We start from the raw sequence: 58,134 nt of genomic DNA on the forward strand, positions 1-58,134 counted from the left end.
GACATTGATTCAATTGTTTAAAAGTAAAGATTGTTTAAAATTGTATTGATTTAATTGAATTTAATACTACTTTTTTATTTTGGTGTGTGGAATTAAAAAATTGCACAACCTTATACAGTATCCCATGTTAATTACACTTATTTTGGTCCTTCACTGTAATTTTAATTTTTATGGTCCTTGATAAAAAAAAATTTTAACAGTATTAAATCTCTCCTTAAGTTTCCCTTATAAAAATTTAAGAAAATATATAACTTTAGATCCCTATATTTGTTCGCATTTTACTATTAATTTCTATATTTTTTTTAATGTTTTAAGTTGCTTTATTTTTTAATATTTTAAGTCCCTCTATAAACAAAGTGTAAAGACTTTGAAAGGGATTTATAAACTACTAAAAAATGTTGTAAGGACTTATAAAATGTAAGAATTTAAAGTCATATTTTTTCAAAATTTAATTACTAACATGTTAGATCACGATTGAAATATATGATATGTCACTTCTATTCTCTAATCAATTTTCCAACGAGGCTCCCGCGTAGAGCTTAAGAATAATAAATAAATAAATTATTTAAAATAAATATTTGAAAACTCTGTTGAAAAAAAAAAACTAGTAAAGGACGGAAAAGTAGCCATGCTCATCTATTTTATTTCCATATCATATACTTCCTTTATTTAAAAATATAAGATATTTTTAAGAGATTAATATTTAAAAATATAAGATATTTTTAGCATTTTAAGATATAATTATTGTGCCCTTTCAAAAAGTACTTCTAATAATAAATACTTTATACTTATTTTAAAAATAAAATACTTTATTAAATAGGAGTAATATGAAAAAAATGGTGTTCGTCTGAACACAAACAATTACTTTATTGAGTGTGAGATTCAATTAAAAATATTTTATATTTTTTAATAGAAGGAGTACTCCTTTGGTTCAATATTATAAGGAATTTTTAATTAAGTTCTAATCCTAAAATTACACATTTTCTTTTATGGGGCTTTGTAGATATAACCTATGTTATAAAATCAAACCAAAAACAAATGGCCAAATATTTATTATATTTGTATTATGGCCATTTATTATATTTGTCAATGACATACCATTATATATCAATGATAAACTCCTTGTCAATTTTTAAATTTTTGATAATGAACTTATTATATATCAATGATAAATTTTTTGCATATCAATGTGAACCGGCCATACTTTTAAATTTTTAAAAAATTTGATCCATATTTTTTGGACACAAGATTCTTTTTGACTAGTGAACCAATTTATCCTTTTCGTCTTTCATGTTTACTTTTACTTTATACGACATTTCAATTAGAAAACCTTATTATTAATTACATTTCTAATTAAGAGTATTTTATAAAAAACATTTTTAATTACACCCTTTTAATTAGGAAGAATGATAGAGAGATTCCAAAAGGATCAATTAATTTAAGTTGGGTTTCAAGTGCTAAATTTTAGGAATTTACAATTTAATCTTTTAATTTCACAACTCTGTCGTGATAAATTTGCAACTTGTATTCCAAATTTTAATAAAATTTTTTTTTTCATTCTTCAACTATATTAAAATTTAAAAAACAAGTTGCAAATTCATCATGATGCAATTACAAAATTGAGAGATTGAGTTGTAAATTTTTAAAATTTGGTACTTGGGATCTAATTTAAATTAATTGATTCTTTTGAGACTTCTTTGTCATTCTACCTATTTTTTTTAAAAAAATGCTTATAATTTTAAATGGAGAGAATTTTATAGTCATCTACATGCTTTCATTCTCTTCCCATTAAGAGTAAAATCATGAAGACTTCATTGATGCTATGTTTAGATGCATGAGGATTTGGATTTGGATTTGAGCCAAATCTATTATTTGTGTAATTTAAAATATATAGAATAAATTCAAGTTCTATCTTAATTTTTTTGTAATTTAAAATCCTTTCTAAACTATTATTATTTCAAATTCTACATTAATCTCTTTGTAATTTGACTGGCCCATCAGTAGCATCAAATAGGACCAGATTGCCAGCAAAAACCAGGACCAAACCATTGCCACCATTGACCAAGATTGACTTGTACCTGCCAACCGAGACTGGATAGTTGACACTAACTAGGATCAAATGGTAAACTTCTATTGGAACTGAACTGATGGCATCACAAATGGATGGGACCGTCACCATAGAATGGAGTTGGACGGCCAGCGCCAATAAATCAGAATGCTAGCATCGATTGGGACCAAAGTGCAAGAAATGACTGAGATCAAATGGCTAACGTCTACTGAGAAAGGATGGCTGGTGCTGACAGGGACCAGACTGTAGGCGACAATTGGGATCGGAGTATAAAGGACAAATAGGACCAAACGGATTACTTCAACTGAGACTAGACTGTAAGATATGCTGGTCACCCAAGAGGGGGTGAATTGGGTGTCTTCGAATTTTTTACCTAAAGCTTTTGACCACAAAGACTTGGAATATGAATGTTATGATAATAGAAATAGCAGATGAAGATAAGAGAGATAAATAGTAATACACAGAGAATTTATCCTGGTTTAGCCTAATCCACTTAGCCTATATCCAATCCCCAAGAACCTCCTAAGATTTTTCACTATAATCACAAATTCGATCCGGGCACTTGTGAAGCCACAGTACAATCTCAGACTTAACATCTATATCACTCTCCTTTACAAAATCCCACAAGTTTGATCCGAGCACTTGTAAAGCCACTTATAATCTCTTAGACTTACAAGTCTGTTTCTCTCCCCCTTCTAGAGGTAATTTTAACATCCACTTAAGATCCCCTTATCTTAAGTCTGCTCAGATAAATAATAAAGAGAATTTGATCACAAAGTGATCCTAATACAAACTCATTCATTAAGTAGATGAATACATTGAAATAAAATAATATTGAAGATAAAAACAGAGGTAGTTGAGAGTACTGAATATCATAGCTTGTGCACAATTATTACTCTACTTCGATCTTCATAAATGAGTCTTTTATAGTTGGAGTCAATAAGTAATCCATTAGACTCATTAATATAGCCCTTGGAGTTATCGTCTTCTCTCCTTTTAGTCTTGTAAAATGTCTGTTAGACACAATTAATTTCTATTGCCCTTTGATCTTTAACGTTGTAGATGTACATGTAGATTTGTAGCTTTGTAACGATATTGCTACCCAAAAAGGATAATAGGAAATCATAACTTTTTTAGATGGGTTAGCATGTTGGAGCTAAAAGCAAACATAACAGCATTTATGCATTTAATTCTCTAACAATATTATTGTTGAGAATTATACCGAAAGAATGAACATTATATAGGAATAATGATTTTATGAATAAGATCAATAAGTGTTTAATCCAATCTAAAGTTGTGTTTAGATTGATTTTAGGAAGATTAAATAACTAACCTGACCCTTAAAAAGTGAGAAGAAATAGATTAGAGAGAGAATCAAAATTTTCCCATTACAAACGCAAGAAACAAAGCAAGTTTCTTCATGCTTATTCTTGAATAAATAAGCTTATTTGGAAATAGTGCAGAACAAAACAGTGAGAAGCAAAGGATTCATTCTTTCGAAATATAACTCTTATATCAGAAGAAACTTACGCATGTGATGGTCTGAAAATTTTATTTGGGAATAAGGGAAACTATTCCCAAATTAGCTATTCTTGAATAAGTTATTTCTTGATAAGAAACTTTGGAATGACATAGCGAGAATAGCTTTGGAAGAAGATAGCCACTATTCTAAAATAAGGATAGATATTTCCAAATAAGCTAATTCTGAATAGATATGAGAGTTGATACTTGGGAATAAGAGAGTTCACTTAGGAATGCGTTATTATGAAATAAAGGAGCTATTCCAGAATAAGGACCATTAAACTGAAAAATGATAAAGGCTCTCAGATTTTGAATTTTTGATTCTAAGTTCACTTGAGACACTTTTCAAGTAATACAATAGGTCCTTAAGGAATTAAGATGAAGTCAAATACTTAATCTTTAGAGAGAAACACAATTTGAATAGATGCAAGCAAAGTTAAAAGCTTTAAGAGTTTAATCCTAAACAAAGTTGTATTTAAAAAGATTTTAGAGAGGCTATAGAGTAAACAAACACTTAGAAGGTGAAAGGAAAGGGATTAGAAGGAGTTTCAAAGATCCCCTATTGTTCATATGAGAAACAGAGCATTTGCTTATTCCCAAATAAGACTAGCTATTCTCGAATAAGGCTTACTATTTCGGAATAACGGACATAGATTTGGAATAGAATATGGGTCAACATCTAATGGCCATAACTCCATTTTAACTCCAAATACCTATGGTTGAAAAGCTTTAGATGTCTAGTTTCTAAAAGAATAAGACCCACTTGAAAATTCAAAGCATATAAGGAGATATGATCAAAAAGATGAGCAAAGGTGAGTAGCATTTTTCAGATATATTGGAAGCTTCAACAGCCAATTTTGAAAGCTCATCAAAACTTCATATAAAATTCATTCTGAATGAAATAGACATATTTGGGAATATTTACAAGTGTAATTTTAAAATGAAAGAATTTTCACATTAAATGACTTTGTATATTAAGAGATATATAAAAAATATTAAATAAAGGTCAAAACCGTATATCTCTAAAACTCTTAGCTCGAAGCATAAACTTTAAGTGTTAAACACCAAAACTTCACTTTTGAGTAAATATAACTTTTAAGAAACTTTATGGAGTTAGTTTTCAAATAATATTTAAGAGAAAATGTTTTCAAATCTTGTGAGATATAATTAATTAAAAACAAGATTAAGGTTAGATCTCATCATTTATTTTAAAACAAAAGTATTTGTTAAGATTTAAAATAAATGCATATAAAAATAATGAGTTTAACATAAAGATTAGAAAGCCTAAAGATATTATACCCATCAAGATTAAGGCTATAATTAATCCAAGCTTAAATGTCTTTATTCACTTAAGCTTTTCTTGGATCATCTTTCTCTTCATCATTATGCTCTTCATTCTTGAGTGAAGCATGCTAATGATAACAATGGCTTCCTCTTCATGCTCACTCACATTGGATAACCTTCAATAATATATCACAAACAAAGTGGTTAGTCCAAATATTAATATACATGGAAATAAATATAAACGTTATTATTTCAGGCATTCATATATTTAATTAATATATATTTGTCATCATCAAAACTTAAGCTAAACATAATGTCATAATATATTATGTCCAATATAGACTGCTGATGCCAACTAAGACCAAAGTGAAGGCAATGACCAGGATTAGAAGGCCAACTTCTATACACCAAACTATCACCGCCGTTGCCGACTAAGATCAAAGTAAAGGCGATGACCAGGACTAGACCATCAGTGTTGACCAAGATTGGAGTGTAGGCAATGACTGGAAATGGATGGCTTACTTCAATCGAGACTGGACTGCCAGTGCCAATCAAGACTAAAGTATAGGCAATGATCGAGATTAGATGGCTGACTTCTATCAGGATCGGTGTAAGGTCTCCCTTACTTAACCCACATTAACTCTATAAAGATGGTAATCAAGGGATTACCAAAGTTGAAAAATTACATAAAAAAAACAATTTCCAAATCAATACATTGGGATCCCAAATTCAATTTATATGCTCAAATCAGAGTTTTAAAATAATATAGAGAAATCATATGGGACCCAAAACAATAAGTTTCAAAACTTAAAACTGTATTTTGTGCAAAAAAGACCCATACGCCATAACTCACATGCCTCTGTGCCACGCACCGCTGTATGAGGTGCCATGCGTCGTGGCACATTGCACGAATTTGATAACAACAGCTGCTGTCATTTGATAGTAGTAGGAGCAAACTTTTGACGCATCTCAAATCTCCGTCCGACATCTGATTGAGGTGGTTTTAGTGTCTACACAAAGCTTTTTTCCAAACTCTAGCTAATGGCATAGGTTTTATATTCAAATTTATTTTCTACAAAAAGTTGGACACCAAAACCAAATTTTACCACTTTTCACATAAAACACACAACTTTGGTGTCCAACTCAAACATAGTTTCATATTTAAATTTATTTTCTACAAAAAGTTAGACATCAAAACCTCTTTTTACCACTTTTCACATAAAACACACAACTTTGGTGTCTCAACTCAATTACAAGTGCCAAAAACCTACACTAACCCTTTAACCACACTCAATGGACTCTAGTAGACCCGTGCAATGCACCATACACAACCAAAAATACATATTTGTCAAAATTGCGACTCAAACCCAAATTCACAAAAAACAAGGGGGAGTAAATTCATGCACAAAGCCATCATTTTTATTTCAAATCATTCAAATACACATGTTTTTACTTGCATAAGTATTTTAACCCTATCTACAGGTTTACAACCAAAACTCACTATTCCAAGACATAAAATACACAAGTTGTACTCTATAGCAATACAAATAATACAAAGTAATGACATATAATCTTAGTTGGCAACTATACAACATTAATACACTAAAAGTAGAGTAAAGAGGCATAAAAGTGGGATTTTCACCACAATCCTATGCCTCAGAATGTTTTCCCCAAACTAGATCTAATGAGCTAGGCCCTAAAAATATTAAGAATTGAGGGGTGAGTACAACTACTCAGTAACTAAGTTTCACCTAGTCTATACAGTTGCATATTAATTATAAATAGATGCAAATAGGCACAAATACACAAACACAATACATATGATAGGCTTGGCCACTGTTCACAATGCTAACAACTATGTGATTAGGCCCAAGGCATATATTCATATCCATAAAATGACAACACATAATCTTGGAGTTGCAATAATACCAATCATGTGCCTTTAGCACTTACTTGACCACACTACTAATAACCATGTGGCCAAATTTATATGCATGATTAAATTCCAACCTTACACCTTCTTGTTACCTTCGACATAAAATTGGTGGCTATCACGTGGCTACATCTTTTATGGACTAACCCAACCTTCTACTTGCGCAGAGCTACTGGGCGAGGGTTAACTTACTCACTTATGTAATCTAGTTTCTCTTAATACTAATAACCATGGGGTGTTATACCTCTAATCTAATCTCCTCATGAATTGGTAGAGACTAATTATGTTCGAGTCTCTCATAGAATAAGTGGGATAGTCCCAAATCAACCATAGGATATGGACTATCTTCCGATTCTAATGGTTGGTGCCAAGGCAAGTTCTCAATTCCAACGGTTACTACTAGTACTATGTGGATTTAATCAGCTACTCCTCTCTTTAGGGGAACTCCCGCCAATGATCATACTATGCACATTATCACATATGCAACTTAGTCACCAATCATATCATAACATATTTCATTTTCTCACTCGATAATACTTCTCATACTAAACACTACTGGTGACATATTTTCATTATTTTCTCAATGGCATATTATAAACTATTATCATTAAACACATATATGCCTCATGCAAATGGCTTTGCATATTTCAAAATGATTTCACATATAATCTACCACATTGCCAAAATTGCATATATCACTTTCTAATGCCAAACAAGTTTCAAAGCATCAATTTGAACAATTATTAAATTAACATACAACTATATAAAATAAGTTTCTCCTAGTTACCTTAAACCTTTGAGAGGTCAAAGATTTACCCCTTACAATACCAACTTTCAAAGCTTCTCACAAGCTTGAATGGGGTCATAACAATTCACACTATAATCATAACACGAGGATATCATCATTATCCCATTTTTTGAGTTTTTCAACATTAATCTCCACACACTCTATTCTATCAATCCATAAATTTGTTACCCATTCATATCCAGTGGGTTCATTAGGTCTTATTAATGCACATTATCATTAATAAATCTTTAAACCACCATTAATGGATATCAAACTCTCCCAACTACCTCATTTATGTTGATTTTCACACATTAAATGCTCCACTCTACTAACCATATACAAAATCATTAATGTAGGGTTTGACTACCTCAAACAACTTTTATTATATCCATTATATCTAATGGAATCGAATCCATAACTCTTATGGCCTGAAAATCAATCTTCCAACTCAAATCTTAATTTAAATCTCTATAAATGAGGGGGAGAAGGGAAGAAAGAAGCTTATCACACTTATCTCAAGTGTTAGGAAGCTTAAAATTGCCTTCAAGGGTCCTAATGTGCGTGCCTAATAGAGCTTCAATGTGTTCTTCATTTTCTCTTCTCTGTTCTCACATATAGAGTACGAACATATTTAATCAGATGTTTGACTGTGCATTATGGCATACAATGCCTTCTGCCACGGTGTATGGCACAGAGAGGCCCGTTGCATTTAAATCTGCCCTTGTGAGCTATGGTGGATTGATCACATGCTGTAACATATGGTACAAAGGGAATTCCTTTACTTTTCTTCCTCTTTCCATGCTCGAGTGGCCTGCCATTGATTCGGACTCACTTCTAAGGCTAAAATTATAATAAGTTACATCAATTAGGCCCCTCTAGCCATAAACCTTATTAACTCATTAATCACACTCATTAGGCTAACTAATCACGCTTAATTTTCTCAGATGTTACAACTGGAGTGCAGGTGACAATCATGACCAGACAATCGACTTTTACTGGCATCGCATCACATTCAATTACCAGGATTGAACCTCTAATATCGAATGGGATTGGATTGCAAGTGACAACTTATACCGAACAACCAACTTTCACTAGTACTACACCATTGACACAACTAGGATTGGACTACCGGTGCCAACATGGATTGGAGTACAGGCGATGATCGAGAATGGATGGCCAGCACCAACTAGGGCTTGAGTATAGGAGTTGACTAGCACTGGATAGCTGACTTCCACTGGGACTCGACAACCGGTGTTGTTGGGGATCAAACGGTTGTCTTCTACTGAGATCGGACCACCGACAGTGATCGAGACTAGAGTATAGGTGACGATTGGGACTAGAAGGCTAACTTTTACTAGGACTGGACCTTCAACACTAAATGGGACCATAATGTAGGGGATGATCAGGATTTAATAGTTGACTATTCAATCTCGATTGGTGCCAGTGGTCCTGTCCTTTTCATCACCAAAACTCTTGTCCTTATAAGTGCTAGTGGTAAGGCGTCTGTGGAAGTTAGCCTTTTGATCTAAATTGGCACAGGCAATTTTATCTCTATGAAAGTCAGCCGTCTGGCCTCAATTGGTGCCAGGGATTTTGTCTCACTAGAAGTTGGCTGTTCAATTCCTGTCATCACCCGTATTTCATCCTAGTTAGTGACTATGTCCTCTCCTAGTTAATACTAGTGGTTAAGCCTTGATCGATGCTGACGATATGGTCTCAGTGGTTGCCCACAATACAATCCTAGTGAAAGTATGCCATTCGATCGCCGATAGTCTGGTCCTAATGGAATTTGGTTGTCTAGACTACAGACTTTGACTAGGACTGAACCATTGACGTTGTTTCAGTTGATTTGAAATTCAAACATGAAATTTAAAATTTTATTTAATGTCCAAACAAAGGATTTTAATATTATAATTTAAAATTTTTTATATCACCCAAACAAATAATTTAGAATATATAAATTTTAAATGTAAAATTTTAAATTTAAATTTTCAACTCAAATTCACCCATCCAAATGCAGCCTAAAGATATATTAAAATGTTGATACGACTATTATTTAAAAAGAAAAATATGTATATATCTAGTCTTATAAGTTACATACTTAATATATTTGTATCTAATTAAAATTAAAAAGTATTAATAATATTAATTAATAATAAGATTTGATTATAAAATAAATAATATATAAAAAATTTATAGTTCATCATTTAATTGAAAAAAATGCTTTTAGTACATAAAGTTAAGTTTTACGTATTTTTTCCCATTTAAAGAATAAATTTTTTTATTTATCTTAAAATTAAATGAATTAAAATTAAGTATAAATGAAATTAATAAATAAAACTACTTTATCATATACTTTATGTTAAAAATTAATTGTTGAAAAAACTTTTAATCTTTTTTTTTCTTATCAAAACAGGACTAGCCGGAGCTAGTAAAAACAAAAGAAAACTCAAGTTTGCTAGGAATCAGTGGGACAGACCCCCATTATAGTCAGACAAAATGAGCGCCTCACAACCAGTAGGAATATCCTCAAGAAAAACAAAGTCCCTGTTAAGATCCTGAGCTATCATCGCCAAAAAGTCTGCACAAGTCATCTGTTCACGAGGAGCATATAAAAGTTTATATCCTTCATGAGAACACAAAGTCCCTTGAACCTCAAGAATGTCTTCAAAAAAAGGATGGGTTTGATTAACGCCTCTATGGATGTAATGCATAGCATCTATGGAATCTGTAAAGATTTCTACCTTATCCAAGTTCATGTCTACGCATAATTTCAAGCCACACTTAATGGCTTTAATTTCAACAATTGTGATCGGTAGATAACCCAAACTACAAGTAAAACCACCTAACCATTCACCTCTGTGGTTTCTGGCTAGACCTCCACAAGTCGCACTACAAGATTGAGAGAGTGACGCGTCCACATCCACTTGAACTTTATCATGTGTAGGAGCGGTCCAGTTGTAGTTCTGAGTAACTCCATAGTTTTGTTGAACTGTGATAGAACCCAAATCTCGTTCTTCTAGTAGCCTCCTAATGCACACGCTGAGGTTGTCCCTTGGAAGGTGATTAGTTCCTTCAAACACATCTTTACATCTGTGTACCCACAATAACCAACATATGTTTCCAAACACTTTGATCCACGGCCAATGTTTAAACATACCCTTGCTAAGGTGGTGTGTAGTGCTCCATCTTATCCATTCCTGCAAGCTATAAGAGAAAAAGTGGTTATAATAAATAGGATTAATAATTTCCTTCCATGTGTTTTTCACTCTTGGGAAATCTCTCAAGATGTGAAGAATATCCTCATCGAGGTCACATTCAAAGGGGCAGCATGCATTACTAGCAAAACCCCTCCTCGCTCTCAACTGATTACTAGGGAGTCTCTCATGAAGGACTTGCCAAAAGAAAAATTTGTTCTTCTCCGAGATAGGCCATCTCCATAAACTCTTCCAAAGTAGGCTTCGGTCTATCGGCATACTATAGGCAAGAAACTTGTAAGCAGAATTAATCGAGAATTTACCATCACTTCCTGCTTTCCACCAAAAGGAATCTCTCTGGTAATTACTAATGATTTGAACATGGAGAATGCGATTAACAACATTCTGGGAAAAGTAACAAGATAGCAGCTCTTTGTTCCAGCCACCCGAGGGCCAGATAAAATCACAGACTTTTGCCTGGGGATCAAGAGGATAGTTATAATTTGTCACATATTCAATCAAAGGCTGTTCTAGTAGAGCCCATCGATCCCACCAAAAACTAGTAGAAGTCCCATTATTAATCTTTTTACTCACTCCCTTGTGAAACTCCTCCCAGACTTTGGCTATACTATTCCAAACCTTGGACATTGTTCTCTTAGCGGTAACCAAAGGAAGATCTCCCTGCCCATAATTATACTTGGCTCTCAAGCATTGGACCCAGAAGCTATCAATTCTGCTAATAAGTCCCCAACAAAGTTTCATAATGAAAGCTTTGTTTTGTAGTTCCAGATCCTTAATACCTAAGCCCCCTGTTATTTATCCAACTTAATAGTATCCCAAGAAATCAAATGAAGTTTTCTTTAATCGTCTCTATTATTCCACAAAAACTTCCTATTGTATTTTTCAATGTCCTTCAGAGTACTTTTAGGGAGAAGCATGGTTTGCATCAGATAAGAAGGTACAAAGGAGATCACAGACTTGATAAGAATCATTATTCCTGCCATAGAAAGGAAATTGCTCTTCCAAGAGGAAAGTCTGGATTGCACTTTTTGAATCAGTGGAAGAAAAAGGCCTTTGTGCATCCTTTTATGTAAAAGAGGCACTCTCAAGTGTTTACAAGATCCGCAGTCAAGCCTACTCCTAAATATTCGCTCACTTGGGAGGCACATTGAAAACACACATTACTGGAACAAAAGAGTTTAGTCTTCTGTATATTCATTCTGTGTCCAGAAGCCCTACAAAAAGTATTCATCATACTCTGGATAAGTTTGGCTTGTTCCAAAGAGGCTTTTGCGAAGAGGATGAGATCATCAGCAAAGAAAAGGTGAGACATATGAGGACCTCTCACAGATAATTTAAGAGGTTTCCATTTCTTAGCTTCATAAAGTTGTTGTATCATCATTCCAAGTCTCTCCATGCAGAACACAAAGATATAGGGGCTCAGAGGGTCTCCTTGTCTTATTCCCCTTGTTGGAGAGAACTCATTTGTGTGTTCATTATTCCAAATCACTCTCATGGTAGCCGTCTCAATACAGGTCATGATAACCTTAGTAAAGTGATCACAGAGTCCAATGCCTCTTAGAGTATGATCAATAAAATTCTAGTCAAGCCTGTCATAAGCCTTTTCCAGATCCACTTTTATGGCTATATATCCTTTTCTCTTTCTTTTAGAGCGCATTGTGTGGATGGCTTCTTGGGCTATTACAATATTATCACCACTTTGTCGCCCTGCTATAAAGCTACACTGATTCTGTTTCACCAGGAAATCTAAATAATTCTTAAGCCTATTTGCAATGATTTTGGTGATAATTTGAAGTGAAACATTACAAAGAGAGATAGGACGGAATTCTTGTAAACAAGAAGGGTGGTCAACCTTAGGAATCAAACAAATACTGGTCTGATTTATTTCACAAATTCTGTTTGGATTAGCAAATAGCTCTTTAATGAAGCTACAAACTTTCCCACTAATCATATTCTAATGAGACTGGTAAAAGAGAGCTGTAAGACCATTTGGACCTGGAGCCTTGAAAGCACCCATAGCAAAAACAGCTTTCTTGATATCATTATTAGTAAGGTCTCTTTAGATAAAGTTCAGATTAGCGTCTAAAATTCGAGGAAAGGAGCAAGGCACAGAGCTAGCTTCAATGGTGGAATCTGATTAAGTATAAAGCTCTTTGAAGAAGTCAGCAGCCATTTTCTTTAAATTTTCTTGATTAGTTTCCCAATTTTCTTGATCCTTTTTAAGAGCTTCAATTTTCTTCTTACGTCTCTTAATCATCGTTGAGGCATGAAAAAATTATGTATTTTTATCTCCCCACTTCAACCAACTACACCGAGACTTTTAAAACCAAATAAGCTCTTCTTGGGCCAAGAGGTTGTTGTAGTTCATCCACAGTCGCCTCTCAAGTTTCCTCAAGCCATTCCTATCGCTTCTACTTCGTGCCTTATCAATCCCTTCAAGTCTCCTGATGATTTCCCTCTTTTTCTTCGGAATGCTTCCCAAATTATCATCATTCCATTTAGATGTAGCAGTAGGGAAAATCTTAGCTCCATTTAGCCAATCTTTATCTTTCCAGGTAGTTTCTACAAGATCTTTAAAACTGCCTTCTAAAGCCCAATCAGCATTATATATGAATGTTGTATCTCTACCCTGTCTCTTCAGATCTTGTTGATCAGTAACAAGGATGATCCTGTGATCAGATTTAAACTTTAAGAGGTTCATGGTTTTATACTGTTGAAACTTAAGAGCCCAGGCCGAATTACTAAAAGCCCAATCCAATTTTTCTAAAACTCCATCTTTTTCCCAAGTAAAGTGATTTCCAATTACTGGAATATCTAGGAGTCCGGACACAGATATGCAGTTGTTGAAAGAATGCATGCTAGAATAATTAGGATTTCTTCCCCCCAATTTATCCATAGGAAATCTATAGGCATTAAAATCCCCTAAGATCATCCACAGTTCCATTGTATTAAGGGCTATAGTCTCCAATTGATCCCAAAGACTCTTTCTACGTCCCTCATGAGGTTCACTATAAACAAAGGAGGCCATCATAGTATCATGAGAATTTAAATCAGCAATGCGACAGTGAAGAATTTGAGTACTAGACCAAACAAGATCAATAGAGAAATCATTCCTATTCCAGAGAACCCATATACCTCCAGCAAATCCTGTAGCCTCAACTCGAATCCAGTTAGAAAATCCCAGTCTACGGGTAACCCGATCAACTCTGTTTCTACTTATTCTAGTTTCCATCAAACATAAAATGTTTATTCTATACTTTCGCACAATATCCTTAATTAAATGCGGAAATGCCTTACCTCCAGCGCCCCTACAATTCCAAGAGGAAATAATCATAACAGATGAAAACATGTTAGGGAGCCACACAATCATCTGGCATCGGTACCACCCTTTGACTTAGCTTCCTCCTTAATCTGCTGCTTACTATGATCAGCACCCCTCATAATCACTCTTTTCTTGTTGCATGCCTTCTCCTATTATCATATGATTAGGAGGTTCTGGGGGTACATAGTGCGTGTCTTCCATCTCCAAGGTCTCCAAGTTCGTTCTTTTCCCCTGTTCTGTCACAGTAACACCCAGACTTTCTTTGTTAATTTGTCCAGTCATATCTTTTTTTTCTTGCTTAGACTTCTCAGTATTCCGGCCCACATTTACTAGACTACCAACCGTGACTGAATGAGTTCTTTGGTCTTTCTTTGGCGGTGCAGTAGTTATTGTAGGCCCAGGTCTAGCTTGGTTAGGTGTGGAAAGCCCAATTTGAAGTCTTACGTTATCTGATTTTTCAGCCAGTTTGGGTTTCCAGGTCTCTTTTTCTCTTTCTAGACCGCATATTCGGTCCTTTTCACTTGGTGATAGGACTCATCACAGCCGACATATTTTGCCTTTTTCCCTCCAAGCTTCTTTGAGTGTCTTGAGGTACAAACTTGTCCCCTTCCTTCTGATTATGATTTGCCGTTTCAGTGCTAGTAGTGCCATATTCTTCATTCTGAATATCTTCTTCCATTTCCGCAAGAACAGAAAACCTGGACTGAGTAGCCTCTTCGGTCCTTTTTCTGACATCCCTCGGTCGTCCTCTGTTCTAGTTTTGCAGGTCTCGTCTACCATCCCATGGTCTACTCTGGTACGGTCTGAACTTCTTGGGAACCATCATGAAAGTTCCAAAGTCGTCTTCCTCCTCTGGATGCATCCCCTGGTTAACCGGCATCTTGCTTGGTTGTGACTGATTCTCTCCCATCGGAAGTTTATGCTCAATCATATGCTCATATTTCCACCGGCATTTGTCCCTCGATGTCCATATCGTCCACATCCGAAGCAGATAAGTTCGATCCCCTCATACTGGATTTTGTATATCGTGTTGCCAAAGATCACCTTGGGAACTAATTTCTTCTGCAAATCAATCTCTACACATACGCGAGCAAACTTGCCTCTCTCAATCTTATCATGCTTGACCGTCCCTGTTCCTGTTTCAAGTTAACATCAGCTATCAATTCGATCAAATTTTAACTTTTTATCAATTTAGTCCTTGTTGTTTAAAGAGAAAGTAACACTATTAAAGATCTCTAGCATAGATGATAAAATATTAATGTTGTCATATAGATTAACAAAAAAGAGTATAATTATTTAAATAGAAAAAAACTCATAAATTTTATAAAATAAAAGAACAAAAGGAAATGTAATGAACTAGATTAATTGATAAAAATTAAATTAATTTGAGGAATAATTTGTTCTCATTTAGCTATGCATAAATAACAAGTCATCAATATATTTTATATATTGAATTAATTTGAGAGTCAAATTGTATTTCAAAATTTAAAAGGCTAACATGATAGTTTGAAAAAACAGAAGGAATCAAATAATTGATAAAAATTAAACTTATTGAAAGATCAAATTAGGAACACAGCCAAATTTAAAAGATTAAAAATTTCATTCCCCCTCATATTAAGTTCTCAATCTTTTTTCTTTTAAATATGTATACTCCAACAACTTACTTTCTGGTAAAATGGAAAATATATGATAAAAAATAATTTGACTTATAATTAAGATAAAAAAAAAAAAAAGTTATCTCTCTTCACCTTATAAATGGAGTCAGAGTTATTACGTGAGATCTTGTGATTTTTCGAGGAATGTATCTGAATTGATATGGTTAAAAAACTTTTCAATTTGAACATTACTTTTCTATCCATATTTTGGTACTTAATATCTTGTATCCCTCCTCATTTTTTTTTTCACTATTTTCACATTTACCACATTTTTACTCTTGTGATTATGAGCAAAATACTATTAATATGCATAACTGATATAAATGATTTAGGGAGAATGACAATTAAGTCCCTTAATTTAAGATAAGTCCCAACTAATTTTAAAATTTTAACAAAGTCTCTTAGTTCTTCAGTAGTAATAAGTTTAATAGCTTTAGATATTTGCAAATTCAGGTCCCAATTTTACAATTTTATTATAATATATTTGTAACTTATTTTTTAAATTTTAATAGAAAATACAAATATTCATCTTTAATATTGAGAAGTATTAAATCTAATAGCTCTATGAATTTGCAAGTTTAGTTTTTAATTTTGTAATTTTTTAAATACATCTGCAACTTTTTTTTAATTTTAACAGGGTATATAAATGTTCTTTTTTAATGTTGAAAAATATTAACTCTAATAGTTTCAAGATTTTGCAAGTTTGACTTATAATTTTACAATTTTGTTGTGATTCATTTACAATTTATTTTTTAAATTTTAACAAGAAATATAAATATTCATATTTAATGTTGAAAAATATTCTTTGTCTATTGCCTACTTATCAATAAAATAGATAAATTCTCCATTTTCCATTACCTGTTATTTATTTTTTAACCTTGTTAAAATTTAAAAAAATAAGTTACAATATATTACAACAAGTTATAAAATTAGAAGTTAAACTTACAAATCTTTAAAACTATTAGACTCATTACCATTGAAGGATCAAGGAATTTTGTTGACGCTTTGAAATTGATTAGAACTTAGTTGTTATTCTCCCAATGATATAAGATATGCCATATCATTCATTGTGTTATGATTCTTGCAATTACATTCTCATCCTCTTACATCATATCACCTTTATCTCAAATTATAAGATACTTTTAAAGGAGATTCAACATTCAAAATATATAAAAAATATTTTATTAATAATATTTTTTTAATATTACCTTTTTCATATTTTTTTTAACATTCTTTTATGAACAGATGATTAAATGAAGGATATTTTTTTAAAATTTATATGTTTGTCTTGAAAAGATAAAATTGTAAAGTGTATGTAATAAATTTTATTAATATGTATAATTTTATTTAAAATATTTTATAATTTGAAACTGAGGGAGTATTACTCACAACATTCCTCACAAATTTACCTAATACTAGAATAAACAAAATAATTTCTTTGTAAAACTACTTGTCATCTCTTGTATGAACCCATAGCAAACAAATTAATCTAACAAAATATTTTCATACATAAATCCAATTTATATTTTTTACAGCTAAACATTTAATATAAATTAGACAGCATTTATGTTCTCACAACAACAATCCAATGTTTTTGATAAGACATTTTCATGATAATGAATAGATCATAAATTTATCAATATATATATATATATATATATGAACATTCAATATATATAAATAAATAAACCATCATGATTTCATAACAAATAATTCACTCCAAAATTTTCACTATCAACTTAGAATTTAGCAACAAGTCAAATTATATAAACAACCAAATCTTATATTAGCAATCAAATCACAACTATAATTTAACTTAAGAAAAAACATAATTTTGAATTATTGCACTTTCTTTGAGTTTTGCTATAAATTCTTACTTTTTTTATATTTTAGGTCCCTATATTTTTATTTTTAAGTATTTTAGGTTCCTATAACACCATTCATGGAGGGACCTAATATATCAAAAAATAAAAGTATAGCAACCTAAAATACTGAAAAATAATATAAGGATCTATAATAAAATTCAAGCAAAAGATAAGGATCCAAGATTTTATTGGTCCTTAACTTAAAATTTAAGATTGTTTTGTGATTTTCTTTACGTATTTTCTGTTTTAATCGTTCTAAAACCACACGCAATGGATACATATATATATATATATATATAGGGAAAACGCCGAAAATTATAATTTAAAATCTTCTGGACAAAATTAATTTACTTAATCCAACTGACATAACCGACCTGATGAAAGTAACACTGTTTTACCTATTCTGATCAACAAAAGTGGAAACGGTCTACTAGATGATAAAATTAATTGGTAAATAATTCCAGCTAAGGATCGTAATTATCAATATGCTACTAAAAACTTTGAAATTTATTCTATTCTTTGTATTAGATGGAATAAATTATTTTCAGTACTTATTATATCTGCTAAAGTAACATATCTTTTTCTTCTCATAAAAGGCTACTAAATTTTTTGTTATTTTTAAATATAAACAAAATATCATTTTCCCATGCGATGCATGAATAAAAACATTTCATCATTTAAAATTTTCTTGAAATGCCGATAGAAATATTTAGAAAATAAAAATAAAATTGTATGGAGTTTCGATATATTTATCAATTTTTAAAATAATAACATTTAGAATATTTATTCCATCTAATAAAAAGAATAGAATAAGTTTTAAAGTCTTTAGTGGCATGTTGATATACAGTTATGATCCTTATATTAGCTGGAATTTTGTTTGCCAATTATATCTTCTCTTTTTTCTTTTTGGCCAACTCAATTATATCCTCTTGTAGACCGTTTCCACTTTTATTGATCTGAATAGGTAAAAAAGTGTTAATTTCATAAGGTCGGCTATGTGAATTAGACTAAGTAAATTAATTTTGTCCAGAAGCGTTTCAATTACAATTTTCAGCGTTTTCCTTTCGGCGAAGTATTTTCATCTTTTGTCCTTCGTAAATATATATATATCCTTTGCGTGTCGTTTTAGAAAAAGTAAAACTAATGTTTTTAAAATTGAATCAGATATTGAACCAAAATAATCAACGATTCACGGTTAGTATGATTCAATTAGGTTGGATTAATGATTAAATTGGTGATATAATAATTAAATTAAAAAAATTATATATATAAAGTAATTTAAATATAAGAAATAAATATGAAATTGCTACTTAATTTAAAAATAAAACTAAATATTTTAAGTTTATCTTGATTTAACAAGCCACATGATACAACATAACATTAAATGATTAAACAATTGATTATTTTCTAAAAGAAATTTGATAAAAATATAAAAAGAAATTTTTTTTAACAGTTTTGTTTTTTAAAACCGAATTCAATTCTCAACTTGATCCCGGTTTCCTGTTTGATTGCTGGTCCAAAATAATTCAACCCAACTCAAGCCTCAAAACAATTTTTACATTCTGAGCGAGTCAAAATCCAAACCGATCCAACCGTCCGATTTTCATATTATTGATTAAAACAGAAAATAAGTAAAGAAAACCACTTATACAGTCTTAAATATCACTCTCCCTGTCACGCGCGCGCACAAAAGAAAAAAAGCAGTTCTTAAATTTTAATTTAATTTGTATTTATTTTGTGAGATAAAACATTAATTTAATTTACAGTTTAAAAAATTATTTTAAAATTAAAATAATATATGTTTTACAGTGAAATATTTAATTATCAATACTTCTTATTTGATGTTCTTTGAACTGCTTTATTCATACAACTTGGTCTGTGCTTGCTTGGTAACTGCTTGAAATAAAGGCCACTAACATGGAAGAAAGGCAGACATACTATCACTATGTTTGATTGTGGAATCTAAACACTCAGCGCAATTGCCTATAGGGTGTGTTCTTCCAAGTATCTTAATTTTCTTCTACTCTCTGATCAATAATAATTTGTTTTTCTTAACAAAACACTTATTTTTGTGGCTTACACTTGCTGTTATCTCTGCAGTTTTAGTAGCATTCCGAGCAGTTTAGAGGGAAGATTTGGATACATTTTCAATGTGTTTGTAATTGGCGGCAGCATGGAGGATAGCGAACCTGTTGGTACTAGTCAATATAATCTATGGTGAGAGAGAGGTTCTCTGATTCTCACGCGAACGGGGTCACAATCGCAAGGGTAAAACGTGGTAAATGTGAAAATAGTGAAAAAGAAACAAGATATTTAGGTGTCGAAATGCTTCTTCCATGGATTTTACTCCATGGTACCTAGGTCACATTTTTTCCATCAAAATATGGATAGATAGGTAATTTCAACCTTGAAAAGTTTTTTACCATATTAATTCACATTCTCATATCTCTTTCTCTATTTTTTTTAACGAATTAAAGTGACTTGCGCTGAAACTCAATAAATTATGATAACAAGATCACTTTGCCACTTACAATACACAATCATATATTCAAGTCATCCCTAGCGCCTCATCCACCATAAGAATTTCACCAATGATATCTGCCTTTTATGATTTTTTTTTCCTTCGCAATTCTCATGTTTCTATCAGCCCAGGATCTTATTTTAATCAATTTTATTCTCTATCAACCATTTTCATCTTATAACATTTCCAACAACCAGGCCATACTTAAAAAAATTTTGAATGCATTCAATGCTCATTGCTTATAAAATAATTTACTCTAAAATAATTTATGCCATTCATTTGATTTAATTTTTAAGTATTTTTAAGTATTGTGTTTATTAATATAAAAATTATAAAAAATTAATATTAAGTCTCAGTACAAATTTAATCATGATTATCAAATTTAAAAATTATTTTTTTGATAATTTTACAATTTCATTATCAATATGTATACTGGATAGTTCAATATATAATTTAAAATGACCTAATTTAATATTAGAAAATTTTAAATTTTACAGATTAATCATTTAAATATATTCTGAATAGTCCAAATTTAATATTAAAATTTTTAATAACTTTATAATTTAACTATTCAGATGTATATTAAACAACTCATATATAAGTTTTAAAATATTTAGTAGCGTATTGATAAGTAGGATCCCTACAATTTTTTACCAATTAATTATATCCTCTAGTAGACCGTTTCCACTTTTGTTGATCTGAATGGGTAAAAAAGTGTTAATTTCATAAGGTCGGCTATGTGAATTAGACTAAGTAAATTAATTTTGTCCAGAAGCGTTTCAATTACAATTTTCAGCGTTTTCCTTTCGGTGAAGTATTTTCATCTTTTGTCCTTGGTAAATAAATAATAACTATAATATATATATATATATATATATATCCATGGCGCGTCTTTTTAGAACAATTGAAACAGAAAATACGTCAAGAAAATCACATATACAGTCTCAAAGATGTCACACACACACAAGCACTTCCTAAATTTTAATTTAATTTGTATTTATTTTGTGAGATAAAACATTAATTTAATTTATAATTTAAAACTTATTTCAAAATTAAAATAATATAATAGTATTTTGCTCAGAATCGCAAGGATAAAACGTGGTAAATGTGAAAATAGTGAAAAGAAATGAAGGGGGAAGAGAGTCAAGATATTAGGTGTCAAAATGCTTCTTCCATGGATTTTACTGCATGGTACCTTGGCCACATTTCTTCCGTCAGAATATAACCTAGGTTTCACGAAAAAATTTATTATTAAAAAATTTCAAGTCACAAAATATTTTTAAATTTTACATTCTGTGCGTTTATAATTCAACAATAGGAATTCACTACTTGCAAAAAAAAAAAAAACAAACAAACAAAGACAATTTGTAAACACCCATTGCAGATGCACATGATTTAAAATTTAAAAATATTATAAATTTTATAAGATTTCTTGATAATAAATTTTCTCAAGATCTAAAGTAATTTTTCTAATTTAAATATACGACCTTTTATTTATAACAAACATGTTACTGTATATTTTATTTTTTGAAAGGTTAAAGTTTAATTTTATCTTTATATTTATTTTTCAAGAGCGTTAAACACCATATTCTTTTAACTGAATCAATTTTGCTCTTGAAGTATTTTTTTAAAGTTTTAAAAACATCCTTCTATTAAAAAACCATTAACTTTATCATTTTTCAAGAGGTTTTTTGTTCCTCAAAAAAATAATTCAAAGATAAAATTATCTTATTAAGATTATAAGGTGTTCAACATTTTTAAAAAATAAATACAAAAATAAAATTAAACCTTAACTTTTTTTTTAATAATGAACCTGCTGCCAAATCAATCATCGATCATCAACCAACCTTTTTATATACAAATCAAGCTAAAAAACAGACGCCAGCACCTAGCAGCGCCCAGGATGGAATCTCATAGAAACCCTTCGTTCATAATTTATAAACAATGGGACTCTCCTATTAAGTAAAACGAATGTGCAAAGAAATTCTCTTAAAGACACTGACAAAGCCGGTGTGATTATTTTACATATGAACAGAATATTCTCCAACCCTGTTCTCAGGTCAAAAATCATTCAAAGTAAACACAAAGGCAAGATCTGAACACAGGTCGATTACAATGAATTTAAAACAACATCAGCAAGGTCATATCATCCTGCCTATTGTTGCCCAGCTTCCTTTGAACTTGACACAAGCACTTGCCTCGAAACTGAATCGTACTTGTCATACCAGGTGCTTGAACAGATTTTTTACTTGTATGCCGTAGATTCTGTTAGTGACTGAAATTACAGTTATGAAAGCTCCATTTATCACTATTGTTACACGGAGAAGATTATATGATTCGGAAATAACATCTTTCAGAACTCTTGAGCCTCGAAATCTGGTTTCGATGGATACTCTAGACCGTGCAGTGCCGGCATCCTCCTTAGATCTTCTTCTGAATAAGCAGGGATTAACCAGTATCTCTTGTCCGACCCAAACACCTGATAAACAAGTGACACAGACCATCAACAACAATAACAATAAGTCTTACTCCACTAAATGGAGTCAACTACATGAATTGCAATGTCATTGTGCTCTATCATTAATCAAGTTTTTAATAATATTATTAAACAAGAGGTCTTGTTTGAAAACTTCCAAGAGTGACAAACCATAATGAAACAAAATCCTAAGCTATTCAATGGACATCAAAGGAGAGGATATCAGCAACATAATACGAGACGCCAGAGGATCACTGAATATAACAAGAAAAGAAAAGAAAAAATCCCATGAGATGCTGATACAATAATTCCTCAATCTTCTAGATTTAGTAGACAAGATTCATCTTAATTTTAGACATGGTTGTGACAATGATGGGTACCTAAGTGAGATGGAGAAACCTATCCCAAAAGTTAGCTATTGAGGAGGGTGAACCAACCCACTTAAATACCTCACTAAGCATCTCATACTACTCAATATAAGACTTGGAATCCCATACAATCAGGTCTCCATCAAACAATAATACAAGTTGAAATTTGAATTCTTTATAGTTTCAAATTTTACAATGCTGAATATGATTGATGTTGGAGCAACGGCATGAATCAAGGGAGAGTGAGAGTAGAAGAAAGAGGGAAATATAGAAGTGGTAAATGGGAGAAAAGTAGAGATATAGAGGGGTAGGAGAAGGGAGGGCAACGTAAAGCTAACAAGTCTAAAGAAATTTATTGATAATCAATCGAAAGACTGACACACGCTAATTACTAAGGCGTTATAAAAGCCCAAGAGAAATCTCCTATTAAGATAAATTAATTCAAAATAAAAAAGATAACTAACAACAGAATAATAAAAACCTAACAAAGGGATAATTGATAGCCACAAGTCAGGAACTCTCCAGTCAATGAGGCAAAGTACCTGGGAAATTATAAATCAGTACACAAGTCTAGGAGAGAGAGTAACAAGGGACACTAAAGACTAATGAAATAACTAACATACAAAAATCTCTACATTCAAGAAAAATAAAAATAACATCCACCAAGCCAAGCTTAATGATTTATTTCTCAAAAAACAATACTACGTAATTCTTTGATAAGCACATCTCCAACTTAGCCAGCTAAAAAAGGCATGATGATGAATTTCACTAACGGCCAAAAAGAAGGTTGTATGTTGATAGAGACGGTAATTCCTGAAAGATTTGGATGTCATTTTCTAAAGACCTGTGGTAGATAATCTTGGAAGGGAAATGATTTAGAGAAGACTAACACTAGTGGTCAAGAGATTTATCCCAAGGTTTATAACTGTAGGATTAAAATGGTAAAGGACAAGTCAGGTTAAGTGTAGCCAAAGGTATAATAGAGTTGGTAAAGGTAATGACTAATTTTTGGCTTTTTAAATCTGTCCTTTTGTGCAGAGGGAGGGGTGTGGAGTCTTCTGAAAATTGAGAGTGGTGAGGAAAGTTCTGGCCTCTTGAAGATCATCTTTCCTTATCATTTTTCTTTCTGTTTTAGCATGTTAGTGAGTGGCTTATGTTGTTAAATGATAGAAAATACTTATAGAAGTTGTTGACTGAGAGCTCTTGGTTAACAATATTCCTAAAAGATTAGTAAATGATAGAGCACAATGATGTGCACAATCTATATAGCCAGCCTCGCCTAATAGGATAAGACTTTTTGTTGTTGTTGTTGTTGTAGTGAGTGGCTTATGTTCTAGGTGGTTGTTCTGTGGTGTGCATTTTGTACTGATCCTTTTGTCCGTAATTGTAGCATTCGATTTAGCTTAGTGTATTAGTGTATGATGGAGATGGGGTTAGCTTGAATCATTATTTCCCTTGTAACCCAATTTTATTATTCAACAATAGTATTTTCAGTCCACATGTATAGTATTTTCTGGTTTTTGCTTGTTTGAAGCTCATTAGAGTAGAGGGCTCTATCATGTGCCAACAGCAAAGAAAGCTACGACAGATAGATAAAAGCCTGTTGACAATAATGGTAAAAATTAGAAAGGAAAAATGGCAATGAGACCAAGAATGGCAAGGGAAAATTGAAACAAAAAAATAAATAAATAAATTGCATCCAAGAATCAATAAAGGCTAGAGAGCCAAAAAAATAAAACAAGGTCCAGTAACAATGCAGGTCATGGCTAAAAGGGAAAATAATAATAAAGGCCATATATGGCAAAAAGGTTAATAGCAACAAAAGGTACAAATAGAAAGAATATATACAATAACAATGAAGCTCAAGGCTAGGGAGGAAAAAGGGCCATAAAGAGTGTCATAATGAATGACAACTTCAACAGCCATATCCAGAAAAGCCAAAAATGTCTGATTCTCTCATGGTTAAATCCAGATCATGTTGCAACAACAGCATCAATCATAATATAATTTGATAGAAGCAACTTTGGGAGGTGACAAAATGTGAAGAACAGAAGATGACACTATGCAGAAGTGATTAGTACTTGTACACTTGAACCATAACTATTGATGATATATAACAACAATAAGCCTTATCCCACTAGGAAGGTTGACTAGATAGATTGTACGATGCCATTATACTCTATCATCAACCAAACTTTTAATTATTGATGATATATGGTTTAAAAAAACTGGGTTAAGAGAGTTTATGAAAGAATTACATAACAGGCAAGCAAGAAAATCAAACACAAAAATGCTAAGAAAATATATCAATGTAAGCAAAGTACAAAATACACAAACCTGTTCAAAATTCTTCCTACGACCAAGGTCATAACGCCATTTTGGAGTAGTTTTCTTCTCATATGCCTGCTCATAACATGAAACAACATTACATCAGTATGCACTTCAAATCATCTTTTGTACATTACAGCTAAGCATCATACAATTTTAATGTACAGACTCTTTAAGAGCATACATCAAAATGGATACTGAATACAAAACATACAATATTTTAACAATTCTAATATTCAAATATTACTTTTCTCAGTTACCATTCATAAAGCTCCTTCCAAAGAAAAACACAGCCCAAATCACCTATATTTTAAGTTATTGAAACATCATTTAAATCAAAACAAGATCAGAGTCATGCCCTCAAGTTTAATGAACAAGACAAGAAAAGATTATTTTGACACATCCAGACAGAGGTAATCAATGTGTCATGGCAATGTGAAAATCTGGAATGCTTGAAAATCCGTATGTCTACACTTCATAGACATATAGACAAGCATGCATACGATCATTCATCTATTTATTAGGGGGTTTAGTTCAGCATACGCTATATTCATCATTTTTAGTCAAAAAATATATATTTAATTGTAATTTTTAATGCACCTAAATACTTGTCATTCAATATAAGCACATAAATAAGCCACCTCACGTTTGGCTTCATGTAATAACCTTCACTGCCAGTTAACAAGGTTTCAATGTTCCAAGGTCAACAAGTACATAGCGCAGGACAGTCTCTCTTTGATAGAAGACAGAAAAGCTTTAGGGGACATTTAGTCAGTGGATAATCTATTTCCTCAAATACAGGTCAACTCACTTATAAAAGTTTATGGAATGGAATATATGATAATTTACAATTGATTATGACATATTTGTTAAATATTATCTATTTTAATCAGGCTATTTAATTATTATTTTTTAAATTAACGTTTAGTTATAATGTTTTGGATTAGCAAGTGTTCTATTTTAAAGGATAAAGATATTGTATTTTGTTTTGGATAAAGTTATCTTAAGTTTCGGTGTTGCATTAAGTTGAGTTTGTTCTCTCTGTTTTTGTTATCCAAAAAAGTAACACTGCTTCCATCTAATAAAATAACTTCAGGGAAAGATTAAACCCTGAATTGCTAAATGGTACCAAAGACTCTCAAATTCAAATTTGGCAAAAAATATGACCACCCACTTTGAGAAGGTAGAAGCCTCTCATTACATTTGTAATGACTTGGGAATAAATAATAGGCATATCATTATGTAAATAAAGAATTTTAAAATAAATTAATTAGATTTCTTATTTTATTATAATATTTAGGTTTAAAAGGCATTTTTTCCCTTCAACTATTTATGCAAGATTGTCTTGTAAGCAGTGTTTCCCTTCAACAATTAAAAATGGTGGAATTTTGCCCATACCATTAACAAATGTTAACTTTGATCGTTAATTAACTGAAAAATTATAGAAAAGAGGCTTAATAAAGATAACTACATCTTTTCCTATTCTTTTTCAAGCATTTAAAGAGTTAAAAATTGGTGATTTGATTAAATTACCAAATGGTGTATTGATGCTTGGATGTTCCTTGTGAAAGGACTCATATGCCATGGAGCTTATTCTATGATTATTTTAATAACTGCATACCAAGTGTTTGTTAAATTCCTTCAAAGGGAGGTTATTATTGAAATTGGCAGCTAGTCATTATATTTTTAACTTCGATTTGACTGTATACCTCATGCCATTGCAATATTCATATCATTATGCAAGAGTTAGATATATGCTCTTCAAGCTACAAATACCCAGCTTGAGGGGAAGTGTCAGAAATTATTGTTGAACACTTCATGTTAATTAAGTTATTGCATTTGTTTTATTTTAATTAATGTATATTTGCTTTTTAATTATTTTTTGCAATATGTTTCTACATGTTGAAGAATAGCTAAGTGCTACATCTCAATTAGGATATATTTATCCAATCTAGTCTTGGATAAGGTTATCTGGGTTACCTAGTACTTTACAGTTGTGCTTAACTTGGAATAGGATTATGTTCTCACTTTTTTGATATGCTATGAATAAAACTTCATTTCCAAGTAATCAAAAAAGTATAAAAGAAAATTGAACCTTCAGTTTTTACAGCGTTGAATGAGAGCCTTGGATTCTTTTATATATCTCCCACAGATAACTACTAAAAGTAAACTTGTAATAAAGTGAGATCACACAACCTAGCAAATACCATATAAAGGAGGCCTGTTCCCAATCAAAGGAACCAAAGCATGTGGATTGAAAATAGTGTTCAAAAGGTTTTTTACAAAGTAAAAAGACATGAAAGAAGACATATAAAAGTATGAAAAGATATACCTCAATAGTAGTTGTATTACCGGACACCAAGTTTATGTGCATGATCAGAAATCCCAATACACTCAAAGCAAAGGCTAGATTCAAAACTGTAAATGATACAACATGGTTACAAAATTCACATTTAAAACAAAAAAAAAGACCAAAAATGGTGAAGGCCATACCAAAAGCAAGAAAAGTTGTTGCAAGAGAGCCAGGTGATCCCATTATTTCTCCATCACTAAAGAATGATATGAACTCAGGCAGTAACGACAAAGTAACAAGAGTTGTCTCCCAAAAAGTGTAGAACTGCACTTAGATTTACCAAAATAAAATAACACCACTGTGAGCTTCAGATATTGGCAGACACAAGCAAGGGAACAATCACAACCTGCCATGTCACAGTGATAGGACACATGGAATTTTGTCCAGCATATTTTGGAAACTACTGATAAGACTTTTGTTGAATCTTTGATGATGGAAGCCCTAAAATCTTTTGACCATAACCCAATCATAATGATAATCACATAATGCTAGGACGCCTCTTTCCTATCATGTCTTAGCCAGAAAGAATCATTTTCACCACCTTAAATGCATGAATGGTACATCATTCCTAATGTACCAAAGGTGCCAACTCAAAATAAACAGAACTAGGGTCACAATTAGCATTAGATTAGTTTCCTAAAGGATGTAGCTGAGTTGATGCAAGAATAACAGGGGAAGCACAAAAACATGACTTTTGTTTCCCAAAAGGTTTAGCACATAAGCTATAGTCACAAAACAATCCATTTCAGGATTATCCCTCTGCATTGCCATGGATTTGCTTGAAACCAAGACAAGGGATAGGGAAGTAAGAACACAAAATGCAGACCCAGTAACATGAATTACTAAGAAGCACCGATATGGGTACATGTATCAGATAATATACAGCAGGGCGTACAGGAATAAATATAATACATATTTCAAAATTCTAGGATATGAGTATGAGTATTTTGAGTTTTAAACAAGTATTTCTATGTAATATAAAGATATTTACAGCAATCAACCAAAATATTAAGTTTTTTAAAGTTTTCAAGTAACATAGAAATATTTTGTTGAAAAAAATCAAAATAGAAATGCTAGAATATGTGATATGTATAATGAAGTATAGGATGTGTATTGTATATAATACAGGTATGGTTACATTTTTGGAGTATGCTTCACAGATATGAAATGCCAAAGATGTTATCTGAATTTAAGATGTAAAAAAGAGAGCAAATTCTAAAGTGTAGATGAAAATCAGATAATGCAGCATACAAGATGGTAACAAAAACATGAAAGAGGAAGAAAGATATTCAAGCAATTCAAGATTGGTACAAGTCTCCATTAGCAAACCACCCCCACAGAGACAATTTTAAGCTCAGCACTAAAAAGAGACACAATGCAGGTATACAGTCATTGCAGTTTAGGATTTGGTTGGGAACAATAGCAGCTCAATAGACCATAAATTATTATAATTTTTTTTTTTTTTTTTGCCAACGAAAATTGCCCATACCAAGAAAAGAAGGAAATACTTGTAATTTCGAGCCCCAACACAGTTGACTACCCAAACACAATGATGGTCCATTTTCAGCACACAGCGTCCACCTAGGCCAAAACCACGAGAGATCAAGTCAATCCTAATATTTTCCCTCAAAGTGAAAATACAAAAAAAATAATAAAAATAAAAATTTGTGCAGCAAGACTCACAGACAGAACAATGATGACATCGAGGTGGTTTGAGCTGATTGCACTTCCGACAATATCGAATTTGTTGATTTGAAGGATCAGACTGTCCATGACTAAATTCCGGCATTAAGGGGTCAGCCTCTCCTCTCTCCTCATCAATTGCAGGCCTCCAATTAGGTGGCACACTCCCAGGATCCGTGAAAACAACAGCAAAGTAACTCCACAGTAGCATAGCTAGCTGCAAAATCATAATAGCAATCCAACCTACCAGTCAACACATCATCTTTCTGCTATAAAATATCACGATTAATGCCTCATCAGTCTTCAATCCTGATAAATCAAACTCTAACACAACTTAAAATTCCTCTCTGATAATCATATATCCAAAATTGTCCAGATGTATGAAGAAAATGGAACCGTAGTTTATGAGAAATTAAAACAAATAAAATTAGCCTACTCCTAGAATATTTAAACTATTTAGGATAAACAGAAATCAATCAAACAGAGGACCATGAACCATGAGTGAACCTTGTGTATTACTTTTAACAAGCAAAACTTTGGATGACATTTACCAGAGCCTGAATGCACTTCATGAATTTGTTTACTACAAATCAAATTCAACCTGACGATACCCCACAAGCCCCAGCAACAAGAAATCATATTAAAAGGAAAATATGAAATCAGCTTCCGAAGCTCACCAAATAATGAAACAAGATCAGCACCCCAGTGGCAATGACACGATCAAGAAACCCACCGTTCAAACCAGGACCATAGACAGTTAATACAACAGCATAATAAGTAACACCCACGACACCAAGAACCAGGAGTATCATGATCGAACCAAGCCCCCGCAGGGCCGTGCAGAACTTGAAGACGTTCCAAGCCATCGTAGCTCCAGATCTGTGCATACTCGGGAAAAAGAGATACCCTATACAATTCAATCCAGAACAATTGTTTCTTCTGCTCTCTATGGCATTCGCGGAAGAATAATGAAGTCCAATTCCGCGAGAATCAATGATTTACTCGAAGAATCATATTACAGTTGTTGACTTTCAGATAACAACAACTCCAGAGTGAACAATTACAGACAAAAACGGTTTCTTGCGTTATGGGTCTCTCTAATGACGGACATTCTTAGACCTAGGGTTTACATAAAATTAGGAAGAAGGAGATAATATTTAATTTAGACAGAGTTGGAGCACATGTACAAGGAGGTGAAACGTGGTCTAGTTATTATAGATAGGAACGCAACTTTTCTAGAGTTTCCGGTTTTTTTCCTACCTCACCTGGGGGAATGAAGCTGCTGTTCAACAATGGGACGCTAACTCCAATTCCAACGAATTCAACACCATGCCCCCGTGTGTGTGTGTGTGTATTTTTTTTTTTGGAAAGAAAAAAGAACATACCTGAGTTCAACCAATATTAGCTGTCCAGGTCAAATATATATATATATATATATATACACGCTGAATTTCAACCAAATATTTTAATACATCAGGGAAGAATTAATCAGGTTATATGAGAGGTCAAATATTTTAAGCATCTACTTTTCTAAAGTAAGAAAACGTTAAAGAAAAAATTAACTTTAGTCACTAATTGACTTAAAAATTATAAAAATAAATTAAAAATTATAAAAAATGACTTAAAATTATACCTAAGTACTCTATAAAAAAATTCATATTAATTAAATCTCTTAAAGTATATATAAATGAAGTATTTATTTATAATTTTATAAGTCATTTTTATAATTTTTAAGTCATTTTTAATAATTTTTATCAACTAATAACTAAAATTAATTTTTTTAATTACAAGATATCCAGTGTAACATTTTTAAATGTGAAACATAAAAACTGTACCACATATAAATTTAAAATATTAAATGTTTCTCAAACATAACTAGGTTATATGTAAAGTGGGCCTCCCCTTTAAAGGTATATGCATGTCCCTCAATCACCACTCTTGTAAGAGCGCCTAATTACTCCACTGATCAAATTAAACAAACATTGTCATGATAATTAAGAATTGAATCATACAAGATCCTTTCATGGTAAATAAGAAATTCATTATTTCAAATGGAATCTAAGTTTTACCCTGTAAAAATATAAAAGATTTAAGTAACATAAGTCTAAATCAAAGTTATAAAATATATGGAAGCATGTAATACCTTTTATAATTAAAAACTATTGGCAACACCATTTAAAAGTCATTTTTCCAACAATTATAGTCATTTATCATGGCCAACGATGAGTGTAATATTCATTTTGACATTATCAGTACTTTTCATAATCACCACACATAAAAGTAATTAAGAGTCATTAAACCCTTAAACTTATCTTAATCAAAGAAGGGTTAAAAATTTGTTTATAAAATTTTGAAAACCATTTGCAATTGCAAAAGCCCTTCAAAACATGTATAAACTTAGAATAATTTGTTTATATGCATGATGAAAGTAAAAGAAATTAAAATAATAACCTAATAAGAAAACAAGGGCATAAAAATTATTTTTGCCCTAAATGGCATATATATTATGTTTTGTGTGTCATATCCCACAGCTTATAGCACAAAGAGGCAAAGTTTCCTCGATGTCATGCATCACAACATGTTGCCATGCGCCATGGCACACATGACAGCTCATAAGTATTAAACTTTTGACATGTACTATCTTCATATACAATGTCTGATTGGAATGATTCAAGCACTCACACAAAGTTTATTTTATAGTCTATCTAATGACACAAGTTTCACTTCAATATAATATTTCATTTGAAAATTTGACACCTGGATATCAAATAACCACTTTTATGTCATTTCCTAGCAAATGAGTATCCAATTGTCAAACTTGTGTCATTAGCCACATTCAAGACCTCAACCACATCCAATTGACCAAAATGAATCAAATTAAACAATTATAACAACAATCATATATTTCCATTCAACTTCGGCTACTCAAACGTCCTGATTTCTTACAAATAGGGACACAATGTATTTTCACATAATCTATTTCTAGCCAAATTCTTTACATCATACCAATTCCAAACACACAAAACATGCAATTGTATTAGAATGTTAGCCCTCTTATCACATGCATCACAAATACACACACATAGACTAAGTTACCTACAACAATCAACTCATACAAGTGCAATTAAAAAATGCAAACATGTTCTTAGTTAGCAACTATATACTTATAATTACAATCATATGCACAAACCAAAATATGAAAGCATTGCAAGTAGATAACTACTACTCGATGCCTAGCTTTTTCCTTTGTCCTCTATCCTTCTTTGAACCTAGAAAAGAGAAACCACAGGATAAGACAAAGTCACAGTAACCAAGATAATTCACAACTATATATTAACATGTAAAACAATAAACAAGAATGTAAAGCTGGATGATAAAACACATGCTCATTATATATCATTATAATATTGCGTGCTTAAACATAATATCCATCCGAACTTTTGCATCTACCTCCAATTAAATCCATAGGCTATCATAGTGGACCAACCCTGAACAGTTGATTTGAACTTGGTTTCCATAAGAGACCCAACTAGATGTGTCCTATCCTACTTTTGAATGACGAACTCCCCTATTACTCACATAATCGAGGTGTCAGTTACTCAAACACCACACCCTTCCAAGTACTAAGGAGTGCATATTATGATTATATGGATGTCCTATAATAACAATCCATAGCAAGTTTGTTATACTAAATGACCCATGGTATCAGCCCAACCATATAGATTTCATATATTGATTCCTTCCACCCCATGACGTCTATGCACAACACAATGCAATTATCATACTCTACTATAGTAAAATTATTTCAATTAACATTTAGTTAGAAATACAATCTATAAATGCATGTTACTTTATCAAAATCATTCTTTTCCCACTTTACAAGTGCTAAATTTTACAAATACATAATAATATTTAATTCACAAACTACTTATACATAGTTAAACAAGCTAATAAATAATATAAATTATCTGGTTACTTCAACCCTTTTATTACTAAAAGGGTTATCTATGGAAACTCTTAAAGTTTCAATAGTTCCTTCAACTCCAAAGAGGTTCTAAATGATCAAAATCTTCAATATCAAGCCATAATTAACCATAATTAACATAAGTACTTACTAGCACAATTTAAACTAACTTAAACTCCTCACTTGTCTCATTAGACACTTTAAGCCATAATTAACCTTCATAAGCTTCCCACGAATTTCATTAATTCCATTAACATAATATGAAGTTTCCACAACTTTAAACCTTCCATTTAAGGAAAAAATTAAACCAAAGCCTCAAATCTCAATCAACAACCATTAAACTATTCAAAGACCCTTAATTTAAGTTTTAACAACCTTAAAATAGGCATTGGGCCACATAACAACCCTTCACTAATTCAGAATCCATTTTCCTTACTTTTTAAGCCAAGAGAAAATAGGGTAGATTAAAAGAGTAAGGAGACACCAAACTTACCCAAAAGTGAAAAGTCAAAACTAGCTCCCAAGCACTTGTAAATTTCTATCCTAGCACAACTCTTTCTCTTCTCCTCATTCCTTGTCATTTCCATCCCTTTTTCCTTTCTCTCTCACAAGTTATCCCTCATCTTTTAAGTTAAATTTGGTACCATGTGCGATAGTATATTGTGCCATGTCACGACACGTGGTACAACAAACAATTTCTTAGTTTAACCCACCACTTTACTTAATATGATCAAACCTCTACTGTAACTTGATTTTTAGCTAACCAATGATCAAAAAATCAATTAATAATCCAAAAATATTTTTAACTTCATTTATCCACTAATTACAAATTTACCCCTTATTTAGTTAACTATTAAAAATTCAGGTTTAAAACATAGATTTTACAATTCTCACTTCTTTTTAGGAATTTTGTCTTCAAAATTCAAATAACCATACAAACATATACCTAAAGAAATAGATACGAATACTGTTGCCTTGTCTAATCCTTTGTCTCCTAGGTTGTGTCACTAGAAGTGATTCCTTTCCAAAACTCCTTTACCAGCCAAATTGTCTTATTGCCTTAACGTCCATTATTCACTCTAGCTTGACTCTATATGTCATATTCTCCTGAAGTTCCACCTCTTTCGATTCAACCACATGAGACAGGTTCGATTGGTATTTTTTAAGATGAGACACATGAAACACATCATGAATACCAGACAACTATGATGGCAAAATAATCCAATAGGTGATCAACTTGAGTTTCTTAAGAATTTTAAATGAATTTAGGAGTCAATTTCTTCATTCTAATCAACCTCACAATTTCTATAACAAGTGTAACCCCTAGAAATGCATAATCACTTACCATGAACTCTAATAGCTTTCTACATTTATTTACATAACTCTTTTGCCTACTTTAAGCCTTTAACAACTTCTACCTTATCATTTTCATCTTTTGTGTAGTTTGATTTATACTACCTAAACCCAAAATGCTTCTCTCACTTAGCTTAATCTAACATAGGGGTGATCTGTAATGTCCTCACTAATGTTACCATTCAACCTTCTACTCAATCAACCAAAGCAAAACTAATTTCTTTGAAAGGTTGGGATCCCAATATAAAAATTTTAAAAATCACTTATTAAAATGATTTAATTCATACTAAATAGCACATAATGGAAGCATTTAATTAGGTATATGTGAATCTCAAAAGAAACTACTTTAGAATAATAAAATTTGCACAAAATATAAGCCATATGCCATGGCTCGTGCCACATGTGCTGTGGTATGTGGCACAAAGTCACTAGCATCACACTTTGTGTCATGCGTTGTAGTATGTTGACACATGCTTTGTGGCGCACACACCAAATTTTGCCATCAAATAGCAGTTTCTGGTGCAATTTCAGATGTGCACCATTTTTGTATCTAATGTCTGATTAGGATGATTCAAGTGTCCACGTGAAGCTTGTTTCAAAATCTAACTAATGGCACCAGTTTCATTCTAATTTGACATTCCATTAAAAAAATGGACACCTAAGTGTATTTTGACCGTTTTATGTCAAACTTTCCCACTTGAGTATCACTATTTGAAACCACAAGTCATTAGTCATTTCTAAAGCCTTGACCACATCCAAATGGATAAATTACACCTGATTGAACAATTTATTGCATAATATTGCATACATATACTTGATTGGCCTGTAAACCGCCCATTTCACATAAACTTGAGTATAATCACATTTTTTCTCATTTCAATCCACAAAACTAGCCAAATTTCCACATAACATACATAATACATTTCTACATGCATATACACTCTTTCACTAGCCCGCATTGTCATTTTCACCATATACACATATATGTATACTATAGGCTAGAATACTAAAACTATGATCACATTTATAACCAAAATGCTTATGCACAAATATAACTATTCCTATGGAAACTTACACAAACATTCACAACTACTAATATACAAATTCATTACACCATCTTACAATGGGATTTTCAGAGAGATATCTACTTAGCCTATTTCCTTTCCCTTCGCACCACTATTACTAGAAACTGGAAAATGTAAATAAGCACATGAGATCAAAATCTTAATAACTATTATGTAACATTTCAAAATTTAACCCAAGATTAATTAAGCCAATCAATGACACATGAGTAATTTTGAAGGAATATTTAGATATATATAATTTTAATTAGGAGATTATTTGTAAAGGGTGTCTTAAATTAGAACTTAATCATCAAACTAACTATAGTAAATCAAGGACTAACCCAAAAGGATTATCCTATAAGAGATTAACCTAAATAAATTTTAACATGTATTTTCACAAATGATTCAATATAAAGGGATCCCAAATCTTTAAAATATTTTAAGAACTCATATATTTCAATTAAACATACGAGGAAGCATGATAAAGGAAACACATCAGCATGGGAGAAAAGCTTTCCTCCTTTATTTTCTCTCAATGCCTTACTCCATAATACATATATACATATTTACAACATAACACTTGGCCACTCAAATTCTTCCATAAGTGGCAGCGGGGAGCCAAGGTCTCAATCACATTTATCACAATGACTATTACCTAATCATTATACTCTATATATCATCTATTCATCAATAGCCCATCATATGCATGAATTTCCCTTTTCATTCATGTATAATTAATATCAACTGCTCACCCTTGGATATCAAAAACATAAGGGGAGACCATAACAACATTCAAGTTCTCAAATTAGGCAAATATTAACTATTTCTACTTGCACAAATATTTTGGCCCGTTAATATAGCACAAGCATCAAACCACAATCCCCAAGGCCTAAAATACATTCCCACCAAACACAAAATCCATAATGCAAGTGGATCAATAATATATTATTCTAGTTGGCAATATCATAAACTAAATACATATATTAAAATAAAAAGAAAAAGGCCTACAGAAGTGATTACTATCACTTGGCCTAATACTTCTTTCCTTTGTTCTTTTGAGATGAGTTAGCTCCTGTAATATGTTAAAAGAGAGAGGTGAGTACAACCACTTAGTAACTAAGGTACATCTAAGTTATACAAATGTATGATAATTAATTATGAATGTAAATGGCTAATAAATTTATCAAGGTGACCATGTAAACAATCACATTAATAACATGTTAATCACATTACCATTTAACTCATGTGAATAATCTCAAGAATAAATTCAAGTACAAAGTTCGCACAAATGGCCACATATACATTATTTGCATAATTACTACATGTTCTCATTTCCACAATTATAATCATATTCTTAACATAGCCATCAATCACTCAAATGGCATGATAATAATAATATGCATGATCAACTTCTTCCTTATATTCCCCTTATTTCCTCTGACATGAAATCCGTGGGCCAACAACCAGAAGGGATCGTCCATATAGTGAGACTACCTAAGGCCTTAATCATATCATGAAGGGCTATCAGGCCAGGGTTACCTTACTCACTTATGAACACAATTTCTCCCAAATCACACACTACGGGGTGTCATATCTAAAACTAGCTCTACCCAAAACTCCAGGTAGGCCAATAAGGTCAAGTCCCTTAATAGAGATAATGCTACAATACCTTACAAGGTAAGTAGCAGCTATAACCCCTAGGATTATTAGTTAATAGCTAAGTACCATGTGAATTTTGCATAACCGCTAATTCCTTTACTAAGGCAAATTCCCGCCATATGATCATGCTCATGAGAAAATGCATTTCAAAAACTCATATATATAATTCATAATTATCCCACATACTCATCAACTTTCTCGCTTAACAAACATCAAGAATCATCATATTTCAATCATGCCTCTTGCATCAATTTTTATATTATCATATAAAACCACATTAGCATCATATAACACTCAACATGCTCATATACAATTCATCACTATGCATAATCCACAATTTATAATCAAAGATGTATACATCATCATCAGCCATCAATCCTATTACTCATACCAAGTCACAATTAACTTGGTCATAAATCATAGAGTCTTAACCAAGCCATATACATTACAAACAACCATTCAATAATATATATATATATATATTCTTTTGTTTCACCAACATAATTAATTAATTAATATACAAATGCATAAAATAGATTTTTCCCTGTTACCTCAACCTTTGAGAGGTCAAAGGTTACCCCTCAGGTTACAACCCTTCTAGAGCTTGAATGATGTCAAAATAAAATTAATCTACAATTGATCATATCCCAATGTGTCAATAATATTATTAACACAATTTTCACTCATAATCTAACACCTAAATATTTTATTTTATTTTATTTCATTTTTTTAAGACTTTAGTCTTAGCCTCTTGAGTTCTAAAATTTAATTTCATGTATTTGAACTTATCTACTTGGTTCAATAGTCTCCTTCACAATAATTTTATTCAAATAATTTTCTAATATCAAAATTTCCCTTTTTATTCCAAAAATTCGCACATAAAAATACTCAAAAATTGCAAACTTGATTTCAAGCCTAGAATCATTATTCTGTAGCCATAATAATTTATTTCTCATCTTAATAATCATCTAAATATCAATAAATCAATTTATATTTTAAATTTAACCAAAAATTTACCCATAGGGATCTAGGGATAAACTCAAATGTCTTAAATTCTAATTCTATCAATAAAATAATATTCTAGAATATTTATTACACTACCAACAACCTCAACAACTAGATTTACTCATCAAAAATTCATCCCTTTTTCAAACCCTAGATTTTTTCAAAATCTCAGAATTTGCAGCTCAGAGGGAAAAATGACTAAGAAAAAATATTTAAAAAACACTTACCTTGTCTTAAAATACTTAAAATCTCATCTGAAGTATCTTATTATAAAGCTTCACCTTCTAAATTAGCTCTTACAGCCGCATTGTCACTCGCTCTCTCGCTTGCTCTCTGTTCGCACCCAAGGCAAATGAAGAAAGAAGGAAGAGAAATAGAGATGAAATACAAGAATGAGTTATTTTAAAAACAAGTGTGGGTCCCGCATGCTAATCCACACCTCTCTCTCTTTCTTTTGTCTTTTGTGAATTTACGCAACACAAAGCCAAATTGTCTGCCCCATCTCTTCATTTCACGTTTCTTTTTTTTTTTTTGCATTATTTATGCCTCAACACCCATACAAAAGCAAAAATTACTTCCTCCCCCCTCTTCAATTTTTTTTTAATGTTCCTTTTCCTTCTTCTTCTTTCTTTTTCTTTTTAATAATATTATCATAACTATTTCTATTTACTAAAATCATAACTTAGGATTTTAATCTAAATTAAATTCAATAATAATCTTCTAACTAAAATTATTTATATCTAAATATTCCTCTAAAATTACTAATTTGCTCTAAATTAACTTAATTAACCTTAGTTTAACTTTTAGGATCTTACAACTCTTCCCTCCTAATAGGAATTTTGTCCCCAAAATTTGAATAATCATAGGGAACATACCTTGCTCAAACAAGTGAGGATAGGAATGTTTTTTTCTCCTCGGTTTCTTAGGTTGCATTATTAGGGGCCATTCCTTTCTAGAATACCTTCATAAGGCGAATGGTCTTATTTCTCAATTGCTTCTCCCTTACATCCACAATTCTTTTTGGTTCCACTCAATAGGTCATGTTCTCCCTTAGCTCAACCTCTTCAGGTTCAATTATATAAGACAGATCGAGTTGATATTTCTTTAATTGAGAGACATGAAATACATCATGAACTCCTGACAAATAAGGTGGCAAGGCAATTCGATAGGCTAAAGTCTCAATTTTTTGTAGGATTTGAAAAGGACCTATGAATTTAGGAGTCAATTTCTTAGCTTTTATTGACCTCTCAATGCTTGTCATTGGTGATACTTTCAAAAACACATGGTCGCCTGCCTCAAAAGTCAAAGGTCTATGCCGCTTATCTGCATAGCTCTTCCGCTGACTCTGTGCAGTCAACAATTTTTGCCAGATTGTGTCAATCTTTTAAGTGGTTTGGTTAACAATGTCTGGACCTATAATGCTTCTTTCACTCAACTTGGTCCAACAAAGTGGAGATCTACACTTTCTACCATACAACACCTCATATGGAGCCATCTGAATGCTTGAATGATAATTGTTATTGCAAGAAAATTTGCTAACGGTAGATACTTGTCCCAACTACCTGTCTACTCAAGTGCACATGCATGTAACATATCTTTAAGTGTTTGATTCATTCTTTCAGTTTGACCATCAGTCTGTGAATAATATGCCGTACTAAACTTCATTGAGTACCCACAGCATCAGTCATCACCTTCTAAAAGTTAGAGGTGAACCTTAAATCACAATCTAAAATCACATCCTTAGGCACTCCATGTAATCGCACAATCTCTTGGATATACAGTTCCACGAACTTATCCATGGTATAACCTTCTCTGATAAGTAGAAAATAGGCTGACTTTGTCAATCTATCAACAATGACCCATATTGTATCGTACCCTGCCTGTGATCTAGGAAACCCCATAATAAAGTCCATAGAAATACTTTTCCACTTCCAGGTTGGAATTTTGAATGGTTGTAATAAATCGCTTGGCCTCTAATGCTCTATTTTCACCCTCTGACAAGTCAGACACTTGCTCACATAATCCATCACATCACGCTTCAGACCATGCCACCACCAATACCGCTTCATGTCTTGATACATCTTGGTTGCTCTGGGGTGAATGGTGAATTTGCTTCTATGAGCTTTGGCAAGAATTGTGTCCTTCAACTCTTTCACATCAGGAACAAAACCCTCCATTGTAGACTACAAGACCATTATTATCAAAAGTGAAATCTGTGCCAGTCATCTTCTCATCTAAGTTCTTTTGAACTTCTAACAAATATGGATATTCAAATTGAGGTGCTTGCAATTTATCCCAGAATTCGATTGTAAACACTGTATTATTCAAATTGAACATAGCATAATCTGGGATATTTTGTGAAAAACTAGAGAAATCTTCCAATAACTTCTGTTCATGAATCATCATATAAGCCACATGTACAGTTTTCCTACTCATGGTATCAGCCACTAAATTGGCCTTCCTCGGATGGTACTTCAATTTGAACTCATAGTCTTTTAGGAATTCCATCCATCTTCTTTGCCTCATATTCAGCTCCTTCTGGTCTATCAAATATTTAAGACTTTTATGATCACTAAATACTTTAAATCATGCACTATAGAGGTAGTGTCTCTAGATCTTAAGAATGAAGACAACAGCTGCTAGCTCTAGATCATGAGTAGGGTAGTTCATTTCATGAGGCCTCAATTGTCTCGATACATAGGCTACAACTTTGCTATCTTGCATAAGAACGTATCCAAGACCCTTAAATGATGGCATCTGTATAAACATCAAATGATTGCTTAGGATCAGGGATAGTTAAGATGGGTGCAATCGTCAACTTCTTTCTTGAGGTGATAAAAGCCTCTTCACACTCTTTAGTCCATAAAAAAGATTTATCTTTCCTGGTCAATTTAGTCAACGCCGATGCTATTTGAAAAAACCCTTCAATAAACCTCCTATATAGCCAGCCAACCCTAAGAAAGTTTTAATTTTTGATATTGAGGTTGGTCGTTCCCATTTCAACACCGCATCGACCTTATGAGGATCAATTGCAATACCTTAGAAACAACATGCCCTAGAAACTTCATTTCATTAAGCCAAAACTCACATTTACTCAACTTGTCATAAAGTTACCTCCTTTTAGAATCTGTAGTACTAATCTCAAATGCTCTTCATGCTCTATTTCACTCTTAGAGTAGATAAGAATATCATCAATAAAGACATAACCAACTTATCTAGGTAGGGTCTGAAGATTCTATTCACATAGTCCATGAATATTGCCGACGCATTTGTTAGCCCAAATGGCATAACTAGGAATTCATAATGCCCATACCTTATTCTGAAAGCTGTCTTAGGTACATCCTCTACCTTTACTCTCAACTGATGATACCCAGACCTCAAGTCAATCTTTAAGAATACCACCTCTCCAGCCTAAGAGATCATCAATTTGTGGCAACGGATATTTATTTTTAATTGTCACCTTATTAAGTTGGCGGTAGTCGATATATAATTGCATACTCCCATCTTTCTTTTTCACAAAGAGAATCAGTGATCCCCATAGTGATACACTCAGTCTTATGAAGCCCTTAACTAACAAGTCTTCTAGTTACTTCTTCAATTCTTCTAATTCTACAAGGGCCATTTGATACAAAGCCTTTGAGATTGGCTCGGTACCTAGAGCTAAATTAATTGAGAATTCAACTTCTCTCTAAAATGGCAAACCATTTACATCTTCTATAAAAACCTCTAGAAATTCTTTCACTACTTTTATATGATCAATCTTTTGTTCTTTGTCTCCTTGCACTAAATAGAACATCATGAACATTTGGCATCCTTCTTGATCTGACTTCTTAACTTCCATAGTAGACAAGAACTTAGGCATTTCTGTGTCTACTATAATGGTATGCACAGACTTTTCAGGGACTACAGAAGTAGCAGTATCCACTAACAATAGGACTGTCTTCTTGTTACAGTCTAAAGTCACTCCATTAGTTGACAGCCAGTCTATTCCTATAATCACATTAATGCTTGACAAAGGCAAACAAATTAAGTCAATAATTGTAACCCTATCACTAAACTTTAAATTAACATTAGAGCACACACGACTAGTCTTGCCAGAGGCCCCAGTCGGCATGGAAACATTCATAACAACATCCATTTCACACACAAACATTTTAAGTCTAGTCATACAATCTAGTGCAATGAAAGAATGTGTAGCACCTAAATCAAATAATAATTTTAATTGTTTGTCATTAAGGACAATCATACCTTTGATCAATTTTGGAAAAGCTTTTGCTTCCTCTATAAACATCGTGAAGACACGAGCAGGAACAACAGATCTCCCATCAGTCATAGCCCTCTGGGCAATTACGAGCGATATGACCCATCTTGTTACATTTATAGCATACCCAACAGTCTCCGACATGGAATCTTCCACACTTATCACAATGTGGTTGTACCACTGGTGGTCCCATGACAGATGGAGTTGAGTCTTGCCTTAAAGCCTGGCTTCGACCTCCGAAGCTCTTGGAATGAAGCTCTTAGATTAGGATCCTTTAGATTATGATCCCATAGAGAAATTCTTCTTACTGCTTCCTCCACATCCACTATAACCTTTAAAGAATCTCGAGCTATAAGTTGACTTCTTGCTCACACCCCCAGTAGGGCCCATAAAAGAGGAATATCGGCCTTGGCCATCTCATCGATTACTGTCATTCATCTAGCTTCTTCTAGCAACAGCCCTGAACTTGTTACACATGACTTCAAATAAATCGATATCATGAGCCATTAGTTGCCTGCTATACTCAGGCCTCATCTTATCAAGGAATTGCTTACACTTCCATTCTTCATCAGCATTACTCTTTAAGTACAAGGAATATTTAGAGAGCTTATTGAATTTGTCTATGAACTCCTCAACATCTATATTTTATTGTCTCAAGTTATGGAACTCAGTTTCTTTTGTTGCCCTTACAATTGGCGGGAAGTAGTGGGCAAAGAACCTCTTCTTAAATTGCTCCCAGGTCAATTCAGATCCATCAATAGGCTTAACACTTTCCTACTATTGTTTTGCTGCATCTTTAAGCTTGAAAGTAGCCAATCGGACCCTTGTTTAGTAGTACAGGTCATCACAGAGAAAATAGACTCTAATTCATTAATCCATTTCTCGCCAGCTCGGTCTACCATGGAACCCTCAAATGATGGCGGGCTTAATCTTGCAAACCTCTTGAATGCATGGTCAATGGTGACCTCTTCCACTTTCTCTTTGCCCTTAGTTTTCCTTTTTCTTTGCCTCACCGAGTTGCTTTGATCACTTTGTTCAAAATCCTTAGAGGATGCTTCCTCTTGTTGATTGTTGACTTCTAAATTCACTTTCCCTGCTTCTCCTTGGGGTTACCAACAGCTTTCACAATAACTTTGCTATTTCCCTCAGCAGCCTTCCCTAATATAACTTGGTCATAAACATCCATCCTCTTCTAAATGTTCATCAATATCGAAGTAAGGAGGGCTACGTTGTTGTTATTACCAGTCGTAGGAATAGCTTGAACTGGAGCTTGTGTAGAAGGTCCTGCTTGAGTTAAGACTTGAACTTGCTCAGTCGGGTTTAGTAACTCTAGCACTACCTGTCCTTGTTAGACTTGAGCCAATACTGTTTCATCTTCCACCACCACTTGATCCTCTAGTCTTAGTGGAATTGCTGAATTATTAGTGGCAGTGTTCCTAGTTAGCACCATATTCTTCCCTCCTAAGAAGGGAAGTAATACCACAAATGAAAAAGAATAGTTAGTGCTAGTTCACAAAGAAAAAGAATATGTGTATAATGATAATTGCCAATCTATATGTAAATGCAAGCACAACATAAGTACACAATCATATAACAAGTCACACACCAACCGTAGTCTAATTCTCAGAACTCAAGAACCTGATTAATTTTTGGAATGTTACATTATTATTTGGATCTAATCTACATAAAATCCTAAGTTGTGTTTTTTTGAAAATGTACATATTATTATTATTTAAAAAAAGGAACATTAAATAAAAAAAATGTAAAAGGGAGGACAAAATTTTTGCATGTGTGTGTGTTAATGTGTAAATAATATTATTTAAAAAGAAAAAAGAAAAAAAAAAGAAAAGAAGGAAGGAACGGATTGCAAAATCCGTGTGTATGCATATTAAAGAAAACAAGAGAGAGGGGGGGTCAATTCTCTCATGTGGGACCCACACCTTTTTCTAAAAACTAACACACACCTCTTGCCTTTTTATTTCCCTTCCTCTTCTTTTCATTCTGCCCGTGCGAACAGAGAGAGAGAGAGAGAGAGAGAGAGAGAGAGCGTTCATCTGCTGGTGACAGGGAACTAGACTAAGAGATAGAGCTTCATAATAGGATATTTTTGATGAGATTTCAATTATTTTAAAACTATATAAATGTCCTAAATATTTTTTTTAATCATATTTCCTTTTTAAGATTTTTTAGATTATGCAAATCTAGGGTTTGAAAGAGGGATAAATTTTTTATAAATAAATATGGTTATTGAGGTTGTTGATAGTGTGATAAATATTCTAGAGTATTATTTTATTGATAAAATTGGAATTTGAGGCCTTTGAGTTAATCCATATACTTTTATAGTTAGATTTTCATAAATCTAAAATTATAAGTTGACTTATTAATTACTAGATGATTATATAGGAGTAGAAATGTATCATTAAAGTTATAAAATGATGATTCTAGGCTTGAGACTAAGTTTGCAATTTTTGGGTATTTTATGTGCGAATTTTTAGAATAAAAAGGAAAATTTTAATATTAGAAAATTGTTTGAAAGATGATTTTAGCCAAACTTCAATGAAACTATTGTAAAGAAAGCCATTGAACCAAGTAGATAGGTTCAAATATATGAAATTAAATTTTAGAACTCAAGAGGCTAAAACTAAGGTCTTAAAAAATGAAATGAAATAAAATAAATACCTAAGTGTTGAAATATAAGTGAAAATTGTGTTAATAATATTATTGACACATTGTGATAAAATTTAAATGTAGATTAATTGTTATTTGACACCAATCAAGCTTTAAAAAGCTTTGAAAGTGTTGTAACTTGAGGAGTAACCTTTGACCTCTTAAAAGTTGAGGTAATCAGGGAAAATCTATTTATACATTTGTGTGTTAGTTAATTATTATGTTTTGTGAAACAAATGAATATGTGTGTGTGTATATATATATATCTAAATCTTGAAATTGTTATTTGTAATGCATATGTGACTTTGTTGAGATCCTATAATTTATGACCAAGTTAATTGTGACATGATGATATAACATATTTGTTACACACTTTTATTTATCAATTAGGACTCTTTTATTAATGTTTTATCATCTCAAAGTGTACTTATTGTACTAGATTTGGAATTTTGCCTAAGTTTCTAGATTTTGTGTACTAGGGATATTTTGATCCAAAAAATGAACTTTTAAGAAAATGTACAAAAAAAATTAAAAAAATGCATTTTATGTCCAGTTGATGAGTAGTGAATTATATTTTTAATGAGTTATATATCTGCATTATCTGCCCCTTTCCGTTTCTGATGAAGTTGCATGTCCATTTAAGTTGGTTGTCAATTTTTATGCTGTGCATCGGGCACATTTGTGCATGTTTTGGCTCTGCCAACTTTATTTATTGGAGTTTCATTTTTTCCCTTGTAACTATATTTTTCCGTGCGATTCACGTTAGAAATATTGGCTTTAAAGTTTTTAAAATATTATACTCATGAAATGTGTAGAGAAAGATTGAACAAATAAAAAGGTTGCATGTAGCTTGAGAGAAGTTGCATGGTTCATCGCTTTTGAATAGTGTGGCTCTCTATTGATTTTTTATTTGATGTTGATTGATAAGTTGGTTGATGAATTGTATGAGATTTAGTCATTATATGTTAACTCATCATTTGTTAGCTTAAATTCATCATGTCATCGCATGGTTCTCACTACTCAACTTACAGGAGCAGTATCACAATAGCTTTTGTGCAATTGATTTTCATATTTTCTCGTTGTTGAAGATACAAAATGGTGCTGACTGATGTACATTTTATGATCTGGTGCAGCCCTGGTTCACGAGGAAATTCAAGATGAAACTGATAGAGTCACTGGAAAGAACAAATAAATATCTCCTATTCCAATTCATCTTAGCATCTATTCTCCAAATGGTGAGCTTCAAATTTCATTGTCTCCAATTTTCTTGCAGACAGCTAGCTGTTATCTGATGTGTCCAATGTTGTGGTAGTTTAGAAAAGAGAGCCCTCTCACCATTTTATATTTTTACGTATGCATGGTCTTTCTTTTTTCTTTTTTTAAATAAATTTTTGGCCTTAGGAAAATGATTATTAAAGGGATGGATATAAGAATACAGCAGATGACACCAGCCCAAATAAAATCGAGCAAGAATTGTTAAACAAACTTCTCAGTACAGTATGTGGACATATCTTCTTGCCAAGTCTAAGATAGAAGGTCCTTAAAACAACTTAATGCATTATGGGTTCCTACATTCATTACTGATGTCAAATCATTTGTATTAATTAAAATTAATTAGTTCTGGGCATAATGAAAGGCATAACTAGAAGACCCAGAAGTAAAGTGAGCAGAATAAAAGCAATACAAAAATCTGAATTTTCCTAGAAATATGATTCCTAAAATATGTAAAATCCATCAAAATTGTAAAACCTGTGGATTGGGGAATAATGCAGAGAATTAATACAAAAATAATATGGAAAAGCCTCAATAAACAAATTTCACCAGTCCATAATTTTTGAATCCATACTCATGAGGTGTTTGCTGACCCTCAATCAAACCAAGGGGAGGAAAGGACAGTACCTTGTATTTTGAGTTACCAATTACAAGAGTGACTGGAACTAATTGCCAGTTTAGAATCCTACTCATAACCTCCTAACTAAAAATCAATGAATATAGTGCTTATTCTGAATGCATAATGCCCAGTGTAGTTGTTACTGATCTCAGAATTAAGCCTTTGTAGGGTTTCAAATAATAGGTTTCCAAATGTTCCTTGATATTTGTTTTCTTTGCTTCTTCTGTTCTCTTACCTTTTATCCTAGAGAAGCCTTTGCAGGCTTCTGCAAATGCTAGTTCACGAGTGCTTTGTTTGCTTTTCCATCAAAAAGCATTGGCACCTCTAGTGTGTGGTCCCTATTTTTTTAAGTTGGTGCACTATGTATCTTCTTTGCGGTTGAACTCATGACTCGTAATTTCCCCCCCTATAGATTTTCTGTATATCAGGTTATAAGAACGACAGTCGTCTGTGGTTTTATTTTGTTTATATTTAATAACTTTTATTTTTTTTTTATTTACACTTTTCCTTTTAATAATTATCTAATTATCTAAGCATGTTGCAATTTATATTCTTTCAAGTATATTTTATGGCTTAAAATAAGAGTAGTCTTTCTATGTTTTTATTTTTATATGCATAAATTTTGGCGCAAACTTCTAATTTCTTGTCTTTCTCCATTTATTTGAACAGTTGTTAACCTAACCTTGATTGATTTCCGGGTTTGACCAAAGTTGCTGTAGGTATGTTATGAATTTAATTTCTGATCATACATTAATTGTTTGGATGGAAGATATTTGTTATCTTGTATTTAGCAGTTACATTTGTTATTTTCAGAAGTACAGCCTGAGACTATTGTTCAAGACGTTGAAATGATGGTTCGATCTTATGTTGAGAAGGTGAAAGGACAATATCCCTATGCTGTGAAGATTAGTGACCTATCTGATAACTACACTGTAGTTGCATTCTCTTTGCCTCATTCATATCAAATAAATTATAGAACTTTGAATGCAAGGATCTTCTGCATTTAGCCCATTCCAGTTATGTGTTTTAAGCAATTAGATAAAGAATAATGTTTTTTAGAGTTAACATGAACGACTAATGTATGTAAATTACTTAAATGGTAGTAATAGTATATTTCTTATTTTCATATTTTCTTCGTTCAAAAGACTTGGGAGAAGTTTATTTGTGATTTTGTGATGTTTTGATTGCTTTTACTTCTTAAGTTGGGCTTGCAACCGCGGTTGAGGTTAACATTGTATGCTATCAATTATAATACAACATCCCTTTATGTTTCTCTGGTTGGTGGCCACTACTTGTTTACCTTGTTGGATCATTTTAAATAATAAATTGATTTTCTAGTGTTACTCTTAGTTTGCAACTTTGCACATTAGCATGATAGTTGCATTCTTTTTGTAGCCAAATTGCATTATACTAGCAATATCTCCAGCCAATCAAGACATAGCAACTTCTGATGCTATTAACCTTTCCAGGGAAGTGGATCCCACAGGTATTTTTCCTTCTCTTGTTCACATATAGCCTTTACTTGTGTCACTGTCTGTTACTGAGAATTTTTTGTACTCTGCTAGGTGAACGAACATTTGGGGTGTTGACAAAATTGGACATAATGGATAAAGGAACCAATGCATTGGAAGTAATCTCTCTCTTTCTCTCTTAACGTTTTCTTCCCCTAACGATTTATATCCTGTACGTGTTTTAGTTAGAAGTGTGCCTCTCATTGGATAGTTGCTTAGTCCTATACTGCATTTATTTCTTCAAGGTCTTAGAAGGAAGATCTTACCGCTTGCAACATCCTTGGGTTGGTATTGTGAATCGATCCCAAGCAGATATCAATAAAAACGTTGATATGATTGTGGCTAGACGCAAGGAGCGTGAGTGCTTTGCCACCAGTGCTGACTATGGGCACTTAGCCAATAAAATGGGTTCAGAGTACCTTGCAAAACTTCAATCACAGGCTGGCCTTTGCAGAAAATATTTTCTTTTCTGTCTTTAAAAAGAGTATTGTTTTAATTATAAGCTTCTTTGTAGCACTTGGAGTCAGTAATCAGGGCACGGATACCTAGTATAACATCTTTGATAAACAAAACCATTGACAAACTTGAATCAGAGATGGATCATCTTGGGAGACCTATTGCTTCTGATGCTGGGGTGAGCAGTTTCCTTTTGTTATGATTGAAAAGTGCACAGTTGCTTTTTAAAAATGTATTTTCCTTTGAATTTCTATTGAAGCACAACTTTTGCTTTAGGCTCAATTATACACCATACTGGAACTTTGCCGAGCAATTGATCGGATATTCAAGGGGCATTTAGACCGCGGGTAATATACGAACTTTGTTTTCTTTTACACTTCTACTTGGATATTGCTCACTAAATATTGTTTGATTTTTTGAGATCATATCTTAAGATTGTAATTTAACTATTTCTACCCCTGCTTTTTATCCCTTTAATGAGTAAATTCATTTGAGAATGTTAGTTGAGGGATAAGCATGTTAGCATCGAACTAGTTCTATCCTACAAAACTACTGTATACAGCTGTATGGGACTGTGAATTAGTAGTGTACTTCCAGATGATTAATCATTTTGAAATGATTGTTTTGAAGTCAATCAGTCTCCTTGGTTACTTAATGTGCTTCTCCTTTAATCATCTTAGGCGATCAGGAGGAGATAGGACATATAATGTCTTTGACAATCAGCTGGCTGCTGCTTTACGGAAGCTCCCATTTGACCGGCATTTTGCTGTTCAGAATGTAAGGAGAGTGGCATATCAGAGGCTGATGGTTTTCAGCCTCACTTAATTGCCCTGGAGCAAGGTTATCAGCGCTTGATCGAGGGGTCTCTTAATTACTTTAGAGGCCCAGCTGAAGCTTCAGTTGATGCTGTAAGCAGTCCTGGTTGTAATTTTTGTCTCGTTGCCATCAATTAAAGACTAATGCTTTCTCTTTATGTTTTTGATGCAGGTTGACTTTGTCTTGAAAGAACTTGTGAGAAAATCAATGGCTGAAACTCAAGTAAATATTAGGCATTACTTTTTCACCAAGCTAAAACAGTCTATAATAATACTAATACTTTTGGGATAATTTAAAACAGGAACTGAAGCGTTTTCCAGCTCTCCAATCTGAAATAGCTGCAGCTGCAAATGAGGCATTAGAAAGTTTCCGTGAAGAGAGTCAGAAGTGTACTATTCGGCTTGTCGACATGGAAGCTTCTTACCTTACTGTAGATTTCTTCCGGAGACTTCCACAAGATATTGAGAAAACTGGAAATGGAAATACTGCTCCTCCACCTGTGGATCGTTTTTCAGAGGGCCACTTCAGGAGGACTGCTTCAAACGTGTCATCCTACATAGGATTGGTGGAAGATACTCTCAGGAACACCATTCCTAATGCTGTTGTTTATTGTCAGGTCAGAGAAGCAAAGCATTCGTTGCTAAACCATTTCTATGTGCAAATAGGGAAGAAAGAGGTAATTTCTCCCTCTCTCCCCCGCCTTCCCTCCTATTTATTTACCTATCTGTTAATATTGTGTGTGGTTTGACATTATTGGTAACTAAGACACAAAACTGAACCAGTGGGAAATTTCTAGTAAGGGTTGAGCCAGTTGTGCAAGAGCAGAAAATTACGAAGTACATTTTTTTTCCTTTCTTTACATATTCTTGGGGATTGAATCCCAAGTATGAGATTGACTTTGTTTTTTTGGCTGTCTTCTGTGCAATATTGGTTCTGGCTGACCAAGCTGAATTTCCATACTGTTTTTTTCCCCTTCTGTCCTGAATGACAAACCAAACCAAACCAAACCATACTAATCAATGGGATGTATTTTCAGGGTAAGTAGCTATTAGAATTGTTAGATGAGGACCCTGCATTAATGGAGAGGAGACAGCAATGTTTCAAAAAGCTTGAACTGTACAAAGCAGCGAGAGATGAAATTGATTTTGTTTCATGGGCACGATGAGCTTGGTGCCCTTTATCTTTAATCTCCTTGTATTATAGCTAAATAGAGATTCATTACGTTATTTTATTTTCTTACTTTAGTAATTGTTTAGTGATTTGTTTTTTATATTATTAATTGTAGGATACTGTTGGTCTTGATCATTTGTTTGTTTGGAGGTTGATTGTATGTAAATCTATGTAAACATTTTCTACGGTGATTTTTGTGTATGATTTTTCATTTTGTACCCTCAAACTCGCCGCGTGTCACCTGTAACTGACACTCTGGTTTCTTGTTCTTTTGGTCAAAATTTTGGCTGCTTAGTACTGGAACAGAGCAAGAGAGCAAGGGAAAATATTTATTGTATTTTTTTTAATTATGCTCACGTATATTCCTATTAAAAGATGTTTGGCACATGGTCAAATATTAGATATTGGCATTTTTTGTGGGAATTTAAATTTTGATGTAACAAAGGGTCTAGCTTTTTCTGTTTTATCCAACCCAAGTTGACAATGTTTATACATCATAAATCATTATTGTTGACTTTTCTTTGTTTTTGTAAAAAAATTTCTATATTTATTTATTAAATTTTGACGGGGTATTTTAAAAATTACAATGTAAAGAAAAACAAGAGAAAATGACAAAAAAATATTCCTAAAATATTCAAAGGACAATTAAGTTTTGTAAACTGTGAGGGTTATTTTTTTTGTCCGTGGACACTTGACATTTTTGTGTTTTTTTTTTTGTGTTTTTGTTTTTTTGAAATGAAATTATGCTCTTGTTAAGCTTTTTTAAGGAATGACTTGGTTTTTTGAGAAAATGATTAGAATGGAATAATAAATTACAAGTTGCTTATTATACATATTATATTATGGATGTTTATAACTTATACATCTTATGATTTTTTTTTTATCATTAATGTCTTGAACCAACAACCTTCCTAAGTGTTATGTCCTAATAAATGATTTAGAAGGAGTTTCTTATAATTAATATGTTATAACATTTAAAAGGTATATAATGTACCATTATATGCTCCTTTCGTTTCTATTTGTTGGATAAAAAAACTATATAACGCAGTTTAAGAAAATCGATTAACTATATTGTGTTTGAAAATAAAATAATTATATTACAATACCCTTTATTAATTATGTTAATCAAACCTTCATTAATTATTTCTTATGACTAGGAATGATAAAATTATTAGTGATAATTTAAGAAGTTTGTAATAAATTTTTATTGAAAAATATGATTTTGTTTATATGAAAAAAAAAGGTAAAAGTGATAATTTTTTTTATAAATAAAAACAGAGGTAGTACCTTTTTTTTTTGGTAACATTAGAGTAAGACTTTAATGGTTGAAGACTTGAAGGCCTAGACATAGGGGTCATGTTCAAAGCGCCACATGCCAAAAGAGAAAGAGCTATACTAATCCAAGCTCCTCAGTTCAAGGTAATGTCTTCCTTTCCTTTGCTTTTATTGGAGCCTTTACCTGTAAAATATAACTATAAGGGTGAGTTGATGACTCAGTAACCAAATAATTTAATCTATTCACAAATATATTGGAATAACATATGAATGTGTAAAGTGGAAAGTAAAAACATTTATTGGATGCATACAAACACATGATTATCATATATCAATCCATTCAAGGCATAATCAACATTCTCCACCTATATTCTCTTTATTTCCTCTGACTGAATCTATGGTCTAATAACACAATATGACTAAGTCCATGTGACTGGACTGGCCTAAGCTTACCAATCATGGGAGGCAAACTCGTCCAAAGGCACCTTCACCCATTTTGGACCATAGATTATGGCCCCTTTCTCGAATATTTGGGGTTTCGTATACCCAACCTATCTCTAAGATAGTACTGGGACTTCCAAATGATAAAGATTGAGCACCAAGGCTTCCACGGAGTCAGTGTATCATATGAAATTCATATAATATCCCTTAACAACTCTAGGGTGAACTCTCACACTCTCACAATGATCATGCTCATACAATGTCAACAATACAAATCATTCACAAGAAATGATCATGCAATACATATTAGCATTTCATATTCTTATTTGATTTCATAATTGTACAATTACACATAAAAAGGGTTTTATGCATAGAATAATACTTTAATTCAATACCACTTCACATGAGTTTTCTAAAACATCAAGTCATGCATAGTTCAAAATTTCCATAATAGAATATAAATATATTTTCACAAACCCATAACCACTCAAATACACAAGTAAAAAGATTAAATTATCTAGTTATTTTAAACCTTTTGTCCACAATAGCTTCTAGCTCAATAGGGCTTGATTAATATTTAATCTATAAGATTAAACACTAAGAATCAATTATAACTCTAATTCAACCCCATTTTTGTCTAATTTTGGGTACTTACTATACTCAAATTCTCTCTTTAGTAAAATTAACATTACCAACACACTCTAATAATTTCATTTATCATCCAAACACTTAGATAATATTAAGTCTTCACCCACGTTACCCTCAATACTCTAATTTTCACTTAAAGTTTTTTCAAACCCTAACCAAAAATCCCAAATCACTACAAAATTCTTAAAACTAGGTTTAAAAACTTAATTTAATTCTCCAAGGCCTTAACAAAGCTAGCGAGTACAGTCAAACCCAAGAGAAAACCAAAATCAACACCCATTCTACCCAAATTAATAGAAATTTGCATAGGAAGGAGGGAGGACGAATAGGAAGCTTACCTAAGTGTTAAACTAATATAGATTGCTTCCAATATGGTCATAAAGTGAAGCCTTAGCTACTTAAGAGCTCTCCCTTATCGCCTCTCTCATGTTCTCTTGTCTTCCTCTTTAAGATTAGATGCAACTCACATCTGATTTAACACATAAATTGATTGTGCACCGCGACCCATAGCATAGCAAGCCTATATGCTATTTGAGCCACCCTCTCAAGCTTGATTGGCTAGAATTCCATCCTAGCTCATTTTCAAAACTGTCCAGAGGTCTAATATCCTCATTAGAAATTTGAAAAGTAGCATTAATTTATTAATCACTTAAATTTTTACCAATTTACCCTTTTTAATACTTAAAATTCACAATTTGAAATTGAGGATATTACATTTTTCCTTCCTTTACATGAATGCATGACATAATGTCTATAAATTCTCAACATATCTTGTAATGTACAATTGGTCTAATAGAAATGGTTTAACTTAAATGTACAAGTTGCGTATGATGAAAGAACAACAAATATCTATGAATGCATAACATAATGTCCATAAATATCAAGACAATGTCTTGTAAGGTTAAATGAAAATGGTTTAACTTGAAATGTACAAGTTTCACAGAATGAAAGAAAAACAAATGTCCATGAATGTATGATATAATGTCCATAAATTCTCAACAAAATGTCCAAGGACAAATGTGGTATTTTTTTTATTAAGACATATTTCCATTAAAGGCTGTAAGGCTTGTGTAAGGTCACCCTTTCTTAGCTGCTTTTAACTCTAAAATTCAAGGTAATCATGGGAATAATTCAAAAAAATTACCAATTTTATAAAATTTACAAAAATGAGATCTCAAGTTTTCACAATTTTAAACACTCCAATATACTTATATTTTTTAAAATTAGAGTCATACAACTTTACTGAAGCATAGGAATCTGATTTGCATTGCAGCATTTTCAAAGAAAGTTGGAAAAACATTATTTTAGCAAAACAGCATAGGTGTGTCGCGGCATGTTATAGACACACCCTGGTTCATCTACCTCTGTGACATGTGCCGTGGTGCATTGCATAAATTTGACAGCAACTTGTTATCAAATGATAACTCTTGGGGCAAACTTCTAACCTGCCCTCTTTCTTTATCCAATGTCCAATTGAGGTGAATTAGATGTCTATGGAAAGCTTTCTTTGAGATCTAGCTAGTGGCACTAGTCTCACAATCAAATTGTTTTTCAATCAAAAGTTAGGCACCCATTTTAAACTCACTTCTTTTTCACAATAATACACAATGTGGGTGTCTATCACACAATTCAAGTGTCAAGAGCTCACATTAACCCTTAAACTATACTCATAGATTCGTGCAACACACCACAATCAATCATTCACATGTATATCGTATTTTCAATACTAAATCCCTTGATCACAAAAGCATAAGGGGGAGCCAAATCCTTATTAGCCATCACATAATACATAATGCCCATTCATGTACACATATAGGGCGCAAAATACATATTTAAATCATTTCACAATTAGTGCAAGTAGACAAAATAAATCACATGATAACCTACTTGAAAAATTATCAACAAAATATACATGAGTATAACTTCAAGTCTTACTATTAGGATCACAGCTAAATCTTATGCCTTGGTCATTTCCCTTGATCCTGTTTTGATGAGTTAGTTCTTGTAATATTTTAAAAAGAAAATAAGTATAACCACTTAGTAAGTAAGGTCAATCTAACCTATACAAAATGCATGACAATTAATTATATATGCAAATAAAAATTTTACTATTTTCATAAGTTTATTAGCCTTTCAAAAGTTACTACAATTATAATATTAATAACCATATGGCCGAGCACCAACATATAACAAAATTCGCATCAATTATAAGTATCAAAACATATATGGGGTCACAATACTAACAATCATGCACTCTTATCAAATGCAAATGTCACTTAGTTGATAGTTTGGTGACTAATGACTAAGATAATAGAGGATAGTCTAAGATGTTTTGTAATAATTGTTTTATGAATTACATTTAGCTATTTTATGGATGGTATGCTTATCCATATCTCTTACAAGTTTTAATATTAATTGACATGTATTTGCATAGAATAGATATACCTTAATTATTAAGTGGTTGTACTCACTCCTCTCTCTTAACATTTTATATGCATTAGCTCGAGATAAGAAAAGGAAAAGGCTCCAAAGGCATAAGATAGTGTTATTGGATGTAGGCCTTTAGTCATATTATTTTGATATGTAAAATTAAGTATTGATATTGCCAACTAGGAGTATTGTTTTTTTTATTATACTTGCACCATTGCATTAAGTGAGATTTGATAGTATTTTGGGCCCTGAGTTGTATGTATTATGATTGGGTTGACTTAGATAAAGCCAAATACTGGTGCAAGTATAATAATAGTTATGTGAATGCTTATGCAATGAAAATATTTGATTATCTTGACTATTGAAATGCATTGGCCCCATTTTTGTTTTTAAAATTAAGGGTTTGATGGTTGAAAATATGATATCTATGTATCTTTGATGTTGTGGTGATGTTTTGGTGTATTGCACAGGTATTATAAAGTCTATTAAACATGATCTATAAGTGGTTGTAAGCTTTTGGCACTTGGTTAAGGTTCTGAACACCGAAGTTGTTGTTGAAAGTGCAATAATGTGTGAAATTGCATTTTGAGTGTCTAATTGTTGATTGAGATATAATTTTGGATTGAAATGGTACCATAGTTAGAGCTTTGAATGAGCTTTTATGGACACCTAGACCACCTCAATCAGACTTTAGATAGGGAATTGGGGCATGTTAGAAGTTAAGCCCTATGCTGTTAAATGATAGCTCTTGCTATCAAATTTTGAACAATGCATTGCGATATAAGGCACAACAAGGACAAGCAGTGGTGTGTTTTTCAACATGCTGTGATGTACTCCTTTGTTTTGCCTTTTCTTGATATTTTTAAACTCACTTTCAATTATTTAAGTATAAATTAGTATCTCATGCTTCCGCTAGACATTTAGACTTTGATTTGTATTTGTTCTTTTTGTCTTATCCTTGTTTTAAGGATTGAAAATCTGGGATCCTATTTCATATCTTTTAGGCTTACTTTTATTTGTAGATAACATTGTTATAATAGAAAGTTTTGATAATTCATTTGAATTGATTTCATGATTATCTTAGTGGTTTTAGCTATGTAATTGATGAAATAAGGGCGTGATTAGACATATAGAAGGGAGAATATTATATCTAAGGTGTTATTACACATCTAAGGGAAAGTATTATAAATATTAATTGTGGGATATTCATAAAGCATACCTTTAGGATTATTTTATCCTTATTTTCTTAAACCAATAATTTTCCTAACATTCATGTATAATGAATAACTTGGAAGGAGTTTCTTGTAGTTAATATCCTATAACTTTAAAGGTTACATAATACACCGTTAGATGCCTATTTGTTTTTTTTATAATACTAGGATATGACTTAATGGCTAAAAAATTTATAAATAAAGGTTATGTCTAAAATATATATACCCAAGTGAATAAGAAATTCCCCTCCACTGTTTTCTTTCCCTCCTTTTATCTGCATTGTTCTTCTCTACTTTTTATATGTTGGTTATATTTATAGCATTGCTTAATATATAATAGTTTCTAACCAATATATATTGGCAAAAATAATTGTCATTTTTACCCAATTTTGTTCTAGGTATAAAAATAATGGAAGTTTGAGGGATTATATAAAATCATTTAAATTTGTAATTTAAAATTTACAAACTATTTAGTTACACAATATATTTATTTAAAAAATTAATTGAATTTTCAATCAAATTTTTATTCTACTTCAACTAAAAGACACTTAAACATTTGTCCTAATTTGCCAAAAGCATTAAAAAAAATTGAAAAAAAATAAAAGAAAGAATAAAAACTCTTTAATTCTTTTATTTTGCTTTACGAAATGAAATTCATTTAAGTTTTAACTGAAAAAATGATAACATAATTTAATAATTTACTAGAGCAAAAGGTAAATTAATAAATAAAATCTATTTTAATATAAATTTAAATTAAAATGAGTTTTTTTAAAATATTTTTAGAATATTCTTAATGAATTTAACATATTGGACTAAACGGTATGTTTTCAAAATAGAGAGAGGTCTATATAATTACAACAAACTAATAGGGTGATTAGAATTTTTACTCTTAAATCAATATAAATAATTCATTACACTGATTTGTCTGTT

At 32.1% G+C, this 58,134-nt stretch overlaps 1 protein-coding gene and 1 pseudogene across 1 annotated transcript; one reads left to right on the forward strand and one right to left on the reverse strand.

Annotated features, from left to right (window-relative positions):
- Positions 1-22,132: 22,132 nt before the first annotated feature.
- Positions 22,133-30,726, reverse strand: LOC129289451 (probable protein S-acyltransferase 14). Its single transcript, XM_054926222.1, has 7 exons — positions 30,060-30,726; positions 29,383-29,599; positions 29,189-29,280; positions 27,840-27,963; positions 27,679-27,764; positions 25,356-25,421; positions 22,133-22,653 (listed from the first exon to the last, which is right to left on the reverse strand). The coding sequence occupies exons 1-7, from the start codon at positions 30,267-30,269 to the stop codon at positions 22,528-22,530; spliced, it is 921 nt and encodes a 306-aa protein (XP_054782197.1). The 5' UTR covers positions 30,270-30,726; the 3' UTR covers positions 22,133-22,527.
- Positions 30,727-46,351: 15,625 nt separating this feature from the next.
- On the forward strand, positions 46,352-51,274 carry LOC129289200 (phragmoplastin DRP1E-like; annotated as a pseudogene).
- Positions 51,275-58,134: the final 6,860 nt, after the last annotated feature.

The sequence above is a fragment of the Prosopis cineraria genome, unplaced genomic scaffold (genome assembly GCF_029017545.1).
Source record: "Prosopis cineraria cultivar Desert tree isolate PC_DT_omini unplaced genomic scaffold, ASM2901754v1 PC12, whole genome shotgun sequence".
Taxonomy (NCBI): domain Eukaryota; kingdom Viridiplantae; phylum Streptophyta; class Magnoliopsida; order Fabales; family Fabaceae; genus Prosopis; species Prosopis cineraria.

Bases quoted from the DNA above. Each gene is read 5' to 3' on its own strand.
- LOC129289451 (XM_054926222.1), bottom strand. From the start codon at position 30,269: ATGCACAGATCTGGAGCTACGATGGCTTGGAACGTCTTCAAGTTCTGC. The intron at 27,765-27,839 runs GTATGGCCTTCA...TATCATTTACAG, and splicing joins AACAACTTTTCTTGCTTTTG to TTTTGAATCTAGCCTTTGCT. The intron at 25,422-27,678 runs GTATATCTTTTC...TGTTATGAGCAG, and splicing joins GTAATACAACTACTATTGAG to GCATATGAGAAGAAAACTAC.